Source organism: Tachypleus tridentatus, chromosome 8 (genome assembly GCF_004210375.1).
Source record: "Tachypleus tridentatus isolate NWPU-2018 chromosome 8, ASM421037v1, whole genome shotgun sequence".
Classification (NCBI taxonomy): Eukaryota; Metazoa; Arthropoda; class Merostomata; order Xiphosura; family Limulidae; genus Tachypleus; species Tachypleus tridentatus.
This window is the reverse complement of record NC_134832.1, coordinates 104481554-104539392: the sequence shown is the minus strand read 5'-3', so window position 1 is coordinate 104539392 and position 57839 is coordinate 104481554. Positions and strand designations below refer to the sequence as shown.

Below are 57839 nucleotides of genomic sequence, written 5' to 3'. Positions count from 1 at the left end.
AAGAAACTTTATTAACACGTACATACATGTATATATATAGATCTTCTCATGTAATCTTCTTTGTTTATCAATTATAATTTCAGGTTTTTACACCATTTTATGTCATACTCATTTTAATTAATTTTTCTTGTTTCCTTTAAGAAATTGAATAATTTTACGAGCTCTAAAATAACAAAATTTGGTGGCAATATAAGAGGTTGTGTTCGTGAAATATCAAAGAACTCTATTTGATGTGTTATAAGGAACACTTTTTCTATATACAATTGTGCAGCTCACTAATTCTGGCCAATATTGAATGCTCCTTCTATAGAGCTACAGATCTTCTGTGCCATTGACCATGCTAGCAGATAGTTTCTGTACTAGATTTACCCCTAACATATCAATGCTCTAATAAGATAAGACAATGTTAATAACAAAATGTAGTTGTGCTTATCTACTTTTCTCAAACTTATATTTATTAGGTAGAACACAGTCAATAGCATCTAGTCACTGATTCATGTTTTTTGTTTTCACATGTGGGTACCATACATACTACTCCCAGCCTTACATAAACTCAGTGAGCTACCATTTTTCTGAAAAAAAAACACATCATTGTACAATCTTAAATAAGACCTGAAACTGATGCAACTACTTGTTTTCTTTGATGCTCCTTTTGTTGCATGGCAAGTCAGCTAGAAAAGAACATACTCTATTTCCAGAACCACGAAAGGATATAGACAATTCCCATTTCCAGTGTCATGCAAGTCTACATTTAAAGCAGATACCCAATTTCTAAGGTTCAGAGTGCCACATGTAGAGATATCATGTTGTGCTATTGATATAATCATGGCAACAGGTTTTGAGAACTTCCCTATTACTGAAAACCAGTGTTTTTGTATAGTGATCCTTAGTAGTGCTCCATGTCACTTTCAAACCTTGCATAAAGTTAGCATTTTATAAACACCTCCTGGTGAAAACAGTGCAGTGACTACTGCTGGCTTTTTATCTTTCTGATAATTTGTTTGATGTGACTATTTCAGTCAAGAAATTGCTTCTTTTGGCAATGCAGTAATTCCTGAAATATCCTCATGATCTATATTACCATTTCAGGATATTATTCAAATGTTGGTAGCACAGTTTACCTACACATAAATATAAGGTCTCATATGGGCCTATGTTTTCCATGGCTTAGGAGATTGTTCTATTCTCCATTGGAATAGATATGTGATGCAACATTATTATGTCACCTTCCCAGTTAGAGAGTTGATCCTCATCCAAGTATGTTTCACACTACTACAAAATCAAATTAATGTGGCAATGGAAACAATACATGAAACAATGTTTCCTGTCCAGACACCAAATTTGTTGTGTGGACATAACTTATCAGGAGCAGATATTATTCAAGCTATGGTTAATATGGACAGAAATATATACTCAGTTATTATCTAGAATGGGTATCAGCACAGTAAGTGAAATAAAAGCAACTGAAGCTAGTATTTTTTAATCATGCTGTGATGATGATATATTGATGGTTGCAGAATATCAGGTCTTTATTTAAGGATTGTTCAGAAACTGTGGATTCAGAATAACAACAGGAATTCAATACGTTTTTTATGGAGTATATTGAATCAGATAAGTGCCTTTTAGAACAGCAAATAACTCTAACTACTACCTCAGTGAATTACCCAGAAATAGTAGTAAATTTTCATGCTGTAACTTTTAACGAGTTTTGTGTACATTCACAAAAATGTTCTAGCTTTTAGTAAATATTACAATTTTTTACAAACCAAATAATCATTTTTAACTAATTATTTTTACTACAAATTTGTTCGTGAATACATAGTCAGTGTTGACTGTTCTGAGTACAAAGTGATTATTATGCTAAGATTAAAAATACTTTTTTTCATCTGAAAATTGTCAAATTTCATCTGTGTAGTCTGCAAGCCTCCTTAATAAATATCAAGCATTAAAAAAAACTTTATATTTTATTTGTTACTAACTTTCTTTACTCTAACTCTGTATGGGATTGATAAATTTGATCAATCTCATAACCACCATAAAACTTTAAAAGGTTTCTTCAATCTCTTCATCCTTGAATTTTTCAATGCAAAATAAAGAGAGCAGCACTTTTATATTCTCTTTAATACTGACCATGAAGTTCCAGTGCACATCTCTTGAGAGTTTCTATTTCTATATTTATTTCAAATATTTATTTTACAGTTGAAGCAGAAACTTTCCAAACATAAAGTAATTAACACCATTTCTGCCATTAGATTATTTATGTGATATTGTACTGCAATTACCAGAACTTTTCCACAGTTTATAATAATCTCAGATTTGAACACACATATATAAGAAATCAGAAGCTTTAAGAGGAACAACTGAAGAACCCACATCTATTCTGGTTACCACTCACCTTAAAGTAAAGAGAAAATTAATCTTCACAAAATGGTGAATGCAACACAAATGCACAAAAACATATGATAATTATATGAGAGGTTAAGAATGTAAGATGATGTGCTGTACTATTGTTATGCATAATGTAAACATGGCTTTCAATCTGTGATGCAGTTTCTGGCCCCTCTGTTTCTGGGGCATAAGATACATTACACTTGGCCTTATGAAAAGAATTGGAGGGGACCAGGTAGTTTCAGTGTACTATATTCAACATACAAAAGCAGTTTTTCTGGTCACGTTCATGTTGAGTAAACACTATACTGTGTGCACTACTCAAAGGAAAACCAAATATGTTAGGGAGAAACTCCATCAGAGAGTTGTGAATTCGTTGTTGCAGAAAGTAGCTGTACAGTCTTCAATTTTCTTCTAGAGGCTGATAATAGAAACTGGCATGTGCTTCTCACTATCAGTTACATCACCAAGTATAGTGAAGCTTTTCTACTAGTTGATACATTAATACATCCTGGATTTGACATGTCAGGTCAACAGCAACAGCAGAATATTCTTATGTTATTTTATATTTCTTAACCAATTACAGTCATGAGGATAGGTTTATGACTACAGGATAGTTATACACAACATAGCAAACTGAAAGCCAGAAAGGCATAGCATCACTTATTTTCTTAGCTATGGAGTGGACTTGTGTCATAATTCTGTTAAACAAGTCATCTGGGATTACTATATTTTTGACAGCTAATGTGACAAAATGAAATGCTTAAATGATTAATTGTTCATATGACTCGTAATTAGAACCAGGAAATACAATAAACACAACAAATACATCAACAAGCTCTTCTATCTGTCTAAGTACACATGCACTCATCAATAATAGTGAAAAGGTATGAAAGGAAACAAACACAATTCAATATTATTATCCAGATCTACAATGCTGAGTAACTTATAAAATAAATTAACACAAGAGTTATTAGTATCTACTTATTAAGGATAGTAAATGCCCAGCTCAGTTGCATTTTTCAGAAATACCCCATGAAACAACAGACTCATTTTCATGTGGTAAATACCTCTAGATTTCTCACAATTCAGTTGTACTGCTGGGCATGACATGCCACAATTTTATTTTAAACTTCTGCTTTTGTTTTAGCATTCAGATACTGTGAGGTCTCACAAGTTCATTTAAAAATAGGTTAAATCCATGTAAACAAGTAACACAGCAGAAGAAAATTACCCATAGTTGTAAAAATGACACTGATGGTTAATAGGAACTAACAGTGAGTTCAGAGGTCCAGTGTGTCAACACTAGGTTATCTGCTTTACTGCATTAACCTTGTGTGTAAGTCAGATATCTGCTAAAGCAGTACAAAAATATACCAAAGTGAACATGAACACACTAAACACATGCCTGAGTGAGGATGACAACTGTTACTTAGCCTAGACAACCATGAAAACAACAAAAGAAATAAGTGGTTAATATGGTAAGTTACTCTACTGTATTTTCTGTGTAACTACAAATTAGAACTATGCGGAAGTCGAAGAAAAAGTTGTTTCCTAAACTAGACATACACCAAACCATCAAAATCACATAAACAAAGCCATCAAAGACAGTGTGGTTAGGAATTTGGGAACAAATCATATAATGCATCTTTTCAATTAAACAGTTAACCATTTTAGTTTGTAAATTTTTCAAAGATTTAAAGAACCTTTCTTTTTACAACTGGAACTGCAAAATATCTATTATATACGCCTGCAAACTGCTGTATGTTAGCTGCTGTAAAGCTTGATTTAGTTGGACAGAAATTTTGTAAAAAGTCTAGCACTGAAACCTTCCTAAAAATAAAAAGAATTATGGAATTAACAATTGCTTTTGGTGAAAAGAAATTTATATCTTATGATACAATTGAAATTCCTAATGGTATAAACACCAAGACAGAAGGGAAGATAGAAAAGCCTTATTGTGTTAAAATGTGGTTTTCAGATATAAGCATTACAGTGAGAGACAGGGATCATATGTACATTATAGAAAATAAAATGAAAAACATATGCTTTACGCAAACCTCAGCTTTAACATGCTATCCTGTAAATAGATGAGGAAAATGTCTGACTTGATTGAAAACAGATCATGTTGAGTGGTATTTACATTATTCATGCAGTGTTGATAGATTTTAAGAAATAACACAAGTTAAATTTCATAAAAGATAACTTTGAGCAACCAAGATGGTTTCTTTTCAATACATTTATTATACAACCATAAATGACATGCTGATCTTCAAACACCAAACAATATCTTTGTTCCCATGCTTATTCTGAATATTATTTCCAGTGGGAGTCTTGGTTTTGAAGCAGCTTCAAACTAAAATTTCATGGTTGATTTCAAATGCTTTTGTCATTTGAATTTCTTTTATTAACATATCAGAACTATACAAAGACTAATTATTTAATCTATTTAGTACATACTTGTTGCAGAAAAGCTATGACTCATGATAAATCTGTTAACAGGAGTCTCCTAATACAATTACTTGACAATGAAGGAAGCTTTCATGAAACTGTTGTAATCTTGGTAACAGATGTGTTGTACAACACAAATTTACTAATGGGCTTTCTATTCTTACTTTATTTTTCAAAATATAAACCCACATTTACCACGTAGATGGTTTGAGTTGAAGGCAGAATATAATTATAGCAAATTTCTCCATTAAAACTAAGTACCTGTTTGGGCAGTTTTAGTATTAGAAATGGAGTTTCTACACAACATCTAGATGCAAATGTACAAGAATTAATATTCTCAAGTGCTCATGCAACATTTGATAAAGATAGCATACACTGCCACAATATACAAAGTTATGCTGAAATACATACAGCGAGTATAAAACATGAATGAAGAGCATAAACATTAAATATTTTAAAGTGACAACTGTTTCTTTACAAATACCACAGAAAATATAACTTTTTGAAACCCTACACTAAAATTATGTCTTAAAAACAAACTAAAAAACATACACTTCCCGTAGCTTACACCAGTAATTTACCTAAAATACTGAGGAACTAATTTTCTTAGATTAGTGAACTGACCAAAAAAAACAAGAGAACACTATTTTTTCCTTCAAGTAGAATTTTAAATGTCAGATTTAAAAAAACCTTATGGATAAAAGAAACAAAAATATTTATATCATCACTAAATAAGAAGTGATATTAGTTCAAAGTATAAAAGATCAGATTTCCCAAATCTTTCACTTGCACAAAAGGAAACATAACAGAAAATTTAAATTATGCTACTTCAAATTACTTGTTCAGTTTACTTAGCATCATAGTTAGCAGTACAAATGTACGATTTTATAGGGTGGAGAAATTTTCTGATAGTGGTACACAAATGCAAAACACCAAATTATTATTAAATATGGTCATTTTCTTAGAACAGTTGATATTAATTCTGGTTTTTACACAGGCAATGAAAAGTTACTTTAACTGACAACCTTAATACCAAATTTTTCAAGCTATCTGTTGAAATAAACAACAGTCTGTTGGAAAGTAAGTTGTACCTATATATTTTAACAAAGTATAGAAAAAGTAGTACAATTTAAAGGATTTAAGTAGTATAACATTTCAAATCCTTCAGAAACAAACTTTTATTAATGCTTTATTACACAAGTGCAATAATGTCTCAAAATTAGGCAAAATAAATATAAAAAATTAAACAATCTTTTTTATTGCATTTGCAAATGTTTTACAAATAATTCCTATGACCTAAATGAATGTCAAGATGTCTTCACGAATTAACATACTTTGGGAAAATAATTTGAAATTGTTTTAAATGTGAAAAAAATGTTTTAAAATAATTTACCTATTATTTAATAATATGTTTGATGACTATTATCAGAATACAAACCTGGTAACTTTATATTTTCTTTGATCTTCTAATTTTTAAGAACAAAAAATTGTTTCCATTGGCAATACGTAATACAATCCAGCATGTACTTTGATTTAATAGTAGCTCATTTGTGCAATTTGCTGGAAATCATTCAATGTTCTGGACTAAAACCCATTTATAATTTCAAATGTGAAGTTACTGCTTTTGAAAAACGTAGATTTTAGCTAAACAGTGCAAGTATTATTGATACAGAAAAAACAACAAACAACTCTCATTGGAGCTAAGTTTTATCAAAGATGTGATGTAAACACCATTTCACCTACTTTAATTGCTACAGAAAAAAGTGTATTAAGGTCTTATGACAAAAATCTAAGCTGAAACCAGTTCTTCTGGAGGGATAGTCTCAACAGATCCAGTCCCTTTCTCCTGGGGAGCAATCACCTGAAGAAAGAGTAATTAAGTAGGTAAAAGTTATCTCAGGTGAAAAAAAAAAAGAAAAACATTTTTTTTTTGGTTTGATAATGATTTATTTACACTAATTCAAGCAGGTGAATTTTTTAGTTCTAATTTAACTGATGTCATAACATAAATATATTAATTATACCTGACAATACTATATTGCTGGTAGTATTAAACAGTTCAATATACACTAATTTTAATGATGCAATACATTTATCTAGAAATAACAATGCATGTGATAATATAATTAACTTAATTAGAAGCATAAAATATGAAACAATATCAAACATAAAAAGGATTAAGCCCCATGCTGCCAGGTCTTCTTGCAATGTACTAAGATTTAAAATGTTTGTTGGTCATACTCCAACATGTGTTTTGCTAAGCCCACTGTCATACTCCAACATGTGTTTTATATACTTCTGTAGTTTTTACCATACTAAATCTGCATTTTACACATTGACTTCTTGAATATTGTTTTCTTAAACAGATAAGATTGAAATTTTTTGTTGTTGTTTTTGGCATTCAGTTTATTAATATTCTTCCAGTTTGCTCAATATATTTTTAAATGAAACTACAAAAAATATACTAAGATATTAATTTTTATTAAAGAGATCCACAAATTACAAAATTGTGTTTTAACCAAGAAAAGTCTTCATCTAAACTACCAAATGAGAGTAAGTCTGCCTGAAAATCAGTCTCGAGCTGTTCATTAATATATCCAAGAAAAATGAGCTCCAAAAAAGCAACATAAAGAAAGCACAAGATACCTTTTTTTAGACCTACCTGGATGGGAAAAAGATGATAAAAAGTATTAGAAAGACTCCTCTCACAAACTTGCATCAAGTGATTCAACAAGTTGTAGATTCTAGTATATACAAGTAGCTTATAATTTTCATGTATTATATTGTAGATGACTCTTATTTTACCATTTTTTGTTCTTATCATTTCTTCTGACTGTGACATTTATTTTCGTCTTAATTTAATTTATTTACCAAATTTTAGTGCCAATTTATTAAGCATTTAGTTTTGCAAGACCTTTGTTTAGATAACATTCTTAGCTACCTAAAGTTTTACTCCAAGCTCTGTTCAAGCTTATTTCTATGTGCACATAAGATTTCCAATACTGGTTTCATTTACCTGTATTATATAATATTTTTTTATTTTTTTTTAAATAAGTAGTTATAAGAATAGACTTAATTGTTACTACTGTAATGCTAGAAGTATAAGAAATGAAATAGATGATTTCAGGGCACTTGATAGGAATAAAAAATTTTGATATAATTTGAATAACTGAAATATGGTTAAATGTATTTGATTTTGATGACAGAAGTTTCTTTGAAATACATGGTTATAGGTAATTTAATAGTAAAGAGAAGGACAGGAGTGGCTCTATATACATAAAGTGCAAGTTACATCTTGTTAAAGTTGAGAATATTTAAGATAATAGCAAAGAGACTGAATCTACTTGGATTTCTGTTAGTGGATATCAAGGGGAAAAGCTCTTAGTAGGAATTTGTCACAGACCACCAGATGAAACTGACAAAATTAATGAGAAACTTTATGGTGAGATTTAGATTTCAGCTGTTAATGAAATCATACTTACAGGCAATTTTAATTTCAGACATACTGATTGGGAAATGCTACAGTCAAACTATGAGGAAGGAAAGTTTCTGAAAACTGTTCAAGATGGGTTTCTTCACCAATTGATCAAGGAATCTACTAGAAATAACACTATTTATTGCTAAATTCTAATAAAGAAAAGGTTAATAGGGTGAAAATTGGGGAATATCTAGGTCCAAGTTATCATTGCTGTATTATGTTTCATATTTTACCACATAGGGAAATCAGAAATAACAATATTTTGATTCCAAATTTTAAAAAGGTAAATTTTGTAAGAATGCAACAAGAATTATCTGTTGAGAATTGGTCAGCTAAGTTATTTGGAAACACTAAGCAAATACTGAAAAATGTTTAAAGAAAAAATTTCAATATTAAAAACAAATATATTCCTTACAAAGAGTAAAGGGTAGCTGTAAATACAAAAACAAAACAGATTGCCTCACAAAGGGTATGAGAAATAAAATTAAATAAAAGCATCATAAATTTAAGAAAGTTAAATTGACTGGTATTTTACAAGATTTAGAATATCAAAAATGTTGGTCAAACAGGAAATTAGGATGTTCAAAAGAATGTATTAAAAAACTTTTGCTGAAAACAAAATTAAGCCTATTTGTCTTTCATCAGTTGAGGGAAAAGTTTGAAAGAAGATAGTTTGCAAAGTTATTTAACAAAGTTAAGAATTTGATTGGATAGTCAACATTGTTTCACTAAGGAAAAATCTCACCTTGCAAACTTTTTGTCATCCTTTGAAAATATTACTGCATATGTAGATTAAGATAAGGGTGTAAATTTAGTTTATCTGGATTTTCAGAAAACATACGAGAAAGTGTCACATAAAAGGCTTGTAAAGAAACTTATCTCTATGGGTGTGTAAGGTAAGTTAACTGGGCAGACAGAAAAGTATTGTGATGGAAGAAGGCAGAGGTTGTTATAAATGAAGTTCAGTCAAACTGGATTAATGTTGCAAGTGGTGTTCCTCAGGGCTCAGTCTTATGACCATTTCACTTTTCGATTTACATTAATGACATAAGTGAAGGAATGGTCAATAAATTACTTAAATTTGCTGATGATAAAGGTCTTGGGTGTTCTTGGCTGTGAAGAGGATGCTGTTTTTTTACAAAACGATTTAGATCATTTAGCGAGTTGGACAAATAAATGGCAAATGGGTTTCCATCATGATAAATGCAAGATATTGCATGTGGATTTAATTTCAGTATGCAAGTCACTGATTATGCCACATTTGCAATATTGTGTTCAATTTTGGGCTCCTTACCATAGAAAAGATACTGAATTGTTGGACATCATATGAAGAGAGCTTAAGATCATTATTTATTTTTATTTAACAAGAGTTAGAGGGTATTTAATTATAGTGTTTAATATTGTAAAAGGAATTGATAATGTTGATGCATCAAAATTTTTTATACTTAACAGCAAGAATTATAGAACTAGGGGACACAAATATAGCTTTAGGCAAGATAGAAGTTATCTTCAGTTAAGACAATTTTATTTTTCAAATAGGGAAGCTGAGGTATGGAATGGGTTGCCTTCTGATGTTGTAGAGACAGTAAAATTTGAGTGAGTTTAAAAGAGAGTTTGACAGATATATGAATGATAAATAAATAAAATATTTAAATCTAGCTGTTAAGGTTTTAGTTTGGCTTAGAGGATAAGACAGCCAAGCTGGACCAACAGGTCATAAACATTATGTTATGAATTTATAAAAGGAAAATATTCTGCTTGTTATAATTGTACTGTTAATTTCTACAAATTTTTTTCAAGCTTAAGAACTTTTAAGGTTATATGATATTAAAACTAAGTCGAATTATTCACACTATTTTATGTTACACATTGAATATAAATAAAAAAGTCATCCAGTGTTGTAACTTGTATTCTTTAATATTAAATCTACTTTGCTGCATTTTTATGGGCATATTTCAGTTATAGTCATTTGGTGTAAAGGATGTTTCATTTGCTTTTGACTTCATATTCTGATCGTTTCATATTTTTAAATAATGTGAAAATATGTATGTTGTGTGTAATAAAGATTCTGGCCTTTTCCTCTAGATTTTGCAGTATTAGCCTATTTTAAGGCTTGGCTTCTTTTGTATCTTATTTTGAGAACTTTGGTTCATGGAAAGATCCATTTCATACCATTCCATTTTTTCTTTGCAGCTTGATCTATGATCGGCAATAACATAGTTTATTTGATCATGAGAGAGAGACTGAATGATCTTTTGTATCCTTTGATCTAAATCTGAAAAAGATTGCTAGTTTCACTATCATACTGATTTTCACATTAACATTTTATGATGTAAATAAAACTTTGGGTATTTTGACTTGTTTAAAACTTCTTTTAAAGTCTTATATGGTTTTGTTAAGAATAACACAAATTCCATATATTCTGTAAATATCTGTAGTTCAGGCCAAAATAATGCGTTCTCCTACTATTGGTGTCTATTTAGAAAGGGATTGTTTTGGTGTTTATGTGTTTGTCACTAAACAATGTTGGATAACAATTTTCATAAAAATATGGTGAAACATGAGAGTTAAATATGATACCTTAAGACCAGAAGGATAAGGTGGATGAAAAACAAGAAATTTGATAGTGATTTTAAATGGTGCAGAGTTACACAAGTCAAAGTTTATACAGCAAGTTATACGAGCAGGTTTACTATATGTGTGTTTTACTAAGCTTTTAATTTTATTTTACCACTAAAGAATCAATAAATGGAAACTGACGGTCATCTTCTACTTCAGTTAGATACATAAACACAAGTTGTTCAAATGGACTCAAAATCTTTCAATGTTTCCAAATAGTAAATATGCCAGCCATATAACAATCAGTTGGGCTTTTGAAATTAACAGCTCATTTTTCTATATCCTCCAAAATGATTTGGTAAACAATAAAATCAACATTTCATTTTACATGATATACAGGGTGTCCATAAATTATTCACCCCATTATAGGCCTTTATAAATTCTTTATTGTAGGAACTATCTCAAAATGGTTTGCAGCAGTTAATTACACAACTAAAGAATTTTTTTCTTTATTTTGTAGAACATCCAAGTAAGACATGCTTCTTAATGTTTTGAATGAAATCATCTACTGCCTTGATGCTCTGCACACTACCAATGGGGCTTGTGTGGAAGTTTACTGAATTATTGACTAAACTGTGGTAATTTAATTAATTAAAACAAAAATTATATTTCATATATACAAAGGCTTATAATGGAGTGAATAATTTATGGACACCCTTACTACTTCATCCCTCCACATGAAGGAGACAGGTAAATTTCTAGAAGCTTTAAAAGTTTTTTTTTTTTTTCAAAAAGCTACAAGGAACATCTTTTCTAGCTATCCCTACTTTTAAAGTTATAGACAAGAGATAAGGCAATAAGCAAAACTCATCTACTACTAATTTACAGGCTAGTATTCTCAGACTTAATAGCAGGAATTGGCCATACATCTCCTGATGTTTTCATGGTTCCAAAGTATGGAATGCATTTTTCATTTTTATTATTATGTTTTGTGATAACAGAAGAAAAAGCAGAACAAGTATAAAACGTGCATGTTTATTGACAATTAGATTATGTTCTATTTTCCATGATTCTAAAAAGAAGGTCAACTTGGTTAAGTGCAGGCCAATGAAACTTGTTCATAGTCATTATTTATTAAACATTCAACACATCTACAACTAGTATACTTCAGGCATCTAGTCATGTTAAATAATGTGGGTCAGGAAATATGCTTTATGATTAAATAGATTAACTTAAGGCAATTGTTGACTGAATTCATTCAAGATATTTGAAACAACACAGTACTTACTTTAGCCACATATTACAGGTTAACAAATATTTATTGTATGGAAAATTAAAGGCATGTTAAAAACTTGTTTAATTTTTGACCAACTGTTGCATTCAAGATATATTTTGGACACGCACTAAAAAGTGAAACACCTATAAATGAAAATAGCTAAGGGAAACTCCTGGCTCCAAGGTCCTGATAATACCTCTGTTATGGATATCAGACTTCTTTTACCTTCGTGTTCAGTTAAATTTATGCTTACGGAAAAAAAAGTACACACTTAAATAGTTACAAGCTTTCTTAACTAAGTTCACTTAAATTATCTTAGAAAATGTGTATTTTAAGAAATAATTTGACAAAAACTGAAAATTCTTTCTCATCTCCAATTGGTTCAAAAAACTAGAAAAAACAGCAAAAAAGTAATATAAATCTGACACAAACTATCAGTTGTGATGGTGATCAGATCATTATATTTGCTTGTGTCAAAAGCTTTTCAAAATCTTGTATTGCTGTGACTTAAAGTAATATTTATTCACACATACAAACTATGGATTTAAATTATTTTTAAAAACTGTACTCATCTTGTATTAGCTATAATGCAGTGATTTCTGTACATCAGTTAAGATTTAATTTTTACTTCCTACATTCAAGTGTAAACTTCAATGTGTTAAACAATCTATAGTAATTTTTAGTTTTAACATGCTTTCTTAATGAGGTTGAAAAAAAAGTATAGTAAGATAGTTAGAAAGTAAAAATGATTATAGAGTTGACCAAAAAAAATAGTAAAATGTATGCATACAAATTACTGAATAATCCTACGTGTTTCTGAAATGCAAAACAGTGTTGTTATAGTTTTTATTGTTGGGTGGGTTCTTTTGTATAATTTAGTTTAAAAAATATGTAAATTTAATGAAAAAAGTTTTATTTTTTCTAATAATGACAAACTTCTGCTATGGTTTACAGCTTTTCTTTTATGGTTTGCATTTGTTCTCATGTGACAACTTTATATTGAAACATATTTTATTATTTTGTCTTCAATAACCTTCAATACAAACACTTACAAACAGGCTGTAAGAACTGACTGTGTTGTTGCAATTTAACACTTAACCACAATTCATGCATATTACTAAAAATATCTTACATATAACTGATATTTAAACATCACTGATGTTTTTCTTAAAATAGCTACACTGAACCTTCTAATTAAAGTACTGGGTCATTCCATGTCAACTCAAAGGTGGTTGCTTGACCATCTCAGAATCTCTTCAACCTTTGTAGAAATGATCTTTGGCATCTGAAACTGACATCAGCCAATTTTTTAGTTGAAATTATAACATTTTCATAATTTTTTGCCCAATGAAAATTTTCATTAAATCACTTGCAAGTTGTAAATTGAATGAGAGCCCACTTTCAGATGTCTGTATATATTGAAATATAAGTCCTAGTGTCTTTAAATTTTCAGAACATGTTCAGAAGTTTCCAGTAAATGGAGAGAATGCAGCAAATACTGGCAAACAAGCCTCAGTTTTTTGCTAAGACCTCTCAAATTCAGGATTTGTTCAAAAATCTCAAATAAAGTGGATTTTCAAATAATTAGGAAAAACATATCTCTGCTACATAGGATCTATTTGATCAATTTTATTGCAAGAATAATATCTGAGTTACATTACAAATGCCTAAAACTTTGTAGTTCTGGAGTATTAATGGGAGTTATGGCCAATCAAAGTTGACATAAGTAAAAAAAAAGTATTAATTTTCTAATGGCCAGATAGACATCTTCAGTCATGGGTAGGTTGATGAAATTTATAGTGGTAAAAGATGGTAGTATAGTCTACTTGTGTACCAAGTTTCAATATTCTTCCATAAAGCCTTCATGTTAAAATATATAATCAACTTAATCAAATAATTCAACTCACTGATTGCAGACAAAGCAACTTGAGACCTTTATTGAGAAAGATTTGTTAATCATACAAAGGCATTTATTAACTCATGTATACAACAAGTTCAGAACAGATAAAAAGTTATAAGTTCATTTGTTACTAGACAGAAATTTTTCATATGACTCGTGAATTACTTTAGTGGTTGCGGGATCCAGTGTGTACTGCAACCTGGCGAGTTGTTCTCGATGGTTCAATGCAGCACAGCACATGAACAATTGGAACACAACAAATGTCTTCAGGATGAGGCCACTTGAATGATGGAGAGGACCACTGGGATGCATGAACTTCATTTTTATGTCTTCATGCTCCTAATCCATTTCAGATGCCAACCCTAGCAACCACTTCCCATCATAAATGCAGGCTATATACTGGCCTGGATGCACTTTTGTAGCTGAGGCTGTCACTGCACTTGCGGAGTAGAATACTTCATCTTGTCCAGACACTCGATTGATCTTGAGCCATCCTCCATCTGGAATGAGAGAATGGTTGTCTCTTGTGCCTGGAATTGTCCGTGCATACTTGTATTGCACTTCCAACATTTCACATAAAGGCAAATTCTGTGTTTAAGAAGGTCTGTATCTTCTTGTCTCAGTTTTGTAGATGAGTCAATTTTGAGGTATAACAGTGAACTGTTTTGTGGCACTGCTCTCCATTTGACAACTTCGCACCAACAAAGCAAGGTTTCGGAAGTGCAGCCATGGTGTGCGAAACACAATGAATGAAGCACCATGATCTTGACTGGCTTTTATATACTTTCACTAGCAATAACAATGCAAGAGTCAGCAGAAATATGCCCAGGCATGCATGTGGTAAGCAAGTTGCAGCAAGTTGGATGACATCAGCCCTATTCATGTTCACACTGAAATGAGATGTGTTAAATATTGTTCTACACCAGAGCATGTGCATAAGCAAACTAAGGTTTTTCTTGAAGTTGCTACGACGACCTGATGACATCATAGTCTCTCTCTATGACTAAATAGAAATATTTTTAACACTGGCCCCATACTCCCAACAATGAGTGGATGCATATGTAGGGTCAGCAGTATAATAACTTTAACATGAAGGCATTAAGGAAAGACATTGAAACTTGGCACACAAGTAGACTATACTTCCATTTTTAATACCACAAATTTCATCAACCTTCTCATGACTCAAGAGGTCCATCTGGCCATTTGAAAATTAATAATTTTTTTACCAATGTCAGCTTTAATTGACCATAACTCCCTTTTATATTCCAGAACTACAGCTTTTTAAGCATTGGTAATGTAATTCAGATATTATTCCTACAATAAAATTGACCAAATAAATCCTATGTATTAGAGATATATTTTTCCTAATTTTTTGAAAATCTACTTTATTTGCAATTTTTGAACAAATCCTGAATTTGAGAGGTCATAGGCAAGAAACTGAGGCTTGTTTGCCAGCAGTTGCTGCAATCTCTCCAATGATCAGAAACATCTGAACATCTGAAAATTTAAAGACACTAGGACTTGTATTTCAAGAGATATAGACATCTGAAAGTGGGCTCTTGTTCAATTTACAACTTGCAAGTGATTTAATGAAAATTTCCATTGGGCAAACAATTATGAAAATGTTGGAATTTCAGCTAAAAAATTGGAAGATGTCAGTTTCAGATGCCAAAGATTATTCCTATAAAGTTTCAAGAGATTCTGAGATGGTCAGGCAAGTGGCCTTCCCTAATCTCACTGAGTTGACATGGAATGACCCTACTGTATTTTTAAATTTGCCAAATATTTAATTAAAAGAATCATTTAATGATAAATTTGTATAAAGCTTTCCAGTTTTGTTTGCAGGAAAAAGAGTCAATGATATTGTCCAAATCAACTTTCTTTTCAGCTTGCATATTGAAAAAAAGTTTAGGTGCATCAGTTCTTTTGACTTTGACACAAAGTGCAATATGTTCTTCAATTATTATTACAAGATGAAAGGTGGAATTTCTTGAAACAATTAAAGGATGTGTATCACCTAACTATCTCTCTCTCTCTCTCACTCTTTTCCTTCCTTTCTTCCTTTCATAGACCCATGTACTTTGGCACTAGGAGCCATCCCCCACTTCCTTACAAGCTCTGTGTATATTTTCTACAAAAGGTTGGTAAGACTATTTTAATAAAAAAGGAACATAGTCCTTCCTTCCACTGAATGACTGGCTATATTCTATATAAAGAACTACTGTAGAATGGATGTAAACTGCTGTAGCAACTTCATATCTTTCCCATAAAATAAGTATAAAGTGTGGAAAGTAATGATGCAGAAAGATTATAACACTCCTATTAAGTGTATACAGACACTGCAAGAACAACAAAGTATGGAGATTAACAAATAAGGAATTGTTATTGTCAATTACAGGACAGGGAGAAGGGGACTTTTCTATGTACATACATGACAGATGGTTTCCCATCTTGCTGGTTCTTAACCTCTGCTTGGCATTCTTAATGTAGTAACACATTTGTCAGTTTGAGATATTTATTAGAAGGTTCTTATTATAAATTACTTATCATCAACACTGTCAATTAACTTTTAGAATGATGACAAAGTTGGAAATAAAAGAGACATTTATGTACTTACTTGATTGATACCAGAATTGTTTTCTGCTGAAATACAGGTGTGAGTTGTCATTGGCCCTCCACTTTCATGTGGTTTTGATGAGATAGCCTCCTCTAATGTCATGTACTGGTTACATGCAGTGTCCGGAGTTTTCTTTCTTTCATCCTTTATTTCTTCAACTTCTCCTCCATCTTTATTTTCAGGTAGACCAGTACTGTTTATATCAGAGACAGGTTTACTCTCTTCTGTCTTAGTCCATGGCTGCAAAGATCCTCTCCAAGGTCTTCCACGTCTGGATCCAGACCTCACTTGAGGCATGTCATGTGGTTGATCATTAGAAACTTGCCTGTCTTTATTTAGATTTCCTGTTGTGCCAATCACTGCCTGATTTCAAATAAAACATACTATCATCAGTAAGACATTTAACTACATAATACTTGTATATATATAAAACATTTTAAAATTAATTACTTGACTTTTTATTTTAGTTGCAAACAAAATCTCTTAACTAGAAGGCACATTATATGGATTATTTTAACACTAACTGCTAAAAAGTATGTTTTTGTACACTGATTATAATGAAGTGGTGTCCTCTTTTGGTCATACTATGAAATATTCATTGTATTCTGGGAATTGTGGATATAGAAGGCTATCTCAGTAATTGACATACATCAGTTGTACATAAGAAAATTCAGACGGCTGCACCTATGAAAACATGCTGACGTCTTGATGTTCATAATGCTTTGAATAATATCTTTACTGATAGTGATTTGGAGACAGAAATGTTAAATGTAAATGATAATTGTGACAGCAGTGAATCAGACTTCTATGACAATGGAATGGGTAGCAATGATGAAGATGCATAATACAGAGAAGAAGCCAGTGGTGAAGATTATGATCTCCCACCCAAAGAAGTGGATCCTGGCAGAGAACAAAACAGTAGCAGAGTACATGACCATGGAACAGGTAGAGGTAAGTAAAGTGAATAGAGATCAAGGTGATTTTGAACAGGGCTGGAGTGAAAATATCATACAGCCAAAGGTTCCTGCATTCACTGGCACTCCTGGCCTGCTTGTGCAACTTTCTGATGATGCTGGCCCTATTGAATATTTATATCTTATTTTAACTGATCATTTCATGGATTTACTTGTTGAAGAAAATGACCTCTATGCTTTGTGTAGTTTCTTAGACACTACTGAAGGCAAAATCCCAAGCTCATTCCTAGAAAGATGTTATTGTTTCAGAAATGTGGAAATATCTTGGACTCATTTTCCTTATCAGTGTAATAAAATAAGCCTCAGCTGAACATCTGTTGGACAACAGATGCCATGCTAGCCACACCATTTGTCTATGGTGCCATGCTATGGGACAGATTCCTCATGATTGCCAAGTTTCTACATTTCAAAAATAATGATGCATGACTAAACCCATGGGATGATAGACTATACAACGTACACCTAGTTTATAATCACATCATAGAAAAGTTCCATATTTTGTACATGCCTGTAGAGCACTTGTTATTAGATTAAGGGTGTTGAAATGGATGGGGAGGCTCATATTTAGAATCCATAATCTTCAGAAGCCAGACAAATATGGTATGAAGAGTTATATAATTTGTAAATCAGGTTCAGGGTACATCTGGAATTATAGCCTTTACTTTGGTATGGAATGTTCCATGATGATTTTCTTAGGCTTTTGTATGATCAGAATTACAAGGTACATATCAATAACTTTTACAGTGGCATACCAGTATTCAGTCATTTTATTACAAACCAGACAAACTTTTGGAATCGTTCAATTTAACCATGGATTCCCACCATCATTGTAACCAGGAGGTGCCACTCTGGATAAGGTGGGGTTGCACATTAATAGAAGGACAATATACTTGTCTTCATGTGGATGGATAAGAGTTTATTAAGATGATATCTACCACACATCACTCCTCACTTGCTAATAGCAGAAAAACAGGAAAAGATGGTTACCCAAAAATGAAACAGAAGTGTATTATCCAATACAAACATATATCAGGGGTTGATCACCATTATCAGATGGCAAAATACTATCCCTGTACTACACAATCTGCAAAGGGAACAAAGAAACTTGTGTTCTACCCAATAAATTTATTGGTATTAAATTCTTGGGTGCTGTAGAACAAACAGTTGGAACAGAAGATGTTATTTGATTTTCTCATGAGCTGCATTAAATCAATACATCTGAACTGGATAGTACAACTGAAGACTGTACCTGAGAATGTCTTTCCAGGACTAATTGTCATAAAAACACAAAGGTCTAATCGACCCACAAGGCAGGAGGAATAAAGAGGAATTCATTACAAAAAAGTCTAGACCATCTGAGCCATGTCACGTGTGCCAGAAAACTGGAAAAAAGGAGCTAATCTTGTTGGTATTGTAGACTTTAAAAATTCCTCTCTATCCAGGCTTGTGCTTTAACGTGTACAATTACAAGAAAATCTACTGGTCATAGAGAGCTAAAAAGGAATAAAAGACAATTTGAAGTTGGGAGAAAACTCTTTCATAGCTTTATATCATTTTATTCATAAGACTGGAAATTTGTGAAAAAACATTAGCACATATGGGTTATTAAAGTAGAAAAACCTTAGCTGGGAAGGTGTTAATTTCATGCTACCTTAAAGTTTTAGTAAATATAAGTCACTAATAAGAGCTGTTTTCACTCTGTCAACTAAAATTCACTTAATTGACCTAGCTTTAATGCAACAAAGTTCCTTTATGATATCTAAATTCAACCTCACCTTTACTTCACCCTCAACACCACTGTGGCTTCCTTCTGTGTCACTCTGTGGTCTTTGAAATGTACGACGAAAATACCGCCCATGATATCTTCGAGGTGGGCAATGTTGTTCTTGGTTCTGCTGTTGCAAAATATCTCTATTTTTAAAAGCCAGCTTTTCTTCCTTTGAAAATAATGAAAAAAACATACTGATGAAATATTCTTTATCCTTTTATGAATACAAATATCAATTTACTAATATTAAGACATTTTGTCATTTGACAAAACAATAACAACACTAGTTTAAAATTTGCAAGACAAAACTTCAGAAAAATAGTTTTATACTTGCTTTTAATTATCTACTTCTAGTTATTTTAAGCTTAATTAACTTTAATTCCATATGATTTACAACTACACATTGCTGATGACTACAGTTTTTAACCAAAGTACAGATCATTTGACTGGATTAATGGTCTTCTTATCTTTATTGTTTCAGCTGGTAATCTTTTTACACCTGTTTTATGTAATCTTATGTTTTTTACTGCTATAACTGGCACTCACTTGAGTATTGATCCTTCCATCAAAACCAATTACAATTACAGTGTTAGATGAGTAGCACTTATCACAAGCCTCATAAGCAAAGTAGTGCATGACTTGTATAATGTTATAATATAAATTTTGTATTTGGTTACTTTCAAATATATGTTGTAGAACACAAGAAATATAATGATTACTGGAATGAAATGTCCCAAAACCACTGTAATTTATCTGGCTTTCTAAGTTATAAATTAGTTAAAAACATTCCTTAAGTGTCTAGAACAACAAAATATGATTAGCATTAATCATACAGTTCTGCTAACTAAAAAAAAAAGTGGAAAAACTGGTGGCTATAAATATGTCTATCAGTCATGCAAAGTCGATTAGCAAATAACCTCAAAGTGAGAAAGAGAAGGAGAGAGGTTTCACAAATTCCAAAGTAAAATTCTTGCTTCCAATTAAATACAGGGTGTATTCTTAATCTGTTGGTAACAACAGAGGCCTGTCACTTAAGTTACACATCTTTGAAATTCAAGAACTAGAGCTCAGATGCATCATGCAACAAAAAAAAAGTTTAAAAAAATCTCTGTGAAATGAAGATGCGAGAAACATAGAAAAATAGAGGGTAAGCAAAGATGTTCATTTTATACTATCCACTAGATTCGCATAGAAAAAAATTATTTGTTTTATGGATATCAAAATCCACAAAAAAAGTAAAGAATATTCAATAAACTTTCATGAAAAAATTAACTTGTTCATACAATCCTTCACATTTGCTTCTATAAAACAGTCAGATAAACAGCAGAAAAGCATATACGATATGAAATTAAATGTCCTATATTTTATTAATGAGCCTTTTCAGGACACTTAAATTTATGGTAATAGGCAGTAACCATTTCTTCTATAAAGTAGGTATTATTTTTGGATTATGACCAAGGTACAAATTGAGAAGCTGCTTACAAATTTTGCAGGAAATAAATGATTCACAAATGTAAATTATTCACATTTTAAGTAGTTTGTTTTTGCACCAGGGTTTTAAAAGTCAATATATCTGCACCAAGTCATTTCATATAACTAACAACTGAAAGGTGTAAGATTATAAAATTATCTATTTTTTAAATAATTACATAATCTGTTAAGAACAGCTGAGGGAAACTTACTTTACATAATAACAGCTGTGAATAAGATTTATAATGTACTTATTTGTCAAGTTTTTCTTTTTTGTCCTATTCATCTAGAGTTGGCTTTAACTCTTGTCAGTTTTCACATGCTGCTCCTCTGGCATTAGTGTCTTTTTCGCTTATGGTTTAGGAAGCTGCTAGTTACATCCTGTAAGATTCTGAAAACTGTGTGGTTGCCTTTGCAGCAAGTTCTTTAATTTTTTAACCTCTGAAAAAATTTTTTAAAGTAATATAACATAGCATCCAATTCAAATAAATAATATTAATATAATTTGTAAGCTTCCTGATTCAGTTTTGTGTTATCTCATTGCTCTTTGATTGACTGCATAGAAACTTTGAACAAAACTATTATGTTTGTTGTACTCTGAAAGAAATACTTTATGACAAAGGCAGGTGAACATTAAGACTTAATTTTCCAATATGAACAACAATATTTGAAATTTTAGTATTTATCTGCCATTTCAAGAATAATACTCAAATATCAATCTTTGCCATATGCTACAGCAACATAGTCACCAAAATTAAAGATTCACTACTTTGTAAAATCAATTTTTAGCTCTAGTTTTGCAAAGCTATAACCTTCCAACCACTATTCCCACCAAAGAACCTTTTTCAGGTTTTAGGCAAATTTCAGATGTTGCACTTTTCAACTAACTGTAATAAACAATTTAATGCACATATTTACTTCTCATGCCTGGTACATGAAACAAAATTACAAGTTCAAGTTATTCAAAGCAACTACAAGCTGATAATCTTTTAAATTTGGATATTTATATTTATAAATGCTTTTTTCTCATCCCTTAATTAAGGTACAAAAATATTCTTTTAGTTTGTCTATTTGCATAAGCCTTAAATCATATCTATATTAATGAATACATAAGAGCTACCATTCTTTAAAAAATTGAGTATCCTGAGTGAATAGATTACTGAGAAAACTGACTTTGAAGAGCATATCAGATTTTGTACTTTTCTTGTTTAGCTGTATTGTAAAGCAGAAATGGAAATCTAAATGATACAGTTAAATTAAATGTTATTAGAAGTTAATTTTGGTGAAAATGTATTCTCTATTTACAAGATCTTAAATGTTACTAAATAGTATAAAAAACTTACCCATTTTGCATATCCCACACTAATATAAATAACTATTATTATTTTAGTAGTAAATTTAGGATATTAGTATTTTTCCCAGTTGTTATTTATGCAACAAAGTTCAAGTATGCAAAAAAAAAAAAAAAAGGAGTTAATATTTGTCAGGATGTGTAGCCCACTGACTAAATTAACCTCACTTCTGACTAATTATTCATATTTTAGAAATTATTATGAGCTGTAAAAAACGTTAATGAGTCTTCTCTGAGACTCAGGTAATGAAAATGCACATGTAGAGGTTGTTTGTGAACTTCTGCAGACTAGGTACTATACATGTCAACAGTTTATACACCATTCTTCCAGATATTAAAAACAAATATGTTGAAAGTGTAATCACGATTTCAACATCATAATTTTCCCAACATGTAATTAGTTTTTAATACTCAGCTCATTCATTACTCAATACACTATCACACTCTATTTCTGAGTAAAGAGTTTTCAATTGTATTCAATTATCAGTGTCACATTCAAAACTTATTTAAAAATTATCCATGTGTATCAATAAACCTGGCATCAAAATTTAGTTTAGAATTAAACTTTTTATATAATCTAAGTTGTAAATTCTTAACATCAAGAAGTAATATTTTTAAACAAGTCTTACACTTCATTTTTTTTGCATCATGTGATAAGACAGTTCTATTTTTTTATAATTTCTGAATTCTATAATAGGCTTTTACAGTTTCCAAACAATTAGAAAAATAAACAAGACATAGTTACAGCCAAGAATCAAAAATATGAACCTCCCAACTTTGGGATTTGCTGTGTTATCAATAAATTCGTCAAACTCACCAAAGAAGCCTCTCCCTTCTTTCACTTTTGAAATTGCTTAATAATCAACTTTCAATAGAGATGGACATTTTTACAGCCAACATAAATAAAATATTTTTATTCTATATAAATTTTAGGAGTCATCATTAAGTTTTCTCATTAACTGTTAGTTGACAGAAATGTTGCTCCAAGTTCAAGGGACTTTTTAAACCAATTTATAAATTACTTAGAAAGAAGGATAAATTATAGTAGTTTTGGAACATTTTCTTTTACTAGCCAATACATGTCTTATGTTCACAAATGCATATCTGAATGCTACACAACTTCTTTTTTGAACATCCAAATCTGTGAAGCTCAAGAAGCTTATGGAAAAAAAACCTCTTAAACTTATCTACATGGGTGTTCTTTAAAACACGTCACATGGTAGGGTGAAGATATATGTACTATATTAAAAGTTAGTAGTATCAAAACTAATGATTTTAAATGCATACAAAGTGGTCAAATGGTTGAGCAATCTGTCCAAGCCTGTGTCGAAGGTTAAGCCCTTACTCAAGTGCAAACAAGCTCTATTATGTAATACATACTACAAATCCTTATTATTATTATTAGTGTTTATAATTATTTGTTATATTTTGTTATATATCTTTAAACTAAAATAATTAAACTGTAAGAATAAGGATCTTTTCAGCTTTGTCTAACAAAATTTCAGTTAAATTGAAAAGTTTGAAATCTTACGAGCATTAATGTATGCATTACATGACTGATGTTAACATTAACTATAATGCATGTATCTAATGGACTCTTTCATTAATTCATTGCTTCTAAAGAGAGACATTACTGTTTATGTGACAATTATGGCAATAAAACTATAAAATGAAGTAGAAGTGCAAATTAAAAGGGTAACAGTTGAAACCGTTAAAGTTAACATTTTCATATGTTGAAAATGCATTTCTGATAGCTTCTCACACACAAAACTATGTGCCTATCTCAACCTTCTTCCTGCCCTCCTGCACAAATTTTGAATATGTAAATAGCTTCTGACCACCCTCCACCAACACTACTGCACAACCTATACAGTTTTACCTCCTCTTACACAAAGTTAGAATCCCAGACCAAGAAGGTGAAGGTGCTTTTATAGGCAACTAGCAGTGAAACCAAACAAAATGCAACTGCTTAGAAAAACTAGTGTACTTAGAGAGTAAATTAAAGCACACATTAGATACCACACTACTTCTGGAATAGGTACATTCTTCACCCTATAAGAAGGAAATGAACCTGACAGAGGTAGAAAAAAGAAGTGCACAAGCTCAAAACATTCCGAGAAATGCAATCCGTGGTAAAAATATGGCTCGGGTTTGATGCATCCTCTGCTTCAAAAACCATACTGAAAAGAAGCTTGCTCTTGTAAGTGAAAAGCTATTCTATGAACCAAAAACTTGAATTGAACTTGACACCCACATGAGAAGAAACAGTAAGTCAGGAGACAGTTCACTAAAATATAATGACAGAGAAAAATGACTAGCCTTGGCTAGGTATCTACCCAACTTCAACTGGACATAAGAGGTTCCACAACTTATCCTCTGCATTAAGAGATAGGAGGATGAGAATGACCCAGATAAAAACAAAGAGTAACATAAACATCATGGCAAGGGCATGTGGACCGCGTGATATTTTATATATTCTTATAAGCTCCTTATCGCTGCCCCATTTAGTGCTGTTTTGTTAAAGTACACATGTGCCAATGCTCAGCAATTCCTGAGAGCAGCCACTACCAAATCATTGCCAACAATCATTTCATCATTCAGTGTGCCTCATACAGAATATACGCACTCACCTGCTATGTATGCACATTGTGTTTGGAATGTTTTTTCTGGTGCTTTTCACCCATCATTTCTTGAAAAAAGCCTGCAAGTGATGTTAGTGAATCTAAGATGAAAAGGAAAAGCATATGTTGGATGTGAAACTGCAACTGTTAAGGCAGTTGGAAGTTAGTGAGAGTTAAGTTAACATGGGTGTTTTTTAAAATTGGCAATGTCCATGATAAGAACAATTATAAAAAATGCAGATAAGAGCTTCTGCAACTATGACCTTGAAATTGTCAGCAACAAAGGTAGTTTCTTCAAGAAGCTATTTGCTTGAAGAAATGAAAAGAAGACTCAGTATTTGGGTGGATAATTAAATGCACCAGAACATGCACTTAACTCAACTGATAATGGAAAAGATGGAAGCATCTTCACACATATTCAAGAAGTAGATACATCCGAAATATTTACAGCTAGCAGTAGTTGGTTTGATATATTAAAAAAAATACACTAACCTCTACAATAAATGTATCACTGGTGAAATGACTAGTGGGAATACATAGGAAACCCAGAAATTTCTTGCAACTCTGAAAGCCATCATCAAGCAAGGCAAGTATCCTCCTGAACTTGTCTTTAATGTGGATGAAATGGGCCTTTTTTGGAAAAGGATGTCTTCTCGTACTTTTATTTCCCACAAAAAAAACAACAACATGCATGAAAAGGACTGGTGAACTTTCTTGCTAAGGGTCAATGCTAAAGGTTATTTTAAGTTAAAGCTGATGCTTGTATATCATTCTCAAACACCATGAGCAATGAAAGGAATTTTAATAGTCTAACAGTGATTTGGGAATCAAACAAGAAGGCTTGCATGACAACTGATTTTTTTTTCAAAATTGGTTTGTTTCACATATTTGCCCACCTGTGAAGTGCAACATTGAACCTAAATAACTGTTGTTGCTTTCTAATGCTCCAGGCCACCTTGATTATCTTCACACACATTGAACCTGCATTTCTGTAAAAGTAGTTTACTTTCCATCCAACACCACTTCATTAATATAAGGAATGGATCAGGGAGTAATATCCAATTTTGAGGGGTGCAGCTAGCCTAGTTGCTTTGCACCATAAAATACCAAGCCAGCCAACCAACCAGCCAATTTTAAGGCCTAATACCTCTGCTGTACATTCAAGCAACTTGTGGAGAAAACATATGGTGAAGATAAACAATCCACCAGGCAATTTTGGAAAGACTACAATATTATGAATTCCATAGCTAATATCAGAGCAGCCTGAAATGAACTGACTCCAAATTGCATGAATGGAGTACGGAAGAAGCTATGGTGAAAAGCATGCAGCAACTTGGAGGAAGTTGAAGAGGAATTGGTCATCCAAAACATCTTCGAACTGGCTAATGAAGTGGGACTGAAGGGTGTTAAATGAGGACAATCCTTAGGAATTGCTGCAGACCCATGACAAGTCTTAGCAATGATGAAGTTTGAGAATTAGCACAGCAATGCATCCAGAGTGAATCTACAGCCTCTGATGTAGAAGAGGAAACACCAGTGAAAGAACTTACTACAGAATTTCTCAGCAACAGCATCACTGTGATTACACAAATCATAGACCAGTTCACAGATAATGACCCTGACTATAAGCAGAGCTAAGGCAAAGCAAGGTGTTTTGAAATGATATCCTACTACCAAGAACTGCTTTGCGAGAGAAAACTGCAGAAAAAACAATCAACTCTTAACACCTACATCATCAAGAAGCTGAGGTTAATGGAAGATCCACAGCGCAGTCCCTCGTCTAAAATATAATTAATAATTTTCATTAATAAATCACTTAATAAAATTTTGCTATTGTTCTCTTTGTATTTTCACCTATCTAAGGTATACATGTTATAATGACCCCATTTAGTGCTGTTTTGATTAGAGCTCCAAGTTCTGAGAGCATATCCTGAGTGCCAACTGGGATATTACTGTACATCAACTCCAACTGTAAATAAACAGAGTGTCATATGTCAAACAACTGAAATTATGAAGAGGAAGTCAGCATTCAGCCCAAATAGGACAAACTCCCACGGAAGGAGTACAAAGTACAACAAACATAACCTGGCAGTATGGGGTCATGTTGCCTCCACTCAACTGTAAGAACAAAGAAATACCTGTAACTAGTATTAAGAGCAGAAACCTTAACTCACCCAACCATAAATGCAGGGAAGAGAATTCCTATATCCAGAAGTACAAGAAAGATGTGGAACATTTGCTCAACTCCAGGAACAGTGTAAATATATCCTGTTGCTGGTATTATGATGCAAATGAAGTTATTCAAACTCAACAACCAGAGCAGAGAAATAACCTCTTGCTACTGGAACAGGGTGGTGTCATTCCAAACCTGGTATTATAAAGAGGATCCAGTGTAGACTGGTCCTGCTCCAATCAACAGCTGTCCACCTGGGAAGAAACATCTAGAAGAAATGGAACAAGGGAAACTAGAATTAACCTCTTTTCATCAAGTGTATAATTGTAAGTATGTGTGGAAAATTGAATTTCTACTTCCCATTCAGGAGGAGCCTCCTTTATCTACCACCCCAGTGACTGAAAACTGGTAAGTGGTAAGGATTCTATGTTCCATTTGGAGAAAAAAGGGGCAAAAATAAATGTGGTAGGGATTGTAATGGGTGTCTATTCTGAAAAGCAGACTATCTTACATTCATGGAATCAAAAGGTTGGCAGGAACAGACAGAAATCCTCTTTTGTTTTACTTATGATAATCCATCAGTGATGGTCCACTACTGAGTTAAACTTATGAATACCTGTAGACATAGGAATATATTCCACAAGGCATGTCACTAGTGGTCTCATGGAACACTCAATCTTTACAGTGAGTGTCATAGCTCTGCTGGTATATAGTGCAGGTTTGAGTAAAAGCACACCTGACCAGGCAACACTTGCCATGGAGTGAGATCCTATGAGTAGTGGTGAAAGAAGGTATCTGAAAAGAAAACAAACAAAATGTCATAAAAAGACATACCTAAGTCAAAGGTGAATGGACACGTGTAGAATCATCAATATCCACCTGAGAAAGATACAGCCACATAGTGCAAATTAAGGAGTAGTACATATTCTGGCCTGAACAATTTGTTCCAATAGTTGGTGAAGATGAGCAGTCAAAGGTGATATATTACAATTTCAATAAGAAGAAATGTTGAGGAGACAGTGACCTTCTGTGCATAACTCTGAATACATTAGGGGACAGATCATGGGAAACAGAAGTATTCCAAGTAATAATATGTCAGAAAAGTTAAGCCCAAAAGAAGACAGTACATGCCACATATCACCACGCAGAGTGAACATTACAAAGAAGCCAACTGGTAATGGAAGTACAGATTGGAGATGTGAAATAAAAAAATGGGTATGAAAGCCAAATGGATTTTCTGGGTAACAGAGGTCTTAGAGTAAGGATGAATCTGGATATATGATAACATAAGAGGAAGAGTAGAGGATTTTGTTTGCATTAAAAACAAATGTCTGATCAGCAGGGCAGACCAAAATAAGAAGATGCCAGAAAAGGTAAAAATAGTTTTCTTCCCCTTGATTGTATTCATTCTCAGAAACATTGTCATATTGGAATTGACAAGAATCATGAGCTGAACATAGGAATCTACCTCCTGCAAACTAAGACCTGTACCTCCTCAGCAGATAAAGCAAAACCCAATGCCTAGGTAATCATACCAGAAGCATTGCTTACATTAACAAAAATTTCTGTTATTAATATGTTGAATTGTAAAGTGCTTCTAACTTACTATATAATTAAGTAATTATAAAAAAATAAAACAACTGAATGCAAACAATAAAAAAAACTGTTGAAAAAAGTTATTGAAATTTCAAAGTACAATTAAAAATGTTAGTTACATGGAATATACACATATCTAAATGATGTTATGCCAATCAAAAAATGATGATTGACCAGGAACATTAGAAGAAGCTAGCTGCACCAACATAGGTGGTGCAATACTATTAGTGGAGGGTGGGGTAACATGCTATATATATATTTATTCAAAGATGGCACAAAATTTGTGGGGTATATAAACTGGAGCACTGAGCTTCACACTTTTTTAGCAATACTTAGGAGGCACAAAGAAGATCAAGACAGTTTTGTGTCAGAAGGGTTAGATCATATCTGAATTAAGTATTTTGAAAATTTCTAATACATTTGTCAGTCAGTGTAGGGATAAAAAAAAATTGTTTTTATTTCATATTTGACATTGTTTTTTTCACTGTAGTTAGCATTAAGATAGAGAAAATGAGTGATAAAATTTAAAGTTTCACAAAAAAGGAATTTTTGATATTCATTTAGGAGGTTTCTGTTAAGTTTAATCAAAGGAAGCATAAAAGTACTAGGTTAAATTTTTTTTTTCTGTAAAATCACTTTTCACTCAAACCAACAATATAAAGTCTTTGTAAGTTCACAGACAAAACTGGAATTTTTGTACAACAAACTTGTGAGGCACAGTACAAGTATGCAAATAAATCTGTAAAACCTAACAGGGTGAAGTATGGGATTATTTAGATATTGGTTGAAACCACATGGAATAACATGTATATACAAGCCATTTGCTATTATATACTTTAAATGTTCAGACACTAAGTAATCAAGAGATTACAAACTAAAATCAGCATGATCAAGACATATTAAGTCATTCACATTTTTCTACAAATTATTACAGTTTCCAATAATTATCAAAATGTTAACATTAATTCTACTCTCTACAAACTTGAAATTTGTCTCTTCTCTGTGGCAGCCCTTGTGAATGGTGGTTATAGCCTTGAAAAAATGGTCCTTTACTCCTTGGTGGCTCTAGTTGTTCTTGGTCTAATATACCTTCAACATATCGTTCTTGGCTCTCTTCCCAGTCATTCACTTGATCCTATTAATTACATGTAGGTTTTCCTAAGCAAACTTGTGAAATCAAAACAGCAGAAATAATGTAAAAAAGTACAGTTCTATTTAGAAATCTCAGGTTAAGCTTTGACATATCTAATGTATAGAAACAATAACTGTTCACAAGTGAGGCAATATTAAATTTGGCAACAGAAAAAAAACCATGCTAAAAAACAAGGCAAATAAGATCATTACACAACTTACGTGTTGATACTTTTGTTGCATCAAATGTAATAAAATGGAAAAAAGTCACTGTAGGAGAGCTAACAAACACATTATGTTTTGCTACCTTTGATAGCTGAATGTAAAAGGAACCTCAATATACATTCTTATCAGTGTGTTTTAATTAAGTGGTTTTGATAAACATTGAAGTATCAAATGAACTGACATGTTTTTAACACAAGAAAACCATCTACCCATCGTGGAGGTCTATGTTGAGTGGAACATCTGGGAAAGAAACGCCCATGAAAAGGCCGTTTATCAGCAGCATACCGACTACCTTGAACAGGCATTCCATCTGGTCCTGTTACATTCACTGCTTCATTTCCCTTTAATATGACACAAATACATAAATTAAATAAAACATTATAATTTTCCTACACTAAAAATGTATTTTTGATAGGCCCTTACTTCCTCTAAGCTATTCTCATCCAGTGGTGCATTTGATATGGAAAAAATATTATTTCTGCATTCTACAAGCTTTAAAACTCCCACCCATCTCTGACTATAGAGATTCAAATGCATCTCCCATGCAAATAATCATGGGATAACACTCCATCAATAACAGTGCAGCTCCCTCTAATTCATTCTATCTAACTATTGCTTCACGTTTTGGCAGAAAAAGGAAGAATCAGCTTTCAGTAGGAAGGAAGAGTTGGAAGTGTGAAAGGAGGTAAGTATCTATTGGAAATAAATCTTTAGTATAGGAAAATTATAACTTCTGATACAGTATATTACCTCCACTCACACAAATAGCTTGAATCCCACATTGAAAAAGTGGAGGGACCAGTGTGAAGGAAAAAAGAAGCAATTATTAAAAGCATTCAAAGAACATCCCAAAGAATTGATCCTTGTAGTAAAAGATCATACTTGGGAGACTGTACCAATTCTGCACCAGGTATACTCTTTGCCCTATGTGGAATAATGTTGCATATATAGATGTAAAGATGGAGGAGCACATCCAAGTGGGAGAAAACTATGGCAGGATAGGGTTCCAAACTTTCATTATTTATTATTTTATTCCACAAAACATTAAAGTGGATATGATGAAAAGGATGTACCCCTAAATGTAGAGTGGCTAGAGTATAATTGACAGTAAACAGCAGGTCAACTACATCCAAAACCCATTCTTCTGGTAATAAACAGGGATGGAGGATGTGAGAATCATACTTTTGGCAAGTGATCTACAATCAAAAACCTTACTACCGATACTGACATCCAATGTGGGGTTAGGAAAACGATCATGTTTTAGACCTGAGGAACTTATGTACCTACAACAAATGAATGGGGCACATGATAATGTGAACAATCAATCCAGGAACCAAACATCAAGCATTGAAAAGATATCTATGTAATGTAAATCATCTCACTCAAATTTAAAATGACAGGAACCACTTCATACACAGCAACATCCTTGGAATAATAAGAATATAAAGGTAAAGAGGAAGAGAAAGAACCATAGTAATCTGCAAGTACCTCCATGGATGGAGTAACAAGTGTATAAATGAGTGAAAGACTAGAGACCTTTACAACATGTATTGGGACTTATTGTGGTTGAATTACTGGAAACTGATATCCATGTGGGGGGGGATGAGTGATCCCAACAAAATGGGTGAACTGCAATTTTGATAGCTTACTCCATTTTTACATAGTGGGGAATACATGATCATCTACATCAGTTAAAAATCACCACCCTACTCTCAACTGAATTGAGTTAAATTAATTTACATATATTAATTTGTATTTCATTAACACATTCATGAGAATGCCTCTACATTCCACCATCCCAGTGGCTTGGAACTAGAAAGTGGTTATGACTCTGAAACTCCACTAGAAGAAAAGAGAAAAGAAAAGGAAGGGAAAGTCTGGAGAAATTACAACACCTGAGACAGTGGAATGAGTGTCCACAAAAAACAGGCCATACCAACTTATTCAATACAAGGCATGGCAGGGATGGGCAGCTATTCCTTTTTGCTTTACCCATGTAGTCCACCCATGAGTACAGTGTGGTAAGGGCAAACTAATTAAATAAACATACTGAGTGAATAAACCTAAAAGGAATCTTGTGGAACATGTCATCTCAGCAATGTGCATTTTTTGGCCATGTAAATCATAATATGCAAGATTCATGATCTTACAGTGCAGATCGATTAGAAATATACCTGGACTGGCACCGATCACCACAGAACAAAATCCAGAAGGAAAAACAGGAACATACCCTTGAACAAAATAAGGAGGTATATATACTAAAAGGTAACGTATTCAGTCACAGTCTCAAAAGAGTGAAGGATGGCAACAGGTGAGTGATAGTACCCTGACAAGGAAGAAACAGCTACACAAAGCAGAGAATGAGAGATTAACTTATGAGATATCGTCCCAGTACTCAACAGATGAAGCACCTCTAATGGATGACATACAGGGAAAAGGGAAGGTGCATGACTGCAGTGATGACACCAAAAATGGATGATGGGAAAAAAAGCATAAAATGAATGAAAGATCAATGATATCACAATTCAAACCCAATGGGTAAGGGAGGAAGGAGGAAAAAATTACAAAGAAGTGGAGTGAGGGAAGGAAACCATGAGAAATGGATTCAATGTAAAGAGGCCAATAAACAATGGAGCAACCTACAGCATATACTGGACAGAGAAAGTCATATGGATTCCACCAACATAATATGTGGAATATGGTAAGAAACAAAAAAGTCATAGATCACTAAAATGTAGGTTAATAATATTGATCCAGGACAAAAGAAACAAACTGAGCTGAAAACCAACGTAGTGCTAGCCAGAAAAAGTCAATAAGAAACACTTGAAACAGAGTGGAATGGATGAACAAATATTTATGTAAGAAGACTGATGGAATGAGAAACAAGCTAATATTAAAAACTGAATGTAAACCTGTTTGTACATAACTACAGCTAGGTCAAGTGGATGATGAACCAGTGTCCAAAAACAAAAGAGGTAACCAACTGGGAAATGATAAAAGATTCAAAAACATATGGAGGAGTACCCCACAGGAGGAAGAGCCATAAAAATTAGGTGATTTCAAAGATAACTCCTCAAAAGAAAGTGTTAGGACTGGAAATTCAATTAACAACAAGGGCAAAGCATTTGGAATATGATCCTCCAGAAGAAATATGTCAAGTATGCTAGTTCAAATATCTACTGTTTACAACAAAGGAAACAAGAATGACTTTCCCCTTGAAATGGAATATAATAAGTCAAATCTGTTAAGATCCAACATCTTGGAGGATATAATTAACTATCAACTTCTATATAAGAAAAAAGGAAATTTTAATAGGAATACCTGAAGTAGAGGCTCAGTTACACAAAACTACTTTGAATGCATTTGTAGAGTAGAGTAGAATGGATGATTCCAGGAGAGGGATGTTGAAAGATACACACCCCAAAGAGACTAGAATATTAGGTATGTAAAAGGAAAAACTTATCCAACCAGAAAATCCAACTACCCAAGCTGACTGTGGAAGGTCTAGATGACTATAATTTAACAGTGTAGGTAAAGTCCCCCAAAATGTAAACCACTGCACAGAAGACATGGAGCTTAAAAAAGTCCAAAGGTCAAGGCACAAAACTGGTATCAAATTACATAGGGAAAAAACAAAGATAAGAGCATGTACAGTGAGCATTCACAGTCATGCATAAACAAAAATGGATATTAAAATAAGGAAGACCCATGAAATGATTGAGGTGGTACTGATCGATCCAGAACCCCAATTAGCAATAAGTAAGCAATATGAATGAAGAAAACTGGAGGTAAGACAGGTGAAGAATAGAAAAGTGCTGAACATATAAAATGATAAAATATGATATCTCAGAATTAAACAAAAGAGAAACTAAAAAAAAAAAAAAAATTAAATATAGAATCACAGATACCCCATGTGATGCTGAATGTGCAGGATTAACTTTATAAAATGGACCAGTGGAGAAAAAGAACTGACCCTAAGTTCCTGTTAACAATGGACGGTAAACAAACAGCAGTATCCTACCATACAAGATCCCAGGAAAAGAACAGAAGATGGCAAAAACTCCAATATGGAGAGAAGGAGGAGGATATATCAAACAAAAATCACTAAATATATGTGATACACTAAAGAAAGGAGATAGAAGGTAAACTTTAACTGTGGGAGAGTCAATAGGGTAAAACTAAAAATCTAGGTAGGGAATAAAATGGATAGTATTAACAGAAATGAAAATGACAAAATCAGGAAGAAAATCTGCCTGGTAGTAAGCTAAGGAAAAAAACAAAATCAAGCATGTACATACTCACTCTATCAAGAAAGACAAAGATCATTGTGAAAACATGTCATGAAAAGGATAATATACTGAGAAAAGATAACACACACTTGTTAAGCCTGACTTAACAGTAAAGAACAAATGACATCACTAAGAACTAAAATAAAAACTTTACCTAACAATAAATAAGTGCAATATTGGGAGAAGTTTATGCAGACTCTGGCTAAAGGGATTAATGCAAACAAAGTGAATAGAAAGAAGAATAAAAAATAATTACAAAAATGAAATAGACACGGCTGTATAAAATTAAGTATGTAGTAACAATAACGTGTATGAAACATGATGTATGGAAGAAAAAATGAGTCAAAATTAATGATTCACATGCCTATAAGATGAATTATAGTTAATCCAAAAAACAAAATACTACAATAAGACTGAGCAAATGGTTTTGAAGAAAAGATACAACTAAGACTAACTGCTAACCTGAACTTGAATACAAGTATTTACTCATATAACAAAACTTATGTTACCCAAATAAATCAATAATAGCAACGAAAACTAAATTATTCAAAAATGATAACAATAGAACATGTTATCTTTTCAATGTTGGTAAACTGTGCAGGCCCCTACACTTGAGGCAAGGTCTGACTTAAGTCAACTCACTGGATGATCAATCTTCCAATGGAGTAAAGTTGAAAATCTACCTGAAGCCTGTGCAAATGTGCTTATAGAACATATAACCTTCAATGTGGTAATGTAGCATTCACAATACAAAACGAATAACCAAACCACTGTAGTAGCAAAAAGATTTAAGATATTTGTAATGAAGTAATACGTTTTGTAACTGGGTAGAAATATATAAAACTCAAGAAGTTACAAATACCACTAATGTATAACACAGAGTAAACTTGTTGACAGAAATTAATAAAAAGATACAAAATATAACTTGAAGAGAGCACAAACAAATGATACAACACCAGTACTACTAAACAAAAGATTGATAAAATGGGATAGAGGAAGTCGCATGCATTAAAACAGTATGTTGCACTCTTAATGGTGGGGGTTTGTTGCACGATGATTTGTATGCAAGATGCATTTGAATCTGTAAATTCAAAGTGGGGTGAGAGCTTCAAGGCTTGTGAAAACTTTTACATACATAGAGGGCAGCACTGAAGGAGAATAGCTATTTATGAGAGAAGAGGTAGTGTACCTTATCAAAAACACTTTTTACATGCTTTTCAAACATTCTGCAGAGCTTTTTTACACTAAAAATATTCAGATATTTCACATTTTGTCTGTACATAAACTGACTTCCACACTAATAACAAAAAACATTTTATATTACATGAAAATCTCACTTCTACATGACTACTGTGTTAAGAAAATATTATAAAGTTGTTATCAGTAGATACATTTCTTAATGATTATATACCTTAGTATTACTAACAAATTAATATTTAACAAATGTAACTCTTATTACAAGCTTATTCCAATATTTCAACTAAGAAAATTGTTCAAAATATAAGGTACAGGCAAAGGTAAAAATTATGAAGCACTGTATTATAAATGCTCAAAGTTTTCTCACTTACAAACTGTCACAGTACCATTGCAAGAAAAATATTTTAATCTTTTTCTCAGTGTGTGTGTGTGTGTGTGTGTGTGTGTGTGTGTGTGTGTGTGTGTGTGTGTGTAAACTTTTAAATTACCACTACAGAAAATATACTATGCTCAACTCACAAAATACCTTTGTTACATTATTATTAGTAGAAGATTCTTGATTATTATGTTTTAACACTGCAAGTTAGTTTTCCTGGTATTCCAACAAATTCTATGTAATTTACTTGGATAAACTAACAATTGTCAAACACATCATGAAAAGAGTACACAAATATAATCATAAAAAAGAACCACTCTGAACAAAACACCCTGTATTTAATTGAAAACTTTACCTTTTTACCCACAACAACATCAAATTCAACAGTTTCACCTTCTCCCACACTACGGACAATCTTCTTAGGGTTGTTCTTTGCTATAGCAGTCTATAGTTAGATGGCAAAAATAACATCATACATGAATATAGCAATTTTTGGTTTAAAACAAATTAGAAAAGTAGTTCTTGATAATCTTAAGTGTCATCACTGTAATGACTACTATTAATATAATTTGCTGAGAAACATGGTATCAAATGATCTCACAGTAAACATCTCGATCCACACCTTTCAGGAACTTTAGTTTACCCCTTTTCTAAAAACCTGCCTCATCAACACATGGCTATGTAAACTTACATTATTATATATTTATGTTGGTCACACTTGTATATGAATACCAGAACTTGTATACTACAGATCTGCACATGAAAATGAATATATATTTTTCAAATTTCTGTAAGTAACATGGAAAGTTCAAAAAATGTCAGCAAGTTTAATGGCTTTACATGCCAAAAACAGCATTTAATGCTAATTATTCTTCAAAAATAGTTTTACTATCACAAAATAATGGCTATTTAATGGTGAAAATTTTTCAGTAAGTGAAAGTAACATTAACTGAGAAAAATGAGAATAGTAATTTTGACAGCATTAATCTACAATATTCTTATGTAGCCAGATCTCATTTTCTTTTGCTTTACCATTTCTTTAAGGGAGTTTATAATTTTCTAATTTCATATTCATCAGTTTGTACTAGATATGCTGAATTTACAGGTAGTTTAGAGTTTTATACCATGTTTCTTGTAGCTGATTATCATTAAAACAATTACAACAGTGTTTGCTTGTAAGTTTATTTGCAAAATTATATAAACTGATTAAATGAATTTACATGTAATTTGAGTCTTCATTTAACTATGTACTTACTGTTTACTGCAATGCATTAAAATTACTTAGCACATTATGTTTCCCTGTTATCTCATTTATTATGTCTTGCTCTTTCTTAATATTAGTTTTACTATTAATTATTTTTGTTTATATATTTTTTTTTTTATTATTTGTTTTATACAGCTTCCTAGACAATTGTATAATTTTTAAACTCAACCAGTTTGTTACAGGTTGGTAATTTATGTTTCTACATATTTCTTTGTTAAATAAATTCCAATAATGGATTTAACTACTTTCTTCATTTATTTTTACATGTTCTGTGAATTGTGTAATTATTTTTATTATTTTATAATAAAACCTTTATATGCATTGTGGATATTTAATAGATACCTCTGATATAAGTTTATTTTGTTATTGCATTAACCCTCTTAAGATGGGTCTTCCTATGCTCACAAATGAAAGGCCATGTCATCACAATTGTTGACTTTAATTCAAAATTTAATTGAATGACTAGTTTATGGCTTTGTTTATAAAGTTGGAATCAAATTATAAAATAATTCAAATTGTCATATTATACATTACTTACTTTTAAAATATTTACTTTTCACTTAAATAACACACCTAAATATTGATTTATGTGTGTCACATCATATGTTGAATTTAGCACTTGTTCAAATTGTGTTGTTAAAATATATAGTTTATAGTTTGAACAAATTAAGAACTCAACTTACTGATATTGATAAGTTAGAATATGAAACAAGTCCCTCCTATCTTCTATAATTGCAGAGATTGCTCATGCATTGAATCAAACGCAGTGAGCCCTGCTCACCTCTTTCCATGACATGTGAAGTCAACTGAAAGCTCAGAATGTTCCCTTAGTGACTTTTTCAGCCATTTGCAAATGCCACATTGTCATTTTCTTCTTCAAAACAAGACTTGAAGAAGGCAAGTTAAGTCTTTAGTCTGCTTAAAGTATCAAATTTGTTTACACTGAAAAACACTTTAGTTACAAGCTTGATATATTATAGTTGAATTCTATGGTATTGATATAGTTACGAGTTTTTGCTTATTCCAAATGTATATATAAAACCTATAAAAAAGAATATTTTGTTTCAAAAGATTTTAAAAGGCTTAGCAACCTATCGCAAGCAGCAAACAAGTACAAAAGTTGTAACTGTATCTTTGACATACTTGTTTATTTACTGTTCTGTTTTAAGAATATGTTTGAAAACTTAGTTTTAAATAGTAATGATGTTTATACATACATAATGTATTATAACTGAAATGTGGCTGTATTTTATAGAATAATATTACTAGTCCTCTAAAACATAGTGAAGACAAGTCACTTTTATATTATTGGATATAATAACAAGTACATGTGGGCCACATTATTGTAACTTTTGTGATGTTAGCTAGCAATGGCTGAAAGGCCAATATAATAAATAAATATATATACAATATTATGACATTTAAGCTATTTGGGCTAAAAATTTGTGTTCTAGTTATAATCTGTAGTCATTCTAGAATGAAAAAAGCATAATTTATATTTATTTCCTAATTTTTATGGTTGTTACAAAATTGGTCAAATCTTCCGAACATGTACATAGATTTTGATTAAATACTAAAAATAGCAGATAAGATTTTCTTAAACATTCAATAATTATGTGTAGATTATAAAGGTTCCACATATGAAAGTTAAAAATTACTCTGCACGTTGGTTAGTTAACATTCTGAAAGAAAAAAATCTTTAATTAAAATATCTTAGTAGTAAATTCAAAACATAATTTGTGTATGAAAGCCTTATAATGTTTACCAATAATGTGTAAACTTTGTGAACATATGCATATTACATTATACAAAATTCATAGTTTCATTACTATTATGGATATTTTCATGGTTATAAACTAGGTAGATTTCACACAACCTGTAAGAGAAGGGTTGAACCAAAATCCATAGGAGGAAATAAAGGTTGAGAATAATTATAGATTGATTTCTTCATTATCAGTATATCAAAAATCATCAAGGAAATCATTAAAGAATAATAATTAATCACAGAAAAAATGTAAGAGGGTGTAAACCTCCGAATCAGCTAATATGACATTAAAGAGTAGAGTTATCGATTTTGGAAGGGAGAAAATGATGAGGACGATTCAAACTCTCTGAATCTCTCCTCTAAATCTGCATTTGCTTAGTTAACAAAAAAAAATAAATTACAAACATAACACAACATGAAAAAAAAAAGTACCTTTACACTTTATTTAGCATGTAAATAGTCAGAACATTGGCCATGGGTGCATTTCAAAATGAGTGACAATATGAAATAATCTTAGTACAGATTCTCAATATCAAAGATAAGGTAAATAAGTTTAATGAAGATGGGAATTGAACCCAACACCATCAATTTAATAACCCCTCCCTATTATGCAACTGTCTGCTTGACAAACAAATATAATGGCAATATTTAAATTACTTTGGTATTTGGAATAAAAAAGAGCAAATAATCTGAAATTCTAATTATTATCAAACACAATTTATTCATAATTTCAATTAATCAATCCCTAGAATAATCAAAAACAATAATAATTGAAAACTCTTTAACTTTGATTAGTTGAGAAATTTCATGATAATCAGTTTACACTACATTTAAAAAACAGAACAAGACAGGAGCCTGACAAAACTGAGAAGATGGTTGAGAATGCAAACCATGAAACACTGAACAATGAGTTCTGCACCTTTTGTGGAGTACAGCATACGTAATCCCATCATTCCGAGCCTGGGTTGTTCTCTATCAGACTTCAAGTGAAAGAAAATTTTTCCACCTAAGTATTACTTACTTTCTTGACATGATTCTGGTGGTGCAAAATGCACTAATCTTATGGCTGTACATTGGGATCCAATAGTCATAGCCACCAATGTGGGATATAGGAAAATGATTCCCTAAATTCAAATCTTAAGTTGTGTAATCTCGGCTATCTGGTTGGGACTGGCATATACTAACGATAAATTAGCTCCTACATCAAAGATGGAACAAAATACAAGTTCCAGGTAAAAAGAATACCTGTTCTGAATGTTTTGTGGTAAGCCCACTCTTATACAAATTTCTACCTTGGTACACTCCTGTTCTATACACACACTTTTCATATGTATCGTGTCTGCACTGTCTCCTTCACCTTCTCAGCATGAGATTCTAGCAACATTGTCAGTGGATGGTAAGTATGTTTTGGAAGTTAACATTTTCCTAAACTGAAAATGTATTTCCAATAATAATTACCTCTATATACAAATACAAAAAACTAAAACTGAGTTTGTGTTCTCAAAAATACTTTAAGCCACCATATTCATGATTAATTCAGTATAACATCTGTTGGAAAATACCCCATGATTTCTTGAAAGAGATCACTTTATTAGGTTCCTTGTTGTGGAAATTGGAAGTGACGATTACTCACAATGAAATTATATCATCATTAAACATATTTGACTGTTTATAAAGAACTACTAACCCACTTAAAATCAACTTGTTCACATTATAAAATAATAAGAAATCATTAACATAATTGTCATCAACAAGTTCAGTAATGTTAGTATGAGCTACTTAGTAAATTACTTTAGCTTTTGAGTTAAATTTTACTTTGTAGTTTCGAGAAAAGCAATGAAAAACCTAAATACTACTTTTTAAAGGTTATTTTTATGGTATCTATTTGAGATAGTGACTTATACAGTATACAATATAAATTTTCACTGTAACCTGTAGAAACCAATGTTATCACATGTTAGTATGCTTTTTAAATGTTTATAACCTACATGTTTAATGGCACTGCTGTAAACTATTGTTTATCAACAGAAAGTATTTAACTTAAGAGGTACACATTACTTATAACCGGTGTTATCATCAGTTAGTAGGCAGGCTTCATGTTTACAGATTCCTGTAGAAACTGAAACTGATCTACTTAATACTCTCAATTAAAGGAATGCAATTAATCTGAGAACAGATATTTATAAAAATTTATTATATCAACAGTTTATGTACAATCTAATCTTCGACTGAATGATATCACCCTGTAATATGATTAGGGTTGCCAAATCTTGAAAATTTTGAAGGACCTTTTTTTTTTTTTTTTCGGTAAGGGGTAGTCTACAAAAAACATCACACAATTTAAGCCACTTTTTGACCCCCACTTCTCACATGGATGGCCCTTAACTGAAGTACATAAAGCCTAATTATTGTTCATGTGGTACCTATACAAACTGCTTATATCAATACCACACACATAAATTGAACTAATAAGCAGATTATCATTGAGTGCTTATAGATCTATTATGTATGCAAGAAATGTAAAAATGTTTCATTTAGTAAACATTCTTTACAAACCTGATGAATAAAGATGTCTTCTTTGGTGTCAAGTCTTAAAGGAAAAAATTCCATTATCAATCTCAAGACCGAAGATTACTACACATTAAAATATTTTATACCTGATATATCATGTACATTTTTAATAACAGCATCCATTTTTAACCCCAAACATAAGCTAATATAAAATGATTGGGTTGTAATATGAAAACATGAAAATTATACACAAATACGACTACATTTTTACACACATGTACAGAACTTAAGCAAACTTCAAAAATCCAGATCTTTGAAATGCAGGGACTCTCTGATTTCCTAAAACAATCATATATAAGCTCATTTCATTCACTTAAAAACCATGAAATTAGTATCCAAAACATAACATTCACTTTAAAGGATAAGTGTTTTAATAAAATATTTTAAGCTTTGTTGAGCAATTGATTTCACTCCAAAAATATATATACTAAGTTATGTTGATGTCAGAATAATATATCTTGTATGTTTCTGTCATGACCATATTCCAACCTACCAAGCAGATATCCTGAGATTTCTCACTAAAAATATCTTTAAAATTGCTTAAACTGTTTTAGAATGTTGCTACAAAACATTATATTTAATTTGCCTGAATGTACTTAACATGATAATTTTATTTGTAGTAAACAAAGCAACAGTTCATATTACTAGCTAATATGAGGTGTAACTACACAAGTTTTATAATTAGCATTTGAATGTCTAGCTCTATTTAAGTCCTAAACCAATCCAGAAAACATTTGAGAATTATGGTAGACAAGTGTTAGTTTTCTCAATTAATCTGTTTTAAGCAGACTTAGTGTGATAATCTAATGATTGGTGCATCCATTTAAAAACAATCCATATAGATTTAGCAAACTAATACTTTGGAAAATGCAGCAACTTAGCTATTATACATTTTCTACTTTCTTTTTCTTCACTGTAAGTAAGTACATCTTCAACAGCTAATTAATTAGAAAATCAGTATATCACCAAGCACAATTAATGATCTTTGTTACACAAAATGTTAAGACATCAACTGTTACAACTTTTACTCAGAATTAACATAATGGATCAGCAAATGGTTTTTCAGAATTAAGTTCTTAAGACTGCATGAAAAAATGTAATAAATAAAATAGTTAAACAAAAATATACATTTTATTTTTATTATATTATTCTACATATCAAAAATCATTTTGTAAACATTTCTCTATTCTGCAGCAGCACTTGTGTGCATTTCAACTTTGCCCAACTTATTATGAATCAAACATTTGGCACTCTTGTTTTATGACCATAATCTTACAACAGAAGGCAATGAAAACTCACCTGCACTTAACATTTCTCTCAATAAATATTTCTTTACATTAATTTTGTGATTAATAAAATACTGTATATCTATTTTTTTTTTTGTATAACATTACAGTGGTTTCTATAATTAGGTCAATATTGTGGCTCAGTGTTGCTGAATATTTACAAATTTTCTGCATTTAGTTCAAGTTTAAATGATAAACAATTTATGACTCACTTTTCACATCTGTATCCAAAAGTATGGGCCCAACTTCCACTTCAGAGTTTATACTACAGGCCAAGCTAATATGATTTCACACTATTTCATTACTCTAAAACTTAGAAGTTAGTATAACAATTAACACACACATTAATACAACACCAAATGGGTATTAAATATGGACTTCTTTAACAATTGGCTGCATTAAGGTTGTAACATATAAGAACCTATATTCATTTTAAGACTAACTACATGGAAGGTAATATATATGATAAATTTATCATTACAACTTTTACCTGAGTATATGATACAATTTTTCACTTTTATTTTTATTACTTTGGGGAACAATAAAATAAAATCATTTTACAGTCATGCCAAAGGATAAACTTTTTGTGAAAAATGAATTTATGTGCAATGGGAAGAATCCTGGGGAACTTGACTAGAAAATATATTATTTGGTTATTTAAAATTTCTAAAGGAACATTTCTACGAGGTGTTGAAACTTTGCATTACTTTTGCCAATAATTTGAAATGAGATGACAGTCACAAACTAATTCCTAGTCACACTGATCTAAATGCATTTAGTTTGTTAATTTTGTTGATAATCACTTTGCACTTTAGCTGTTTTAATATAAAATAAAATTTAAATTAAAGCTATTATAAACTTTGTGTTTGTACCTATTAATGTAGCTTTTACTCTAGTGTATTTGATAAACACATGTATGAGTAAACCATTACTGTCATAAAGCTGTTAGTCTGACCTTGCCTAAGGAAAGGAAATATTTTGGTAATTTACACATTTGAAGATATTAGGCATCTTTTAGTGTCACAGCAAATGTAAAGACAGGTTATGCATCCCGAGCAGGACTAAAATTTTCTACCCAGTTGTTAATTTATTTTGGATCTCTACAGCATTAACTTAATGGTTCATAGGAACTTTTTCTGAAATTGTACTCCTGCTATCTGGCAACAACTAAAATTTACAATGTCATCTAAATACCAATACTATTCATTACTGTGATACCATTCATCTGTGGTTTTCAAATACATTTTTTTTTTTTTTTATCCACAACAGTAAAACTAGAGTGTCATCTCATGTACAAAAATGAGAATTATTTACTATAACACAAATTATAATTTTCCTAAAATGAAAATGCATTTCTGACAGGTACTTTCTTCACAAAATCACTAGTTTTTCCCGTTTTGTGCTGCCTTCTATATGCTAACTTTTTTATAACGCATGCCATAAACCTTCCTCATTCCCTTATTGGAATCAAAGATTCTCATGTCTCTCATGCATAAACTCTTTATCAAAAGGAAATTACCACCATCACATGACACCACTTCAAAGTTTGACAGAAGACGTAAGCACTGGAATACTGCGAGAAGGAGAGTGGAAAGAAATAGCAGAGGAACTACCTATTGGAAATACCTTTCCAGTTTAGGAAGATTATAACTTCTGATCCAGGACTTCCCTCTTTTTACAAGATAAGCTAGAATCACACACTGAAAAGGAGGGGCCAATGTGAGGAAAGGATAAAAGAGAAAGATCAGATGATCTGAGGAGGATAGTCCCATTTCTGAACCTGCTATATCCTCACCATAAATTATTACAAAAAAAAAAAAAAAAAATGTGGGAAAGTAAGTGAGTACATCTGAGTTGGAGAGGTTTAAGTCAGGAAACTGATCCCAATCCCACAGAAAGAAAGTGGGTAAAGGAAGATGCATTTAATGGTGCAGAACAATTAGGGTGCAGTGGACTATAATCAATAAGTCAACTACATTCAAAACCTTTTCACTGGGTACCAACATCCTTACAAGGGTAGGATTAGGACTACACTATCTTTACCTTAAGCTCAAAAATTTTGGATGTGAGAAAATGACTAACTCCAGGGCATGACACAGGAATCTTTGGGCCAGGGATCTGGGAATGTGGGATCTGGTATTTGAGGGAAGTCTGTTCCATGCATTCAACTTCTGCAACTGTAAGCTTAGTCAAAATGTCCAAAAGTCAATAAAATCCCCATTGCAAGAGAACACGAGTGAATAAGCAGGAAAGACATGGAAACAACTCATGTATATTCTTCATGACTAATGACACAGGGGAAAATGACATCAAGGGAGGAAGAAAAATAACCCTAAACCAGTGTGAAGACTTATGTTGATTGATTCACTTGATATCCAAAACTATTATGTGGGGTACTAAGAACCATAATAGTGCAGAATGAGGGCACACAATCAAAGGGATTAAAACATCTAACTCTGTTTTAAGTGTTATTTGATCCAGAGGATGATACACCTTCTGTACTAGCAGAATACCACTGCCCTACTCTGAACTGAATGGTTATAATCATCTGTGTGGAACTCATCCAATAGGATGCCTATCAGATCAACCACCCCAGCAGCTTTGAACTGGTGAGTGGTAAGGACTCCAATCCACTGGAAGAAGGGGGGGGGAATAAGGGCACTGAAGAGTGTGGAGAGACTGCCACACTTGAGACAGTGCAATAGTTTATCATGAAACCCTATTTTGAAAAGCAGAACATTGAATAAATCTATCAAGGACTAGTAGGGATGGATAGCTATCTCCTTCTGCCCTTCCTATGCCATCCATGGGTGGAACAGTCTGGGACAGGCCTATTTATGAAGCATATATCACAAGGTTGTTCACTTCCCAGTCACCTTGCAAGACACTATCTCAAAGGTGAGCATGTAAAGCTATGGAAAGAGTGTGTGAATCAATATGGCATACAGTGTGAATTTACATAAAAATAACACCAGGTCATGCACCACTCACCACAGAGCAAGATACAACTGATTAAATTCAAAGCAAGGGCTTCTGAAAGTTAAGAAAGCATTAATAAAAGACTTATCTAGCATCATACTCACAGCTGGTAGCTGATACCTTGTGGAAACAGAAACCACGACATGATGGAGATAATGGGAGATAAATGTCTGAGGGGTGGTCTACATCCCCAACTGCAGAATCTCCTCTAAAGACCAACCAAGATGAGAAGAAAGGAAAAGGTAAGGTAGTAGATTTGATGAGAGGTACCATGAAATAATGTACTTTGGGAAGAGAACAAAGAGTAAGAAGCCAACTGATTATATGATGAACCCAATAGGTCAGGGTAAAGGTTTAAAGATCCTGAGAGTTACCAGAGAATAAACAGACAGAAATGGGAATCCATGAAGGAAGTCACGTAGGCTATATAACAGAAGTCTACAGAATAAGGATCAGAATAAGGGTAGAGATGAGAAATAGAAGGAAAGGAAAAGAACTGCCCTTTTGAGTTGCCAAGGATTTGGGAAGGAAGGAATAATCCAGATAAAGGAGAAGATACACTGGGTGGTACAATGTACAAGTGACATTGATAGTGAATATATATGACTGATGCCACCTAAAAGTCAAGAAAAGGAAATATGCCTTAAGGGATAAGTAAAACAAAACACAAGGCAATGGGCTCAAAGGTAAAATACAAGAATAGATCAAAAGAACAAGGAATGGAAAACCCTGTGGTAACAAGAAAAAGGTAAAGTATGGGACAGGGCTCCCCAATAACGAGATACCCAAAGCTTGAGGATGGGGAACATGGGACTAAAATAAAGGTAACTAGTGATTGAGGGAGGTGTCAAATTCATCAATATGATTGGTTACTCCCATCAATAATAAAGCCACTGAAAAACAAGGGGATGAAGAGGCCACACTGTCAGGTAAACCTGATCTGGTTGGAAAAGACAATCCATTACAAGATTAATAGCATCTGATATGTGACATGCCATCAAACAAATGTGCTGATCATGGGCCCAAACGAGAAGATTCAAGGTAAAAAATCACAGCAACATAAACCAGGTGCCTTCTTGGTGACTGATACAAGTCACTGCTGTTGAATTGTCGGAGTGAGTCATGACTAACCAATCCCTGGAGATAGAAAAAAAAAATTATCTACAATCCCAAAACAGGAAGGAGTTTGAGGACAGTGATATAAAGAAATCATTCATCCACAAACAAATGACTCAAAGCCACTTGGTGGTCAACCCATACACCAACCCTGAAAGAACCCATGAATCCATGAACAAATGTGAATCTGGCTGTGGAGGAGGAAGCAAGATGCCAGTTGAAGTATGAACCTTGTGCAACCACCAACAGAGATCATCCATAATCTAGAAAAGAAGAGCAATGGAAGAATCCAAAGGGTCCCAAGCAAGGTTCCTTTGGTCAAGGAGAATCCACTGAAAGGACTGCATATTAGCCTGACTGAGTATGAGAGGAGTCATTAAAGACCACATTCCCAAAAGCAATAGAACCTTACAACCAAAAAGTTAAAAGGAGAAACAGGGCATTCTGAATAGCCTTTTCCATAGAACAAAGCTGGAAAAGAGAAGGTTAGCCCCAATTGAGAAGAGTGTTGAAAAAAACACACCAAATAAACAAATTACTGAGTAAGATGAACACTTCAAGATGGGTATATGGAGATAAGCATCAGAAATGCTCATTTTGGTCATCCAAAGATGTAAAAAAAAGACACCACCCAAAGAGTAAGGTAGGATTCTATGGTGTATTGTGGGACAAACATATTGAGTGAAATGGGATAAGATGATGACCAGCCACTAGTCCCCAGTCTTTTTGAGAGTAAAATCCATCCAAATTACATGAGCAGGTTCTATAGCTTGTTGTGCGAGGTCTTGAATCACTTTGGAAAGATGCTGGTATGACAAGGAATCCTGAGAAGCAGGAAAAGAAACAGGCACACTGGATAAGGGAGGAGGAATGAGAAATGGAATGATGAAACCTTTTGACACCATTTCATGAACGTAAGTACTGTAAAATAAAATGGCTTCACTAATGAATGAAGGCAACCAGATGAGTTCTGGTAAGGGAAAGGTCAGGAGACATGAACTGGTGCCATGCTTAATTCCAAATGGGACAAATGGACCACCACATGACAAAGGGTTGATTGCTGTTGGACTTTAGTGACTTGTCTCCAAATACTCCAGAATCGTGTCAAACACATAACATCTCAAAAATGGTATCACAAGAAGATGCCATAGATAAGGAGATGGGTCCGTGACAGTATGGTATCACGACTCAAAAGGTCCCAACAACAAAGAAATCAAGTCTGTAGGGTCAGAAATAAAAACGACAGGCAGACCAATGTAGAAGTAAAGAAGGAGAGGACATCCCCAGAAAACCCATCAGGGTTCCTTTGAGGACCCTTAGACAAGAGATGAATCAAGAAAAAGGTACCACAACAGAGTTACCATGGTAAGATGAAGGAAGAATTACCAGACACCTGGTAGGTGAATGGAAGATTATTTTCGAGAGTCATGACACAAATTAATTAAATCTAACAACATTGAATTAATCAGAAATAATGGAAATAATAATTACAATATTCTAATTACTTGAACAGTTGGAATAACTGGCAACACTAATTTCATTAATTGATTATTTTTGTGATAACTGACTTAATCATAATTTTGATTACTGAACTACTTTAAGTGACACTTCTGAATGATTACAGATAATCAATTAAGTTGATTATCAAGCACTAACAATATTGCCTAATCATATGGCATCTGCTTACAGCAGATAAAAAGTAGTCATAATACTTATTGAAATTTTTCAAACGTACAGAAATGTTTCCAGTATGTTTTGCTGAGAAATCCTGTTCATAATACTAATTTTTATATTCTTGTTAATGTTTTCTTCACAACTCGAGGTAAAAGGAAAAAAATTGCAATACTACTTTAATTTGGGGTAATTTATATTTATGACCAGACATCCAATAAATATTGAAGATCTGTTTGTTTAGAATTAAGCACAAAGCTACACAATGGGCCATCTGTGCTCTGCTTGCCATGGGTATTGAAACCAGGTTTCTAGCAGTGCAAGTCCATAGACATATCACTGTTCCACTGGGAAGTAATACTGAAGAATGGATAACACACTTTCATATGTCTTATTTCTTTCTGAACACTGAATGACATCATACTACCTGCACTCTTCCTTCAAATTTTGTGAGTGGTCAGAACTGGAATTATTATGTACATAACTTTTGACTCCAGTCATCTATTGGAAAATACTTAAGAGTGTATTTATTAACATCATAGTTGACCATAATCTTTTGTCCTTACTGAAATAAAACAGCTATACCTCATTTATTGATAGTTAAAATTACAAAATATCCACGTGTATAAGCATTTAATGCTGAACTACCATTAACTCTTTGAAACAACATAAGATGTCCAACCAACCATCACATTCATACAAATGACAGATTAGTTTTTATTCAAATAACAGGTAAAACTGGTGTGCATCCCCCTTAAAAGGTCGTTCCTATCTCCTGTATCACAAACAGTTTAACAATCATTTGGAGCAAATTGCATGAGGTTTGGAACTTCATTTTTCCACTTAAAACACAAACTTTTCCACCTATATATATATATATAATGTGAACAGTTATTTTTTGGTTTACAACCACCATGTTATTATTATTAGCTGTTTTAGGTATAAAGATAATTAAAAGAGTGCAATGAGCTTCTTTATTATAGTATTCACAGTTCATCATTTCACAAATATCTTAAAGCCTATGAACAAGTTAAATACTTAATCCATGCAATAAATAATAACAAAACAAAAGAAATTACAACAGTGTGAACATGTGACAACATAATATGAAAGAAGTAACTGACCTGTTAATAAAACCATATCCATTCTTCACATTAAACCACTTTACAGTTCCTATCACGTGGGTTGCTAAGGGTAACATCACATAAAACACTGTTAATCTAATTATTTACACAAAGATATACAAATGTAGATGCAAAAGGTTCTCCATTTTTAACTTATTACATAAAACATACTTTTAAATGAAAGTTTCAACCAGATACATGTACAAACAACAGCCTTGTTGGAAAAAACTGTTCATTGTATAACAATAATAATAATACCTTAATAGAGGGTTGAGCTTTAATAATTAAACAATTTTGGAATTTCTAGACATAAATGCAGTTTATGTCACCATATCTGGCAATGCTTTACCTAATGAGCATGCATCTTGATAATAGCCCTGCAATTCAATTTCCATTGCAAAAGTTTCCATCATAAAGCAGTCTGCACGTTTCCATAATCCATCCAGTGTTCAACAATGGCAGTTTCCTAACACTCAACACACCAATCAAATAAAAATTCATAGGCACTGCACCTGATGACTTCATAACACGAATATCCATTCTATTCATCAGCTGCATTAGGTATGTGGTGGTTGAATGGACCATCTTCTAAATTAGGGCATATTGTCTATGGCAAAGAAATGCCATTTCACATGCATCGAGTAGGATAACACTGTGGTATATCCTAAAGATATACACAAAGACAGTAAGTACATGAACAGGGTACAAATCAAGCAGTCTCAAAGTAAAAAATAACACTACATATTTTGGGCCAACTCATAAAATTAGTTGTAGCTTTTGAAATCAAAAACTTCAAAACAGCTTTGTCACATGCCATTCAGATAATGTTGTTTTCCCAACAAGTCAAAACAAAACTTGTGTTCAATGCCAGCAAAATAATTCTAACAATTTTTTTTTCTGACACTAATATTCCCCATTGTTCAAATAACATAGAACTGAACTAATTCTATTTTTGTTTACTGAAATATCTTAATATCATAAATTTAAAGTAATAAACTTCACTGTCCCTTCTAATACTAAAATACACAATAATTTAGAATGTAACTCAACCACACTGCACATGGTTTTAAGAGTCCATGTTAGTTCTGGTTTTCAATCATGTTTTGACTAAGAAAAATGTTTTATTAATTAAAATAATTAAAACCAAAAGTTACTACCTGAGAACTTCTTTTTTTCTTTTTGTAGTAAATAGTTATTCAGTGAAAGAGGGGCAGAGCTTTACAAGATCACTAAGAAATATCTGTAAAGGTAAGCCAATTTACAACTGCAGTACATACCTTTATAAATCTGATGTACACTTGATGTGTTATAGCAATCTCCTGAATATCATTGTAATGAAATTTCAAATTAGAAAATGAGAGCTGGTTGTATCCTTACATATATTATTTCTCAGGAATATTATTTTGGTATAAAATCTTAACCTGAGGTGTTAGTCACAAAAAAAATTAAAAGAAAAAAATTTTTTTTTTAAACTTATGATAGCATTATTTTTCTATCAGTTTATATTTTCATAAAATGCCATGGCTTTTCTGTACTCCTGCACAAATTCTGATGACTGCTAATTATTTTGTAGAAGCAGTTTGTGTTCATGCGAGTTATGTCACATTTCTAAATGTATATCTATTTGATTAATATTGCATACTGTTCACTGGAACACATGGATGGCTTTTGTTTTCACGGATTCTCCCCTGTTAAAAGATGTAACATTTTGCTTACCATGAATGGAGCATGACTGTTATAAGTCTCTTTCTTAATGATACTGGTTTTCCAAGTTGATCCATATTCCTTTGTTTCCAGTACTCTTATGTACTAGAGATATCATGTGTTGTAAATTGTAGAATTCAATCTTAAACATATCTTTATGATCTAAGTGCAAGAATATTTTGCAATTGAATGAGCTGTTACATATCTTTTCCAAAATCAATCAATTTTCACTGGCATCATGAAACCTACAAAACAATAAACTAAGTCAAATTTTATTTTTTATACAATCCATTACACCATGACTTTATACTTACTGTGAGTATCGTGCGACTTGCCGACATATATTCAAAATAGTTAACAATATACTTCATTTGTATTACAAGGTTTAGTTAATGTAATGATAAATTATATACCTTTTTATGGGTACAAAGAAAGACAGAAACTGACATTTGGTTGCCAATTTTATATATGAATGTTAAGGTTTTACTATTTGAATAAGGTTAATGAATGATTTTGTCCCATATTTATGTTTTCATTTTATTTAATATGCTGTTTCTGAGATTTGGCAAGTCAAGCTATTGTAGCTTTTTTAAACAATTTCTTATCAACTTTAAAAGAGATAATACTTTGCAAAAAATATATGCTCATAATCAAGTTTATAGTAAACCCCTCAAAAAACAGCTCACCATACTAAATACAGCCTTGATCTATTAGATAGTAAAACATGAACCAACCCTTTTCTTAAATACCTGTAAAGTTGCAGCATTACCATTCTAGATGGAAATACAGTGCCCATATATTATTGAACCACTATTAATTGAATCAAATAAAAACTACACAAGCTAACCAACTGCAGTTTACTATATAACAGTGCTAACACCTCGGATTAGTATATTAGTATATCTAAGCACTGGTGCTAATCTTGGCCCAAATAATATAAATATCCAGGTGATAACACATCATCATATTCTATGCATGTGCTAACATCTCCAGAGTATTCATGACAATCTGTTTGGATATTTGATCACACAATGTTACCTTATCTGTTATCCTTGTTGAAATTAGTCAGTCACCTACATGTGACAACAGGTTACCTGCTGTGTTTTTTTTCCAATCATATCACCCATAACATATTTCTTGTTAGGAGTAAGAGATCTCAAGGTATCCTCATAATTAATTAACAACCCATTCATCCCAAGATTCATCCTTCCTGTCCTTCTCTGAAAATTCCCCAATAACTCAGCCAATGTTCTTCCACAACACTCAAAATGAGGTCTAAAAAGTACTGTTGTGCAGAACCTGGACTGTATGAACTTTAAGTTTAAGCTCTCAGCCCAAGAAGAGTTTATGTTATTACAAAAAAAATTTTGAAAAAGTATAACTATTTGTCGAAGTTAACAATTTTTATTAAACAAGTGGCATTCCTAAAATGTTGTTAGTTGTACACCAATTTCACAGTTCATAGCAAATAAGAAATAAAGACATGATATAATATAAATATCAGAATTTAATAAACTGAGAATAGGATGACTCGTTTGAGATTTACAAAATAATGAGTTAAAAGAATATAAACTATTACAATTTACATACAAAGCAAGTAATTATAAGTTATGCTATAAGCTAAAGATACCATTGGCATCAGTAATAATATATTACTATGAATAACAATTATAGCGTTTAATTTCATCCTAATGGAAAAGTTATTGGCAAATACAACTTTACTGGTTAGAAGTTAGTAGCAGTAGTAGTACTAGTACAATGTAAAACCTTACCAAGTATTTCCTTTCCTGTCATATCTTTACCAACGTTCTTTTCTTCAGTATTTGACATCATTCAAAAATTCTCTTTTGAGTTTTGTAAAAACAAAACAGAGTTTAAAAATGGATGATACTTTCCAAATTCCTGCCACTTCACTACGCTTTTCCACAACTTGAAACCTGACAGTAACACTAAAAAGTTAAATCCTACAATTTTTACTTTACAATGCTTTAGTACATCAGTGTTAATTCGTCCACTTGATATTCATTAGACGTTTATTTAAAAAAAATCAAATATCGATATGTCAATTAAACTAAGTGAGAAATCACGCATCATGTCAAACAAATATTACTTAGTTTACTATCAATATTACCTAGCCAAGATAAAAAGAGATGAATGGACGACAGAAGTTGCAGGTTATATATCTTAATTAGCGGTTTTCAATCAAGTATTTAAGTCATATGCGCTACAAGATGTTGTAATACTATGCCACTATTTCCTTGCATAAAAAATGTTTTTTTTATAACCAAACATCACTCCGACAATCTTGTACCTTTCCTCATTAACAAGCTTTCAAACTTTGGAAGCTTTTTCGCACAAGACCCTCAGTTACATCTTTGTTTGTGGTTAAACTTAAACCAACACAATTTTACACACCAAGGCGACTACACCACATACTGAAACACGGTTTGTGCAGCATAGATCTTCATATTTATGTCCAAGCTCCTGGCGGGGGATTTGGCACTGGGACGTAGGACATTTTATTAATTTGTGATCAAAAACATTGGAGGAAATATAAACTTTTTGTTATTAACATTATTATCCGGAAAATGAAGATGTTGTTTCCCTAATTTCACCGTCAAGTTAAACCTAACAGAAAAATAATACACAAAATACATTATAATGTGTCTAATTAATTAACACAACTAATTGCACTCTAATTTACCCTGTCACTTCACAGTAGTAAAAAATAAAGTTATACCCAAAATTATTTGTTTGTTTTTCAATTTCGCGCAAAGCTACTAGAGGGCTATATGCGCTAACCATCCCTAATTAGCAGTGTAAAATTAGAGGGAAGACAGTTAGTCATCACCACCCACCGCCAACTCTTGGGCTACTTTTTACCAACGAATAGTGGAATTGACCGTAACTTATAAAGCCCCACGGTTGAAAACGAAAGCATGTTTGATGCGACGGGGACGCGAACCCTCGACTTTCAGATTACGAGTGGTATGCCTTAACCCACCTGGCCTAAACGCGAAATAGCTGCCAAAAAGCATATACTGTAAGGTTAAGACAAAAAACAAACAAACTTACAATAATAATAAGACTTAGAAAAAAGAGAAAATGGATTATCAACAATGGTATATATGTAAATATATATATGTGTGTGTGTGTAATAATCAAAGTGATTAGCAGAAGCCAATGTAACTTAAAGCCAGTGGCGCAAGGTTCAGAAAGGTATTATTTATTTTATATATTATGGGATATCTTCTGAAATGGCCAGTTACAGTTGTAACAGGTTTGCGGAGTTTGTATCCATCACACATGTAAGCATCAAGTACTCGAGCATGGAATTCGTTGACAAGTGTTTCATTGTTTAATTATACAATAGGCTTGCACCTCTGAGTTTCACTACAATGGTTAATTATTAGCTTAAAATTTAAGGATCGTAATATTCTGCAAACGTATAAATCCCATAATTAGAAATAAAAAGACTCTTCAATTGTTCATAAAGTTAAATGAATCTAGTGTACAAAATCGATAGGAAAATCCTTGTTTATGGAGAATGAGAATAATTTCGTTCATTCTGTTAAAAAATCTAGTAAACTGGAATATCTAACAAATTCTATTGTTAATAAGTTGAAAGTATTGTTCATTGTAACATAGCCTCTTTGGATTTTTTTATTAGTGTTAAATATTAAGCTACATAATGGTGTGGAAATCTGATTTTTAGAGCTAAAAGACCCAGATTTACTGCTGTGTTTGGTAATATTTTTTCGGAAATAGAAAGTTTATAATATAAAAACTGATGTGTATATTTTGCTGAAAACGTGAATTTAAATATATGAATAAGAAGAATACAGATAACTCAAGTTTTTATTGTTGATTTTCTTTTTACTTAATTTGTTTTGTTTACTTAATTTTCACGCAAAGATTTTATTAAATTTTTAAGGGTTATCTACTGCTCACCATCCATTGAACTGTTAGACTAGAAAGAAGACATTTTATCAACACCACCTTAGGTTATTCTTTTAACAACAGATAGTAGTAATGATCGTCATATATATAATGCCTACACAGCTTAAAGGACTAGCACATGCAATGACTTGCCTTCATTCAAATACCCTCAAACTGAGTCAAGCTCTTAACAATCAACCATGCCACGCCCCATTGCATTTAGTGCTTGTGGGTTGAAATTGCTTTCCTCAGATATTCTTTATATTTGTTCAACTATATTTCGTTTGAATTGTACAAATATATTGCCAAGTAAAATATACAGTTTGCAAGAATTCATTTATCACACGATTTTACAGACTAACAAATAAAGCATTAATTTACTAGAATTCTTAAAAGATCTTGAAACTCTTGATCAAGCATTATTTTTACTTTTATCAATGGTTTGTTTTGAATTTCATGCAAAGCTACACGAGGGCTATCTGCACTAATCGTCGCTGAATTAGCAGTGTAAGACAAGAGGAAAGGTAGCTAGTCATCACCACCCACCGCCAACTCTTGGGCTACTCTTTTACCAACGAATAGTGGGGATCACCGTCACATTATAACGCCCCCCTGGCTGAAGGGCAAGCATGTTTGGTATGACAGGGATTCGAACCCGCGACCATCGCATTAAGAGTCGAGCGCCCTAACCACCGAGCCATATATTAAACTATTTTCACTAGGTAATGAAAAAAAATCAATAAATCTGATATAAAATAACAACGGCACAACATTATGTTCATTTTCCAAGGCCTTATGTAGTATATTCCAGTTTTCAGATTTACTCATAATAGTCGATTTGGGCTTCTTTATTTCTCCAATATCGAACTTGAGTTCTTCAAGAGGAAAGAGTTTAATCGTGGAAGATGTATAAGAACAATTATTGTTAGTAAACAAAACAACCACAAACAGAAACAAAAACAGGAAAAGGCAAGCGTGTCGTTGTGATTTTGTCTGCTTAATAACAAAGAGAGAAAGAGCGAACCATTAATGAACGTTCTCTCTTACCAGTTTAGTGTGTACCCCCTCTTTAATTTAAATTAGAACCATTTAATATTCGAGCTAAATTAAGATAGAACAATGACTTGTAATATTAATTGAAAGCATTATATAAAAAGCTAAAAACAAAACAAAAAACAATAAAGGTAAAATGTCTTAAAAATGTTAAAGATAAGTGAAGGAAATTTTACCAGTATGTCACTTCTTTCACAATATATGCATAACATGAAGATTAAATTAAGGTTACAGTAGAAGTATAAATTAAAAATTTAATAAAATAACTCAAAAATCTGCTAAACGAAAGAGGGCTATACTTTCAGCACCAAAAATACGATAACCGTTTAACCCAGTATATGCTATTTTAGAAGTGTTTGTTGTTGAATACAAGACTATAAAATAGGACATACTTATTGTGCTTATTACAGACAGGTATCTCAACCTGAATTTTAGCGTAATGAGCCCTCACATTTACCGCTAAGCCACTATGGGGCATTCTGAAAATGACCTCCATCCATTTGTATTGGTGTGATAGGGTTGTCTAAACCAGAACCATTATACAACTCCAATGTATAATCTAAACCAGAACAATTATTCAGTTCACTGATAGAAAAGGCAGCTTTCTATTTAAGGGAGTCATCTGTTGTCTATTTTTTGCAAAAACTCGGTTAACTGTCATTTAGTGGCGATGTTCTAGACAAAATCTATAAAGTGGTAAAGTTAAAATGTCTTTACTAGAGTAACTTTCAACACTCAAACAAAATTTTGAAGAAAAAAATTCAACAAAATTACGTATAGCACCGCGCTTACATAATAACGACTCATACCTCTGTTATGAGGAAAAAGGAAATATATGAAAACTGTATCTATATAATCCAAATAAATTGATGGTTTTAACTTGTTACGACATATAAAAGCAGGCGAGCTTTTTTGTGAGGTAATAAAAGAAATACTTCACAGTTTTGCTATTTTAATCGAAATTATACGTTTAATTGACTAATTATGTAACATACTTCCGAACAAATTAATAACAGACTTAATAAACTTAAAATTAGTTTTAGCCATAACAAACATGTGGATTGGTAAACAGTTTCAAATTTATGAATGTTTTATGTACTTAGAGAAATTAAAAATGCAGTACTAAATAGCATCATCTGTTTGGATTCCAATATAAATGCAATTCGATTTTTTTTGTAAAAAAATAAGAAACAGAGTTGTGTCATATATTAGTTCTTCACTTGTCGCAATTGTGTAACTTAACAGTGCAGTGGTAGATTTCAGTCTTTTTTTTCTTGTCTGAAAACTGAGCTACTTCAATTCAAAATGTTTAATTATTATCCCACATTAACTTAGATTGTATTTTTTAATAGAATAACGTTTTATGACTATTATACGTTGCCAGGCATATCCAGGTGGTTAGGGCGCTTGTCTCGTAATTTGCGGGTTTGAATCTTCGCCCAACTAAACGTACACGTTTTTTCAGGCGTGGATGCGTTAGTAACGCGACTGTCATTTCCACTATTTGTTGGTAAAAGAGTAACCCAA

At 32.2% G+C, this 57839-nt stretch overlaps 1 protein-coding gene across 6 annotated transcripts; it reads right to left on the bottom strand.

Annotated features, from left to right (window-relative positions):
- Positions 1 to 4612: 4612 nt before the first annotated feature.
- Positions 4613 to 53814, bottom strand: LOC143223112 (Y-box-binding protein 2-A-like). Of its 6 annotated transcripts, none has more exons than XM_076450593.1 (10): positions 53093 to 53812; positions 49966 to 50280; positions 49617 to 49680; positions 41426 to 41459; positions 36196 to 36285; positions 30188 to 30319; positions 29605 to 29757; positions 19419 to 19580; positions 16670 to 17032; positions 4613 to 6700 (listed from the first exon to the last, which is right to left on the bottom strand). In XM_076450593.1, exons 2-10 carry the CDS (start codon positions 50027 to 50029, stop codon positions 6629 to 6631), a joined length of 1134 nt encoding a protein of 377 aa, XP_076306708.1. In that variant the 5' UTR covers positions 50030 to 50280; positions 53093 to 53812; the 3' UTR covers positions 4613 to 6628. The 6 variants fall into 6 exon arrangements, with proteins under 6 accessions (XP_076306708.1, XP_076306710.1, XP_076306711.1 ...); XM_076450595.1 differs by lacking the exon at positions 49966 to 50280 and having other exon boundaries at positions 53093 to 53257; positions 53452 to 53811; XM_076450596.1 differs by lacking the exon at positions 49966 to 50280 and having other exon boundaries at positions 53093 to 53257; positions 53632 to 53811.
- Positions 53815 to 57839: the final 4025 nt, after the last annotated feature.

Bases quoted from the DNA above. Each gene is read 5' to 3' on its own strand.
- LOC143223112 (XM_076450593.1), bottom strand. From the start codon at position 50,029: ATGATGGAAACTTTTGCAATGGAAATTGAATTGCAGGGCTATTATCAA. The intron at 29,758-30,187 runs GTAGATGGTTTT...TGTAATTAATAG, and splicing joins AACATAGACCTCCACGATGG to GATCAAGTGAATGACTGGGA. The intron at 19,581-29,604 runs GTTTGTAGAGAG...TTATTTTCAAAG, and splicing joins AGAGAAGAGACAAATTTCAA to GAAGAAAAGCTGGCTTTTAA.